Below are 67,500 nucleotides of genomic sequence, written 5' to 3'. Positions count from 1 at the left end.
TGAGGTAATATGTACATGGGGTACCGGTACCGAGTCAGTGTACTGAGGTAATATGTACATGGGGTACCGGTACCGAGTCAGTGTACTGAGGTAATATGTACATGGGGTACCGGTACCGAGTCAGTGTACTGAGGTAATATGTACACGGAGTACCGGTACCGAGTCAGTGTACTGGGGTAATATGTACAAGGAGTACCGGTACCGAGTCAGTGTACTGAGGTAATATGTACATGGAGTACCGGTACCGAGTCAGTGTACTGAGGTAATATGTACATGGAGTACCGGTACCGAGTCAGTGTACTGAGGTAATATGTACATGGGGTACCGGTACCGAGTCAGTGTACTGAGGTAATATGTACATGGGGTACCGGTACCGAGTCAGTGTACTGAGGTAATATGTACATGGGGTACCGGTACCGAGTCAGTGTACTGAGATAATATGTACATGGAGTACCGGTACCGAGTTAGTGTACTGAGGTAATATGTACATGGAGTACCGGTACCGAGTCAGTGTACTGAGGTAATATGTACATGGAGTACCGGTACCGAGTCAGTGTACTGGAGTATGAGGTAGTTGGGGTTGGTGATTCATTGAGGTAATATGTACATGTATGTTTGGTTAGGTGATTGACTGAAGGTCAGGGGTGAAAAGCAGAAAGTCTGGGTAGCAGTTTAACTGTTCAGGAGTCTTATAGCTTTGGGATAGTTGTTCAGGAGCCTTTTGGTCCGATACTTGGAGCTCCGGTAACGCTTGCCGTGCACAGCAGAGAGAACAGACTGTGACGTGGGTGGCTGGAGTCTTTGACAATTTTTTGTGCCTTCCTCTGACACCGCCTAGTATATAGGTCCTGGATGGCAGGGAGTTCGGCTCCAGTGATGTACGGGGCCGTACGCACTACCCTCTGTAGTGCCTTGCTGAGCAGTTGCCATACCAAGCGGTGATGCAGCCAGTCAAGATGCTCTCAATGGTGCAGCTGCAGAACTTTTTGAGGATCTGAGGGCCTATGCCAAATCTTTTCAGCCTCCTGAGGGGGTGAGAGGCTTTGTCATGTCCTCTTCACAATTGTGTTGGTGTGTTTGGACCATGATATGTCCTTAGTGATGTGGACACAGAGGTACTTGAAGCTCTTGACGGTCTCCACTACAGCCCCATCGATGTGAACGGGGACGTGCTCGGCTGAACAATCTATGAGCTTCAAGGCCCAATGCAATGTGCTTGAAATGTCTCATTTCTACAATGTCTTACCAACTCTTTACAGCTTGGCATCTTATCAGACATATAAAACATTAAAATACAAATCAGTAAGTTACCTAACCTTGGCTTCAGAGAATTCCCAAACAAAGGGAGTTGTAGTATACATTAACTTTGTGGCCAAAATACAGGGTAAAACAATGCATTCAGTGTCGCGCTTCTAGCGGCAAATGTTACTAGTACATGATGCACCAAATGTTACTAGTACACGATGCACCAAATGTTACTAGTACATGATGCACCAAATGTTACTAGTACGATGCACCAAATGTTACTAGTACATGATGCACCAAATGTTACTAGTACATGATGCACCAAATGTTACTGGTACATAATGCACCAAATGTTACGAGTACATGATGCACCAAATGTTACTAGTACATGATGCACCAAATGTTACTAGTACACGATGCACCAAATGTTACTAGTACATGATGCACCAAATGTTACTAGTACGATGCACCAAATGTTACTAGTACATGATGCACCAAATGTTACTAGTACATGATGCACCAAATGTTACTGGTACATAATGCACCAAATGTTACTAGTACATGATGCACCAAATGTTACTAGTACATGATGCACCAAATGTTACTAGTACATGATGCACCAAATGTTACTAGTACATGATGCACCAAATGTTACTAGTACATGATGCACCAAATGTTACTAGTACATGATGCACCAAATGTTACTAGTACATGATGCACCAAATGTTACTAGTACATGATGCACCAAATGTTACTAGTACGATGCACCAAATGTTACTAGTACATGATGCACCAAATGTTACTAGTACGATGCACCAAATGTTACTAGTACATGATGCACCAAATGTTACTAGTACGATGCACCAAATGTTACTAGTACATGATGCACCAAATGTTACTAGTACATGATGAACCAAATGTTACTAGTACATGATGCACCAAATGTTACTAGTACATGATGCACCAAATGTTACTAGTACGATGCACCAAATGTTACTAGTACGATGCACCAAATGTTACTAGTACATGATGCCCCAAATGTTACTAGTACGATGCACCAAATGTTACTAGTACATGATGCACCAAATGTTACTAGTACGATGCACCAAATGTTACTAGTACGATGCACCAAATGTTACTAGTACATGATGCCCCAAATGTTACTAGTACGATGCACCAAATGTTACTAGTACATGATGCACCAAATGTTACTAGTACGATGCACCAAATGTTACTAGTACATGATGCACCAAATGTTACTAGTACATGATGCACCAAATGTTACTAGTACGATGCCCCAAATGTTACTAGTACATGATGCACCAAATGTTACTAGTACGATGCACCAAATGTTACTAGTACGATGCACCAAATGTTACTAGTACATGATGCACCAAATGTTACTAGTACGATGCACCAAATGTTACTAGTACATGATGCACCAAATGTTACTAGTACGATGCCCCAAATGTTACTAGTACGATGCACCAAATGTTACTAGTACGATGCACCAAATGTTACTAGTACATGATGCACCAAATGTTACTAGTACATGATGCACCAAATGTTACTAGTACATGATGCACCAAATGTTACTAGTACATGATGCACCAAATGTTACTGGTACATGATGCACCAAATGTTACTAGTACATGATGCAACAAATGTTACTAGTATATGATGCACCAAATGTTACTAGTACATGATGCACCAAATGTTACTAGTACATGATGCACCAAATGTTACATTTTTTTATGTAACCTTCATTTAACTAGGTAAGTCAGTTAAAAACAAATTCTTATTAACAAAGACGGCCTACCCCGGACGTCGCTGGGTCAATTGTGCACTGCCCTATGGGACACCCAATCACGGTCGAAATGAACCAGGTTTCTGTAGTGACGCCTCTAGCCCTGAGATGCAGTGCCTCTGACATGCAGACCGCTGCGCCACTTCGGGAGCCCAAAACTCGAAAGCCCAAAACCAAAATTACACTCACTCCACAGGTCAGTGACTGCTGCAACAGAATGGGGTTTGTTTACTTTCTCTGGCTGCCCAAAATAGGAAAACTAAAATAGGAAATCCCCCCCAGAACAGACTTGCTATTGTTTTCATCATCTCCATTTTCCAGCATGTGACACCATAGCAAGGCACTGTTTCTCTGGGACCAGCAGAATTGGGAGCAGAATGTCCAGTATACACATGTACAAATCAAGTTATATTCTATGGTTCCACAGCTCATATTCTATTAGGGCCAATCAGGGACAGTGAGATGGTAGATTGATTAGTCTTTAGCTGATTACTGAGGGCAGAGCTATAACAACATGGCCGTCCCCTCAGTCTTAGCTCACCAATGGAGATTCAGTATGTAAATAAACTCCAAGGCCTACAACAATGTGTTCAGTTGTATACAGAAAACTGGTGAGCATGTTTGTACTGTGGAGAGAGAGACAGACAGAGAGTGTGAGAGAAAGCAACGGAGGCATGACTGATCAGCATGAAAGGAGCGTTATCATAGTCAAACACATCAATGATTAGCATCAGAGCCAGATTAGCCACAATTAGCAATCATTGACAGCCTATCTCCGGTAATGTAAAAATGTACACAACATCACTGGCACAAAGCCTATTAGATACACCAGATATAAATAGAATATATTATGGGGTGGATTTTTTTTATTAAAACAGAAAGTCCTAGGAGAATGATGAGTCAATGAAGGAAGGAAGGGGGAAAGGAAGGGCTGGTGCAGATATCAGCATATTTGTGTTGCTCAAAGCTAAATAACTAATATATTCTGAACTGACACCACCAGGCACCCTTTTTGCATCTGTAAGATATAGCAGTTTTTAGTTTTTTTGGCGAAATATAATTTCTCATGCACACAATCTGAAGCGCTACACTTTTCTTGGTGCATGTAGTACTTTGGGAAGTGCATTCCAAAACCAAGGCTCTTTTACATCGTCTGAGTTTAAATGGTAAGCACTAAACTACATTTTCCCAAAAGTTCTGTCGTTGTCAAAAGACCAACCAACTGTAGATAATCAAATCAAATTAACACACTATATAGTTAGTATTTCATAGCATAATGGGCATATACTGTCGATGTTTACTACTGCAGAGGCAGTTCAATTACTTTTCTAATGGCCTAATTGGAAGATATGTTTCCAGTGCTATATGAAGCCACCTCTTCCTCTCATTTCCTGCTGTCCCTCTCGCTACCCAGGTTACATCACCAGGAGATAATTCACACAGTGCAGAGAGATACAGAGAGAAAGAGAGAGATACAGAGCAAGAGAAAGTAAGAGAGAGATACAGCGAGAGAGAATGTGAGAATGAGATCCTGAGAGAGAGATACAGAGAGAGAAAGAGAGATACAGATTGAGAGAAAGAGAGAGATACCGAAAGAGAGAAACAGAGAGAGATGGAGAAAGGAGGAGAGCAATAGTCTGCAAGAGTCATACCTACATTTTACAATACTAACCTCTCTCTTGAAACATACCTGTCTGCACATCAGTGTACATAATTACAAATACTGATAACTGTCCATTACACACTCAACACAGCTCTCCATGTCATCAGAGCCTTCTGGAATAGCACATATAGGTAACTGCCAAAATAAAGGAAACACCAACATAGTGTCTTAATAGGGAGTTGGGCACCCACGAGCCGTCAGAACAGCTTCAATTCGCCTCGGCATAGATTCTACAAGTGTCTGTCACTCTATAGGACGGATGCAGCACCATTCTTCCAAGAGAAATTCAATAATTTGGGGTTTTAATGATGGTGGTGGAAAATGTTGTATCAGGAGCCACTCCAGAATCTCCCATAAGTATTCAGTTGGGTAGAGATCTGGTGACTGAGACACACACACACATACACAAAACCCCTCATGCTAAATTCCCTCTTTCAAAAACTCAGATCTCTTCTTCTATGCATGGTAGCCAATATAATGGGCAACTGGGTATTTTTATACACGACCTTAAGCATGATGGGATGTTAATTGCTTAATTAACTCAGGATCCACACCTGTGTGAAAGCAAATACTTTCAATAAAAATGTAATCCATCATTTACTCACGTTTTCTTTATTTTGGCAGTTACCTGTGTCTAGCAGCATGCTCTGAATGCACATGTAGCTAGGGCTATCAAGACTGGGCTGTGCTTAACACACTTACCCTGACGGCTACAGTACATGTGCACTCAGAAATTAATATGTTCTTTGTAATCTAATCTCTGCATACAAAGTGAAGATAGAAGAAAAGGACTGGGATTGTAACTGCAACCGGACCACTAAAAGACAGTGAACATCTGCTGTTTGTCATGTGATTGGTGCAGCCTGCCATTATAAGGTGTGCTCCATTCAGTTACACTTTATTTGAACCCAATTTGTCTCATAAGACCTACTTAGTGACAGTGTAATAATGACATAATAGATATGTCTCAAAAGACCTACTTAGTAACAGTGTAATAATGACATAATAGATATGTCTCATAAGACCTACTTAGTAACAGTGTATTAATGACATAATAGATATGTCTCATAAGACCTTCTTAGTAACAGTGTAATAATGACATAATAGATATGTCTCATAAGACCTTCTTAGTAACAGTGTAATAATGACATAATAGATATGTCTCATAAGACCTACTTGGTGACAGTGTAATAATGACATAATAGATATGTCTCATAAGACCTTCTTAGTAACAGTGTATTAATGACATAACAGATATGTCTCATAAGACCTACTTATTAACAGTGTAATAATGACATAATAGATATGTCTCATAAGACCTTCTTAGTAACAGTGTAATAATGACATAATAGATATGTCTCATAAGACCTTCTTAGTAACAGTGTAATAATGACATAATAGATATGTCTCATAAGACCTTCTTAGTAACAGTGTATTAATGACATAACAGATATGTCTCATAAGACCTACTTAGTAACAGTGTAATAATGACATAATAGATATGTCTCATAAGACCTACTTGGTGACAGTGTAATAATGACATAATAGATATGTCTCATAAGACCTTCTTAGTAACAGTGTATTAATGACATAACAGATATGTCTCATAAGACCTACTTATTAACAGTGTAATAATGACATAATAGATATGTCTCATAAGACCTTCTTAGTAACAGTGTAATAATGACATAATAGATATGTCTCATAAGACCTTCTTAGTAACAGTGTAATAATGACATAATAGATATGTCTCATAAGACCTACTTAGTAACAGTGTAATAATGACATAATAGATATGTCTCATAAGACCTTCTTAGTAACAGTGTAATAATGACATAATAGATATGTCTCATAAGACCTTCTTAGTAACAGTGTAATAATGACATAATAGATATGTCTCATAAGACCTTCTTAGTGACAGTGTATTAATGACATAACAGATATGTCTCATAAGACCTTCTTAGTAACAGTGTATTAATGACATAATATATATGTCTCATAAGACCTTCTTAGTAACAGTGTATTAATGACATAATAGATATGTCTCATAAGACCTTCTTAGTGACAGTGTATTAATGACATAACAGATATGTCTCATAAGACCTTCTTAGTAACAGTGTATTAATGACATAATAGATATGTCTCATAAGACCTTCTTAGTAACAGTGTAATAATGACATAATAGATATGTCTCATAAGACCTTCTTAGTAACAGTGTATTAATGACATAACAGATATGTCTCATAAGACCTTCTTAGTAACAGTGTATTAATGACATAATAGATATGTCTCATAAGACCTTCTTAGTAACAGTGTATTAATGACATAATAGATATGTCTCATAAGACCTACTTAGTAACAGTGTAATAATGACATAATAGATATGTCTCATAAGACCTTCTTAGTGACAGTGTAATAATGACATAATAGATATGTCTCATAAGACCTTCTTAGTAACAGTGTAATAATGACATAATAGATATGTCTCATAAGACCTACTTAGTAACAGTGTAATAATGACATAATAGATATGTCTCATAAGACCTACTTAGTAACAGTGTAATAATGACATAATAGATATGTCTCATAAGACCTACTTAGTAACAGTGTAATAATGACATAATAGATATGTCTCATAAGACCTTCTTAGTAACAGTGTATTAATGACATAACAGATATGTATCATAAGACCTTCTTAGTAACAGTGTATTAATGACATAATAGATATGTCTCATAAGACCTTCTTAGTAACAGTGTAATAATGACATAATAGATATGTCTCATAAGACCTTCTTAGTAACAGTGTAATAATTACATAATAGATATGTCTCATAAGACCTTCTTAGTAACAGTGTAATAATGACATAATAGATATGTCTCATAAGACCTTCTTAGTAACAGTGTAATAATGACATAATAGATATGTCTCATAAGACCTACTTAGTAACAGTGTAATAATGACATAATAGATATGTCTCATAAGACCTTCTTAGTGACAGTGTAATAATGACATAATAGATATGTCTCATAAGACCTTCTTAGTAACAGTGTAATAATGACATAATAGATATGTCTCATAAGACCTTCTTAGTAACAGTGTAATAATGACATAATAGATATGTCTCATAAGACCTACTTAGTAACAGTGTAATAATGACATAATAGATATGTCTCATAAGACCTACTTAGTAACAGTGTAATAATGACATAATAGATATGTCTCATAAGACCTACTTAGTAACAGTGTAATAATGACATAATAGATATGTCTCATAAGACCTTCTTAGTAACAGTGTAATAATGACATAATAGATATGTCTCATAAGACCTTCTTAGTAACAGTGTAATAATGACATAATAGATATGTCTCATAAGACCTTCTTAGTAACAGTGTATTAATGACATAACAGATATGTCTCATAAGACCTTCTTAGTAACAGTGTATTAATGACATAATAGATATGTCTCATAAGACCTTCTTAGTAACAGTGTATTAATGACATAATAGATATGTCTCATAAGACCTACTTAGTAACAGTGTAATAATGACATAATAGATATGTCTCATAAGACCTTCTTAGTGACAGTGTAATAATGACATAATAGATATGTCTCATAAGACCTTCTTAGTAACAGTGTAATAATGACATAATAGATATGTCTCATAAGACCTACTTAGTAACAGTGTAATAATGACATAATAGATATGTCTCATAAGACCTTCTTAGTAACAGTGTAATAATGACATAATAGATATGTCTCATAAGACCTACTTAGTAACAGTGTAATAATGACATAATAGATATGTCTCATAAGACCTTCTTAGTGACAGTGTAATAATGACATAATAGATATGTCTCATAAGACCTTCTTAGTAACAGTGTAATAATGACATAATAGATATGTCTCATAAGACCTTCTTAGTAACAGTGTAATAATGACATAATAGATATGTCTCATAAGACCTACTTAGTAACAGTGTAATAATGACATAATAGATATGTCTCATAAGACCTACTTAGTAACAGTGTAATAATGACATAATAGATATGTCTCATAAGACCTACTTAGTAACAGTGTAATAATGACATAATAGATATGTCTCATAAGACCTACTTAGTAACAGTGTAATAATGACATAATAGATATGTCTCATAAGACCTACTTAGTAACAGTGTAATAATGACATAATAGATATGTCTCATAAGACCTACTTAGTAACAGTGTAATAATGACATAATAGATATGTCTCATAAGACCTTCTTAGTGATAGTGTAATAATGACATAATAGATATGTCTCATAAGACCTTCTTAGTGATAGTGTAATAATGACATAATAGATATGTCTCATAAGACCTACTTAGTAACAGTGTAATAATGACATAATAGATATGTCTCATAAGACCTTCTTAGTGATAGTGTAATAATGACATAATAGATATGTCTCATAAGACCTTCTTAGTGATAGTGTAATAATGACATAATAGATATGTCTCATAAGACCTTCTTAGTGATAGTGTAATAATGACATGATGTCCTAAAATGTCGTGACAGCTGACGACAGAGTATGATCACTGACAAAGTGTTACTTATTTATCCAAACATGTTATTCATCAACAATTGATGTTTGAATTCTGGGTCTATATAGACATTTCTAAGAAACAGAGTAGTGGGGCTGCAGATGAACAAAAACAATGATATTGACCAGGCAGCCGCCTGTGTTTTCCATGGAAACCAACAGCACAGCACAGTAATGAAGCATTCTCAACTGCTCAAATGCTGACTCATAGGCCCAATTAAATCTAAATATTCTGCTTTGTTTACCACTGCTGTGTAAACCACAGAATGAGTAAATACCTTCTGAATGTGTTTACAGCCAATATCCTACTAGATTAACAAGTAAATCACATCTTGCCAACTGAAAGGAATAATTTACACATTTCAAACATGATGAAGAGCTAAAGGTTGACGTGTCGTCAAAATACTGTAAATCACACTATGGTAAATCAAAGTTGGGAGCATACTGTAGATCACACTATGGTAAATCAATGTTGGGACCATACTGTAGATCACACTATGGTAAATCAAAGTTGGGAGCATACTGTAGATCACAGAATGGTAAATCAAAGTTGGGAGCATACTGCAGATCACACTATGGTAAATCAAAGTTGGGAGCATACTGTAGATCACAGTATGGTAAATCAAAGTTGGGAGCATACTGTAGATCACACTATGGTAAATCAAAGTTGGGAGCATACTGTAGATCACACTATGGTAAATCAAAGTTGGGAGCATACTGTAGATCACACTATGGTAAATCAAAGTTGGGAGCATACTGTAGATCACACTATGGTAAATCAATGTTGGGACCATACTGTAGATCACACTATGGTAAATCAAAGTTGGGAGCATACTGTAGATCACACTATGGTAAATCAAAGTTGGGAGCATACTGTAGATCACACTATGGTAAATCAAAGTTGGGAGCATACTGTAGATCACAGAATGGTAAATCAAAGTTGGGAGCATACTGCAGATCACACTATGGTAAATCAAAGTTGGGAGCATACTGTAGATCACAGTATGGTAAATCAAAGTTGGGAGCATACTGTAGATCACACTATGGTAAATCAAAGTTGGGAGCATACTGCAGATCACACTATGGTAAATCAAAGTTGGGAGCATACTGCAGATCACACTATGGTAAATCAAAGTTGGGAGCATACTGCAGATCACACTATGGTAAATCAAAGTTGGGAGCATACTGCAGATCACACTATGGTAAATCAAAGTTGGGAGCATACTGCAGATCACACTATGGTAAATCAAAGTTGGGAGCATACTGCAGATCACACTATGGTAAATCAAAGTTGGGAGCATACTGTAGATGGTAAATCAAAGTTGGGAGCATACTGTAGATCACACTATGGTAAATCAAAGTTGGGAGCATACTGTAGATCACAGTATTGTAAATCAAAGTTGGGAGCATACTGTAGATCACAGTATGGTAAATCAAAGTTGGGAGCATACTGCAGATCACATTATGGTAAATCAAGGTTGGGAGCATACTGTAGATCACAGTATGGTAAATCAAAGTTGGGAGCATACTGTAGATCACACTATAGAAATCAAAGTTGGGAGCAAACTGTAGATCACAGTATGGTGAATCAAAGTTGGGAGCATACCGTAGATCACACTATGGAAATCAAAGTTGGGAGCATACTGTAGATCACAGTATGGAAATCAAAGTTGGGAGCATACTGTAGATCACAGTATGATAAATCAAAGTTGGGAGCATACTGTAGATCACAGTATGGTAAATCAAAGTTGAGAGCATACTGTAGATCACACTATGGGAATCAAAGTTGGGAGCATACTGTAGATCACAGTATGATAAATCAAAGTTGGGAGCATACTGTAGATCACAGTATGGTAAATCAAAGTTGGGAGCATACTGTAGATCACACTATGGTAAATCAAAGTTGGGAGCATACTGCAGATCACACTATGGTAAATCAAAGTTGGGAGCATACTGCACATCACACTATGGTAAATCAAAGTTGGGAGCATACTGCAGATCACACTATGGTAAATCAAAGTTGGGAGCATACTGTAGATGGTAAATCAAAGTTGGGAGCATACTGTAGATCACACTATGGTAAATCAAAGTTGGGAGCATACTGTAGATCACAGTATGGTAAATCAAAGTTGGGAGCATACTGCAGATCACACTATGGTAAATCAAATTTGGGAGCATACTGTAGATCACAGTATGGTAAATCAAAGTTGGGAGCATACTGTAGATCACACTATGGAAATCAAAGTTGGGAGCATACTGTAGATCACACTATGGAAATCAAAGTTGGGAGCATACTGTAGATCACAGTATGATAAAGCAAAGTTGGGAGCATACTGTAGATCACACTATGGAAATCAAAGTTGGGAGCATACTGTAGATCACAGTATGATAAATCAAAGTTGGGAGCATACTGTAGATCACAGTATGGTAAATCAAAGTTGGGAGCATACTGTAGATCACACTATGGTAAATCAAAGTTGGGAGCATACTGCAGATCACACTATGGTAAATCAAAGTTGGGAGCATACTGCAGATCACACTATGGTAAATCAAAGTTGGGAGCATACTGCAGATCACACTATGGTAAATCAAAGTTGGGAGCATACTGCAGATCACACTATGGTAAATCAAAGTTGGGAGCATACTGCAGATCACACTATGGTAAATCAAAGTTGGGAGCATACTGCAGATCACACTATGGTAAATCAAAGTTGGGAGCATACTGCAGATCACACTATGGTAAATCAAAGTTGGGAGCATACTGCAGATCACACTATGGTAAATCAAAGTTGGGAGCATACTGTAGATGGTAAATCAAAGTTCGGAGCATACTGCAGATCACACTATGGTAAATCAAAGTTGGGAGCATACTGCAGATCACACTATGGTAAATCAAAGTTGGGACCATACTGTAGATCACACTATGGTAAATCAAAGTTGGGAGCATACTGTAGATCACACTATGGTAAATCAAAGTTGGGAGCATACTGTAGATCACACTATGGTCAATCAAAGTTGGGAGCATACTGCAGATCACACTATGGTAAATCAAAGTTGGGAGCATACTGCAGATCACACTATGGTAAATCAAAGTTGGGAGCATACTGTAGATCACACTATGGTAAATCAAAGTTGGGAGCATACTGCAGATCACACTATGGTAAATCAAAGTTGGGAGCATACTGCAGATCACACTATGGTAAATCAAAGTTGGGAGCATACTGCAGATCATAGTATGCAGAATATTCATTGTATTATTTCTGAGCGTTGGCTACTTTGGCTACTACTCATAAATGAAATGAAAGGATTGCATACATTTTTTTGCACACAAGGTCCAACTGAAACTTGCCTTCCGCTTTTATTAACCCAACCCCTCTGAATCGGAGTGATGTGGGGGGCTGCCACATTGGCAGTTGTTGTGGGGGGTTAACCAGCTTGCTAAAGGGCACAATGACAGGTTTTTCACCTTGTCGGCTCAGGGATTTGAACTATTCGATTACTGGCCCAATGCTAACCACTAGGCCACCTGCCGACATCCAGCCGGTCTTTATCATCTAACAACTGGATGTGCTTCTGTTTCTATCCTTCCCAAACGAATTCCCTGAATTACTACACATACGATGTATGCAAGATTTAATGCAAAACACCAAACAACACGTAGCCTAATACTGCTTCCCAAAGCCCAAACTGTAGCCTAAAGCCCAGACAGAGAGACGGACAGCTCAACCAGCGTCTCTCTGCGTCATCTACCCAGTGTGTTCATCCAATGTGTGGATGAGAGTTTTAATAGGAATCATAAAGCATCCTGTAGCACCTCACAAGACTTTCATTCAGCCAGCTCTCTCCTTCAACAGTGGAGACCCAGTAACCGTAACGGTTTATGAACTGGTGCGTTTCACAGAGGGAGCTGATGCAGAGGTTCAAGGTTGGCTGCTTCCTGGCCTGAGCGATAATACCCTCTAGTCTGGACAGCCGGTGTATCAATCTCTCTCTCCCGTCTGGCAGAAGTAAAGTCTGCCCGCTGACTCACCGACTTGCTGTAGTCAGGGAGTTCTTTCAAGGCCTCAGCAAGGAGAGGGGAGGAAAGAACTCAGGAGGGATTTGTCTAGTGGTCGAGCCAGAATCAGGAGGGATTTGCCTAGTGGTCAGACCAGAATCAGGAGGGATTTGTCTAGTGGTCAGACCAGAATCAGGAGGGATTTGTCTAGTGGTCGGACCAGAATCAGGAGGGATTTGTCTAGTGGTCGGACCAGAATCAGGAGGGATTTGTTTAGTGGTCGGACCAGAATCAGGAGGGATTTGTCTAGTGGTCGGACCAGAATCAGGAGGGATTTGTCTAGTGGTCGGACCAGAATCAGGAGGGATTTGTCTAGTGGTCGGACCAGAATCAGGAGGGATTTGCCTAGAGTTCGGACCAGAATCAGGAGGGATTTGACTAATGGTCGGACCAGAATCAGGAGGGATTTGTCTAGTGGTCGGACCAGAATCAGGAGGGATTTGTCTAGTGGTCGGACCAGAATCAGGAGGGATTTGTCTAGTGGTCGGACCAGAATCAGGAGGGATTTGCCTAGAGTTCGGACCAGAATCAGGAGGGATTTGACTAATGGTCGGACCAGAATCAGGAGGGATTTGACTAGTGGTCGGACCAGAATCAGGATAAGGTTTAAGAACAGAGAAAACATTGCCAAACTAAAACGTTATGAATAGACTATGAAACAGGTACCATAGACAGACCACACTACTGTGGGCTGTCTGCCAACTCACTTTTTTAGCTGATTCATTTGCTTACCATTAGGTAATAGGCCCCCAGATTTAAAATGATTAGGGTGTCATTCCAAACTGACGATTTCATATTCCCCTCGACAGACAAATGTTTCCTTTCCTCTCAACACGCTGAAATGCTTTGTCTTCCCTCATACTTCTCACCTGAGCATCATGTTGTTCTACCTCAGGACAGGCTCCCTCCCTCCATTACCGCGGGATAACCAAGACCTTCCTGAAACACTATGGCAATTACAAATGTTTATTAATTGACCTGAAAAATGCTTTGTATAATAAAAACTGTTTGAAGTAGGAAGAACACCATGCACGCCATCATTCCTGCTTTATTATAATTAGCCCATCTGTCATCAACCCATAAATAAACCTTATGAATACTCTGGGAAAAAACACTGGCGTGAGAGAGCGAAAAAGAGAAGGGGGGTATCAAAAGAGAGGGGTGGGGGAGAGAATGACAGGGAGAGAAAGAGAATTTTAATGAATAAATGAATGAATGGCATTTCTGCAGTGAAAAGCTAACTTCGAAAGGAATGAGAAATGACGCACATGCAGTATTTTCAACCTTATACTACATTAAGTGGAAAATAGAGGATTTTATAAGAGACCCATTTCAATGAGAAAGGGTTATAAGTGAATGAATACATAGTTTGCATATTCCTTGCTGTATTTCTCCATACACAGCAGAGAGAAGAGAGGTGTGGCAGTTGAGAGCATCAGGACTGACCAGCTGTCACAACAGTTTGACAGGATGAATGGTGAGGTAGGATGGTCTGGCAGCATCACACATGTAGGTCTCACTGCTTTGACTGGGGAGAGGCAGGTACAGCCTAGTGACTCTGACACTCACACAAGCATATACACACAAGGCACAAGAGTGACTGGGCCATTTCATTTCCATGGCAACCACTCATTGAAGCCTACAGTTGTGCTGTGTATGGACAAGAGAGAGAGAGAGAGAGAGAGAGAGAGAGAGAGAGAGAGAGAGAGAGAGAGAGAGAGAGAGAGAGAGAGAGAGAGAGAGAGAGAGAGAGAGAGACGGTGGGGGTGAGGGAGAGTGACGGTGGGGATGAGGGTGAGTGGGAAAGGCAGTAGTGGCGAGAATGAGATTGACAGTGTATATGACAAGAGAACTAGCATGGCTTTGTAGAGCTGCAGAAGTAATTCAACTAGAAGAAATTCTGTGAAATAAGAAGTGTATCTTAATGTCAAACAGCATTGCTCCATTACCATCCATGTCTGTCAGGTAAAACAGTGCACTTGGCCTGAGCATAGCTACCTGGTGTGCGACCTACAGCTCCAGCCCTGTCTCTCTGCAGCCTCTGTATCTGAACTAGACCCCACAGAGACACTCTGAGAACCAGCTGGTAATTTTTCAGCTGATGTGCTTTCCTGTGAAGCAGATTATTTAGGTGCAGATAAAGAGTTTAAATCGCTCCAAGGTCAACGTAATTCCTGCTTGAGATAAAGGAACATGGGCCTGCTGGCACTCACCTGGGCGTTCTGAAACCAACTGATAAAACTGCATGGGGTGGGGGAGGGGGGTATTCATATGGGGAGAGAGGGATATCCTACCTATGTGGGAGTCATTTAATAGTAGCAAAGAAAATCACATCTTGAATTGAGAATGTAACAAGTACAGTTTCTTCAGACAGCCATCTTCAGATATGAAACTAAATTACACAGGATTAAACTACTGTACAGATGTATTGCTTGTATATTCTGGCTAAATGGTAGCTGCACTTGGCCTGATTATACGTGTCAACTGTCAAATTGAATTTTGTTTTATGCACACAACACACTATAGGTGTCACGCCCTGGTCGAAGTATTTTGTGTTTTTCTTCATGTATTTGGTCAGGCCAGGGTGTGACATGGGTTTTTGTATGTGGTGTGTAGCTTAGTGGGATTGTAGCTTAGTGGGGTGTTCTAGGAGAGTCTATGGCTGTCTGAAGTGGTTCTCAATCAGAGGCAGGTGTTTATCGTTGTCTCTGATTGGGAACCATATTTAGGCAGCCTTATTCTTTGGTTGTATTGTGGGTGATTGTCCTGAGTGTCTTGATGTCCTTGTTCGATGTTAGTTGACACAAGATTAGGCTGTTTTCGGGTTTCGTTTCGTTTATTTGTTTTGTTTTGTTTTGTAGTGCATGTCTTGATTCGTGTTACGTTGTTTAAATAAACATGGATCGCAATCGACACGCTGCAGTTTGGTCCGACTCTCCTTCACCATATGAAAACCGTGACAATAGGACACCTGCTTGTCAAACATTTCATTGCAAAATCATGGGCATTAATATTGAGTTGGCCAAAAGAGCATTAGTGAGGTCTCGGGCACTGATGTTGGGCGATCAGGACTGGCTTGTAGTTGGCATTCCAATTCATCCCAAAGGTGTTCAATGGGGTTGAGGTCAGGGCTCTGTGCAGGCCAGTCAAGTTCTTCCACGCCAATCTCGAAAAACTATATTTCTGTGTGGACCTCGCTTTGTGCAAGGGGGCATTATGCTGAAACAGGAAATGGCCTTCCCCAAACTGTTGCCACAGTTGGAAGCACAGAATCGTCTAGAAAGTAATTGTATGCTGTAGCGTTAATAAACAGCGCCAGACTATTATTTCTCTTCCACCAAACTTTACTTTGACACTTTGCATTCGGGCAGGTAGTGTTGTCCTGGCATCCGCCAAACCCAGATGGTGAAGCGTGATTCATCATTCCAGAGTGAAATGCGTTTCCACTACTCCAGAGTCCATTGGTGGCAAGCTTTATACCACTCCAGCCAACACTTGGCATTGCACATGATGATCTTAGGCTTGAGTGCAGCTGCTCGGCCATGGAAACCAATATTATGGTCAAGGAAGCTCCCGTTGACGTTGCTTCCAGAGGCAGTTTGGAACTCGGTAGTGGGTGTTGCAACCGAGGACAGACCATTTTTACGCGATACGCACTTCAGCACTCGGTGGTAGTGTTCTGTGAACCTGTGTGGCCTACCACTTCGTGGCTGAGCCGTTGTTGCTCCTAAATGTTTTCACTTCACAAAAACAGCACTTACAGTTGACTGGGGCAGCCAATCCACTAATTTCAAAGGGTGTCCACATAATTTTGTATATATTGTCTACTTCAAGAAATTGGTGTATGAAACTGAATTGAATAAAAAATGAATCATGTAGGTTAGTTGCAACTGAACTGATGAGCTGGTAATGGCAGAGAAGTGTGGTGTTTTTCCCTGAACAATGTTGGCATTATGTCCAACACATAATGCAAACATTCGTGGCTGATCACTGATTGGACCAGTTTGGCCCAATAGAAGAGGACATGTAGCCTATCACATCAATACTAAGCATCATCAATAAAAACAAGACGTACACCTGAACAGCTAATAGAGTGAGTTGGGGGGATCGATTCATCCATCAATTAAAATGGCCTGTTTTGACCTTGTGAAAATAACCTATCATTTCAGAACGAAAGCAGGAGCATGTCCAAATGTAACTATGAGACAGCTCAGTGGCGGTAAACTAGTCCCCTCAGCATCTTCCAACAGAGCGTTCTGTTTGACAACTTGTATCAAGGGCTCGTGGATAACTTTGCTCAAGGAGCTGTGAAATATCTTCAGAGACCTCAAACCGCCCAAACAACCCGGTGTCTGTCCGGCCTTTCTGCTAGTGACGCACACACACACACACACACACACACACACACACACACACACACACACACACACACACACACACACACACACACACACACACACACACACACACACGCACACACCGCCCATCGTCCATCTTGAATAACAAGAAGACACCCACACCAGACAAGATACAACCCCCCCCATCCCTCCTCTCAGTCTGAACCCCCACACTGTCAATGATTGAGAGGCGTAAACTTAAGGATTTTAAACACTGACCCAACATTGTACCAATCCAATGTGTGTCAACTGCGCCACTCACCCCCAAAAACAGCAACAAGCACTGACAGCCGTCAGGAGAAAACTAACGTGGCACATTGCAGTAACCTTCCTCTAAAACAAATGTCACCATTGATAGCATCGCCCATCACAGTGAAAATGAGTCCTGTCCAACCTTTTAACAGAGATGTCAAAAAAGTAGGAGAAGGGGAATCTATCAGTTTAATTTCAGATGCCTAAAAAGTATTTTTTGAATCCCACCCCCCCCCCGTATCTCATTGAATCCCACCCCCCCGTATCTCATTGAATCCCACCCCCGTATCTCATTGAATCCCACCCCCGTATCTCATTGAATCCCACCCCCCGTATCTCATTGAATCCCACCCCCCCGTATCTCATTGAATCCCACCCCCCGTATCTCATTGAATCCCACCCCCCCGTATCTCATTGAATCCCACCCCCCGTATCTCATTGAATCCCACCCCCGTATCTCATTGAATCCCACCCCCCCGTATCTCATTGAATCCCACCCCCCCCCATATCTCATTCCTAGAATGTCAACACTGCCCACCCTGTCCCATGATCACACGCAGCCTACTCCCTCAAGCCAACCTGATGAAGACAGGGGGGAAGGCATTTTATAGGGGATGTTGAAGGTTGTATTTCATTGCTGGTGTCGCCTTGTCTCCTTCTCTCCATCTGCACTGCTCTGAAAGGACAGGAGAGGCGAAAGCAAATCCTTCTTGTTTCCACTTCATTGCCTTGCTGCCTTCTTAGGTCAAACCAGATTAATAACAGGAAAACACAGTGACAACTTCACCATAGAGACCAGTTTCCCAGACCAAGAGTGAGACTACTCTTGGACTAAAAAGCTTGCAAAATGGAGAATCTGAATTAAAAATTATTTCCAGAAATAGACTTCGCTTGGCTCTGGGAAACCGGCCCTTGGAGCAGAGGTGCACCTTATGAGGTAGCCTCGACTATCTCTCAGTAGTTACAGTAATCATGCTGTAGCATGGCCTTGACCAGGTGCTGAGCCTGCCGCGCCGTGACTCCTGAGAGAGAGGACCATGATTGTCCACCGGGGGTGATTAATGAGGGCATCCTGTGCAGCAGCACCTTGTGGGCTGATTACACGGCCTAGTCAAATGCATGCAGCAAACGGATATTAAATCAACATAGCTTATTGCCATGCCACCGAACGGCGAGGCCCAGGCGTGGGCAAAATAAGTTTGCAGCTCACGCCTAAACACTTGAGGGGGAGTGGGGATAACATTCCCGGGGTTTCTGGATGAGTTAGGCAATCTAGCTGTCAGTGGCAATGATTAATTTTGATGGTCTCGTAAATTCTGCAGAGAAATATATTGCCCCTATAATATCTGTTGATTTGCACTAAGTTCCTCCTCTGCCTTAAGGTCTGTTCTGGGAAACAACAGTCAACAAATGGCTCAGTCCCGCAGAGTAAAAATTAAAAAAAAGTACAACACCCACGCCTAGCCTGACGTATGACTGAAGGAGTATGGGTAAGAAAGACAAAGTAGATCACAGTGACGCGTGCTTGGCTTATCTGCGTGGTAAGAGCTATGGATTTAGGTGTTAGCTTATCGAAGATATCGCTAATAATGAATGATTATGCACATCGCCAACAGCCCACATAACAGAATCTCTCCAGCACTCAGCAGCCAAACCAACATTGAGGAGTGAGAGCATAGTTTTGATCAGTGAAGACCATGACAACGTCTGTTGTTACCTCACCATTTAAAAAAGACACAGTGCCAATTACAGTCACTCATACGAGTGGGGAGATGGATTGCGAGCAGGAGAGAGAGAGAAAGAAGAGAGAGAGAGAGAGATCGCAAGAGTGTGAGAGAAAGGGGATGGAGGAAGAGAGAAAGGGGGACAAAGAAGAGAGAGAGATAGAGCAGCTAAGTTGTATTGGTATTTTTGGGGTATTTTATTACGATCCCCATTAGTTGTTGCGAAATCAGCAGCTACTCTTCCTGGGGTCCAACACAAAACATGAAACATGACATAATACAGAACATTAATAGACACAAACAGCTTAAGGACAGAAGTTCATCCAAGTTGATAGATGCCTCATAAACAAGACAGAGTGAAGGAGACTTTCCTATTGGTCTCTTTCTTTAAGGTTATCAATGAGGATGAATTGTGTGCGTTAATCTTTCAAATATGTAATCAATAAATAATCAAATGTTCTCTCCAGTTACTCTGACGCTGGGAAAGAACCTGGCCCTTGTACATTATGGTTGGCAAGTTATGCCCCTAAGTTTCCTGGTGGTTTGTTTTTTCTCTACAAAGTCATTTTAGTCAGAAGGACTCCCAAATTGCCACAATGAATATTACTATGGACACTTGATTCATTATGCACCTTTCATGACCTGTGACCTTGACGTGACATCATACTCTATGATACCATTCTCAAATAATACCGAAGCCGTTTTCTCAGTTGATAAATAATTGACTTAGCAGTTTAAAAAAAAACATGGTTTATGTTATCGTATAACAATTTCTGTAGACTTATGGCCATAACACTGCACATGCAATGTTAATCAATAGTTTGATCAATGACCTCTATTGATCAATAACTCCTCATTATGACAATCTCTGGACTGGGGGCAACTACTAAATGAACAGGGCAGTGGTGCGGATGTTTTTTGTATTGTTATGGGCAGGTATGGTATGCCCTCATGTGGTTGAATATCAGAGTTGAACTAATAATACAGGACCCAGAGTAATATCCTGGGGGTGTACATTCACTAGGAACCAAGAAGAAGCAACGGGGATGACGTTTGATAATGTTTGGCTACGCAACGTGGCCCTGTAGTCCCACCTCATATAGTTGACAGCATGTTCCCTGCTGCCTCTCTTCATCCCGCTGGTAGACATGCAGCCACAGCATCAGAGGCAAAGCTCCTGCATGGTCCAGTGTGCAGGAAAGCTGCAATAAAAAGAGGAGAAATACAACACACGATTGCCAAATGTATGTTTGATGAGGGAGGAGGGACAAGAGACTATTAAAAATGCATTTAATCTTTTTGACATGAACATGCACATAAAGTGCATTCAGAAAGTATTCAGACCACTTGACTTTTTACACATTTTGTTACGTTACAGCCTTATTCTAAAACGGATTAAATTGTTTTTTTCCCTCATCAATCTACATACAATAACCCATACTGACAGAACAAAAACATAGAAAGAAAAAACTGAAACATCACATTTTGATACAACAGTAGATGAGATGGGAAGAAGTCTGTCCATACTAAAGTGCTACTCTGCCTTCTTAACAGCACTATCAACAAGGCAGGTCCTACAGGCCCTGGTTTTTACATTCTTAACAGCTCTATCAACAAGGCAGGTCCTACAGGCCCTGGTTTTTACATTCTTAACAGCTCTATCAACAAGGCAGGTCCTACAGGCCCTGGTTTTTACCTTCTTAACAGCACTATCAACAAGGCAGGTCCTACAGGCCCTGGTTTTTACCTTCTTAACAGCACTATCAATAAGGCAGGTCCTACAGGCCCTGGTTTTTACCTTCTTAACAGCACTATCAACAAGGCAGGTCCTACAGGCCCTGGTTTTTACCTTCTTAACAGCACTATCAACAAGGCAGGTCCTACAGGCCCTGGTTTTTACATTCTTAACAGCACTATCAACAAGGCAGGTCCTACAGGCCCTGGTTTTTACCTTCTTAACAGCACTATCAACAAGGCAGGTCTTACAGGCCCTGGTTTTTACATTATTAACAACACTATCAACAAGGCATGTCCTACAGGCCCTGGTTTTTACCTTCTTAACAGCACTATCAACAAGGCAGGTCCTACAGGCCCTGGTTTTTACCTTCTTAACAGCACTATCAACAAGGCAGGTCCTACAGGCCCTGGTTTTGTCGCACCTGTTCAGTCGTGTGGTCAGGTGCCACAAAGAGGGACCTCGGAAAATTGCTATTTGACAAGAGACTATTAAAAATGCACACACTACCATAAATCTCAAGAAACAAGCAAATGGAGAGCTTGGGGCTATAACGTTCTGTCTGCGTTTTTGATTTTTTGAGTTATTGACATAACCTTGATCTGTTCAATGTTCTCTACCTAAATAGTACTCTAAATACCCTCATTTATGTTATTAAGTTCAAAAGAATACAAGACAACAAAGAATTACCAACACCATTCAAACCAAGGATGGTTCAGAAACATTAAATGCCAATTATCTCAGAATACACTTTTTGCAAATAGAACCTTAGGGTCCCAAGCTCTCGAAAAGTCACCAGAGATTTTTTAGCAATCTTTTTTTGCTAAAAACACCAGTCTCAACGTCAACAGTCAAGAGGCGACTCCGGGGTGCTGGCCTTCTAGGCAGAGTTTCTCTGTCCAGTGTTCTTTTGCCAATCTTAATCTTTTTTTTTTATTGGCCAGTCTGAGATATGGCTTTTTCTTTGCAACTCTGCCTAGAAGGCCAGCATCCTGGAGTCGCGTTTTGTGGGTACTATCTAATGAAGCTGCCAGTTGAGGACATGTGAGGCGTCTGTTTCTCAAACTGGACACACTAATGTACTTGTCCTCTTGCTCAGTTGTGCACCGGAGCCTCCCACTCCTCTTTCTATTCTGGTTAGAACCAATTTGTGCTGTTCTGTGAAGGGAGTAGTACATAGTGTTGTTTCTGGCCATTTTGAGCCTGTAATCAAACCCACAAATGCTGATAGTCTAAAAAGGCCAGTTTTATTGCTTCTTTAATCAGCACCACAGTTTTCAGTTGTGCTAACATAATTGCAAAAGGGTTTTCTAATGATCATTTAGCCTTTTAAAATTATAAACTTGGATTTGCTAACACAACGTGCCATTCTAACACAGGAGTGATGGTTACTGATAATGGGCCTCTGTACGCCTATGTAGATATTCCATTAAAAAAACAGCTGTTTCCAGCTACAATAGTCATTTACAACATTAACAATGTCTACACTGTATTTCTGATCAATTTTATATTTTTTTAACGGACAAATGTACTTTTCTTTTTTTTTTAAAAGGACATTTCTAAGTGACCCCAAAATTTGGAACGATAGTGTAAATATTCCTAATTCCATTCCTTTACTTTGGATTTGTGTGTATTGTTGTGAAATTTTTAGATATTACTTGTAAAATATTTCTGCACTGTTGGAGCTAGAAAAACATGCATTTAGCTACACCCTCAACAACTTACCCTGTCCTGCGACACAACTTCCTGTGCCTCAACTTCCTGCGACTCAACTTACCCTGTCCTGCGACTCAACTTACCCTGTCCTGCAACTCAACTTACCCTGTCCTGCGACACAACTTACCATGTCCTGCGACACAACTTACCATGTCCTGCGACACAACTTACCCTGTCCTGCGACTCAACTTACCCTGTCCTGCGACACAACTTACCCTGTCCTGCGACTCAACTTACCCTGTCCTGCGACACAACTTACCATGTCCTGCGACACAACTTACCATGTCCTGCGACACAACTTACCCTGTCCTGCGACTCAACTTACCATGTCCTGCGACACAACTTACCCTGTCCTGCGACTCAACTTACCCTGTCCTGCGACACAACTTACCATGTCCTGCGACACAACTTACCCTGTCCTGCGACTCAACTTACCCTGTCCTGCGACACAACTTACCATGTCCTGCGACACAACTTACCCTGTCCTGCGACACAACTTACCCTGTCCAGCGACACAACTTCCTGCGCCTCAACCTCCTGCGCCTCAACTTACCCTGCCCTGCGACTCAACCTACCCTGTCCTGCACCTCAACTTACCCTGTCCTGTGCCTCAACTTCCTGCGACTCAACTTACCCTGTCCTGCGACTCAACCTACCCTGTCCTGCGACTCAACTTACCCTGTTCTGCGACGCAACTTACCCTGTCCTGCGACTCAACCTACCCTGTCCTGCAACACAACTTACCCTGTCCTGCGACAAAACTTACCCTGTCCTGCGACTCAACTTACCCTGTCCTGCGACACAACTTACCCTGTCCTGCGACACAACTTACCCTGTCCTGCGACACAACTTACCCTGTCCTGCGCCTCAACTTCCTGCCCCTCAACTTACCCTGCCCTGCGACTCAACCTACCCTGTCCTGCGACACAACCTACCCTGTCCTGCGACACAACTTACCCTGTCCTGCGACACAACTTACCCTGTCCTGCGCCTCAACTTCCTGCGCCTCAACTTCCTGCGCCTCAACCCACCCTGCCCTGCGGCCTCAAACTACCCTGTCCTGTGCCTCAACTTACCCTGTCCTGCGACACAACTTACCCTGTCCTGCGACACAACTTACCCTGTCCTGCGCCTCAACTTCCTGCCCCTCAACTTACCCTGCCCTGCGACTCAACCTACCCTGTCCTGTGCCTCAACTTACCCTGTCCTGCGACACAACTTACCCTGTCCTGCGCCTCAACTTCCTGCGCCTCAACTTCCTGCGCCTCAACCCACCCTGCCCTGCGGCCTCAAACTACCCTGTCCTGTGCCTCAACTTACCCTGTCCTGCGACACAACTTACCCTGTCCTGCGACACAACTTACCCTGTCCTGCGCCTCAACTTCCTGCCCCTCAACTTACCCTGCCCTGCGACTCAACCTACCCTGTCCTGCGACACAACTTACCCTGTCCTGCGACTCAACTTCCTGCGCCTCAACTTCCTGCCCCTCAACTTACCCTGCCCTGCGACTCAACCTACCCTGTCCTGCACCTCAACTTCCTTTACCTCAACTTACCCTGTCCTGCAACTCAACTTACCCTGTCCTGCGACACAACTTACCCTGTCCTGCGACACAACCTACCCTGTCCTGTGACTCAACCTACCCTGTCCTGCGACACAACTTACCATGTCCTTCGACACAACTTACCCTGTCCTGCGACACAACTTACCCTGTCCTGCGACACAACTTACCCTGTCCTGCGCCTCAACTTCCTGTGCCTCAACTTCCTTCGACTCAACCTACCCTGTCCTGGGACTCAACTTACCCTGTCCTGCGATTCAACTTACCCTGTCCTGCGACACAACTTACCCTGTCCTGCGACACAACTTACCATGTCCTGCGACACAACTTACCCTGTCCTGCGACTCAACTCACCCTGTCCTGCGACTCAACTTACCCTGTCCTGCGACACAACTTACCCTGTCCTGCGCCTCAACTTCCTGTGCCTCAACTTCCTTCGACTCAACCTACCCTGTCCTGGGACTCAACTTACCCTGTCCTGCGATTCAACTTACCCTGTCCTGCGACACAACTTACCCTGTCCTGCGACACAACTTACCATGTCCTGCGACACAACTTACCCTGTCCTGCGACTCAACTCACCCTGTCCTGCGACACAACTTACCCTGTCCTGCGACTCAACTCACCCTGTCCTGCGACTCAACTTACCCTGTCCTGCGACTCAACGTAACCTGTCCTGCGGCTCAACTTAACCTTTCCTGCGACTCAACCTAACATGTCCTGCGACTCAACTTACCCTGTCCTGCGACTCAACGTAACCTGTCCTGCGACTCAACTTAACCTGTCCTGCGACTCAACCTAACATGTCCTGCGACTCAACTTACCCTGTCCTGCGACTCAACTTACTGCGCCTCAACTTACCCTGCCCTGCGACTCAACCTACCCTGTCCTGCACCTCAACTTCCTGTGCCTCAACTTACCCTGTCCTGCGACACAACTTCCTGCGCCTCAACTTCCTGCGCCTCAACCTACCCTGCCCTGCGACTCAACCTACCCTGTCCTGCCTGCACCTCATCTTCCTGTGCCTCAACTTACCCTGTCCTGCAACTCAACGTACCCTGTCCTGCGACTCAACCTACTCTGTCCTGCGACTCAACTTACCCTGTCATGCGACTCAACTTACCATGTCCTGCGACTCAAATACCCTGCCTGCCCTGCGACTCAACTTACCCTGTCATGCGACTCAACTTACCATGTCCTGCGACTCAACTTACCCTGTCCTGCGACTCAACCTACCCTGTCCTTCGACTCAACTTACCCTGTCCTGCGACTCAACTTACCCTGTCATGCAACTCAACTTACCATGCCCTGCGACTCAACTTACCCTGTCCTGCGAATCAACTTACCCTGTCCTGCGACTCAACTTACCCTGTCATGCAACTCAACTTACCATGCCCTGCGACTCAACTTACCCTGTCCTGCGACTCAACTTACCCTGTCCTGCGACTCAACTTACCCTGTCCTGTGACTCAACTTACCCTGTCCTGCGACTCAACTTACCCTGTCCTGCGACTCAACCTACCCTGTCCTGCACCTCAACTTACCCTGTCCTGTGCCTCAACTTCCTGCGACTCAACTTACCCTGTCCTGCGACTCAACCTACCCTGTCCTGCACCTCAACTTACCCTGTCCTGTGCCTCAACTTCCTGCAACTCAACTTACCCTGTCCTGTGACTCAACCTACCCTGTCCTGTGACACAACTTACCCTGTCCTGCGACTCAACTTACCCTGTCCTGCGACTCAACTTACCCTGTCCTGCGACACAACTTACCCTGTCCTGTGACACAACTTACCCTGTCCTGTGACTCAACTTACCCTGTCCTGTGACTCAACTTACCCTGTCCTGCGACTTTTTCAAGAGACCACATGTTTTCAAAACTGTTGTGTTTACATGAATTTGGATTAATTCCAGGGATACACATCATCCTGCAATATATCTAGATATCTTTGTTAGGAAGAATGCTATATTTCTCTTGAAGGAGTGAATGTAAAATATAAAAATTGGCTCAATTTACCCCACTCTCCAGTGTCCAAAACACCAGTCAGATATTAATGGTCATCGGAGCATGTGTCGATACTAATATGCTGGAAAGCAAGGGAGTGCTGCTCTCGGATCAGCTTTCTCCATTAAAATCATTAGAATCATTTCACAATTGCCTACTGACGATTTATCAACTCCTATTACCACATACGGCTGCAAATATTGACCAATCTTAGTCTAATGCTTACCCCCAAAAATGCACTAAATCACCGATTTGGCACATCATTGCGCACATGTTAGTCTACACATCATGAAATATATTGAGACAAATTACAGACAGTAGACTACAAGTAGCAAAATAGAACTCAATTGATTTACATTAAATGTATTTCAATATGATTGAATTAGGCCTATAGCCTACTGTTTATATTTGAATGCAGTCATCTAGGTTTTAATTTAAAGCAGAGTTTTATACATCACTTGTTTGTATAAACTGCAAAGACATTGGCAACTTTGTAGGCTATTTGGAGACAACTTTGTTCTGAAATTATCGGCGGCCAAAGAGAGACGGATAAACAATTTGATTCTATGTTTAGCTGAAACCTGTATATAAAGTGAAGCGGATGGTCAAAATAGCATTTAACGAAGCAATTATTTATTCTATGAGTGGTCTGAGGCAAGCATTAGACTACGAGCGTTTTCAAGTGCAACGTTAATAACGATGGTTTTGGGAAACAGCTCGGAGATTTAATTAAACGACAATGAATTTAGCCTAAAATGCTTTTGGGAAACCGCGCCCTGAGCGAGGAAGAGACGAATCGAGAGGCATGACTCCGCCCCTAAATCTGTCAGCGAACATGATTGAACATGGTAAATAGGCGTTTATAAATGCACTGCATAGACTACTGTGCTTTGATAAATTACGATGAATAACGTTCTAAAAAAAAGGACGTTTGAACTTCCTTCTGTCACAATGCATTGCTGCATTATGACGTCATACATGTTCTCGAATCACCCGTTCAGGAGATGAGGTAGTGGAAACTCAGCGAAGTGAAAAGAGACGTCAAGTGGTGTTTACTGGACGATAACAGAATCCCAAACGTCTGAAATTGAAACAAAATCCCCGTAGGTTTCTTTGATGATATAATCTTGCATTCTTCTATTACACTGACAATCAATGCCTGCCTATAGTCCTATACTGTAAAGTTCTCATTGATCTTCATTTGTAATTGCAGATGAACTTGGTGTAAATGGGGAAAGGAATGGGAAAAGGCATCATTGCTGATGCTGCAGTGGAAAAATACTTTGCTGACCTGAAAGCAAGCACATCTTACATCCTTGGACTTTTAGTTGGACAGGTGAGACATTTAGGCCTACTGTATGTAAGGGGACATGGTCCGTCTTTCTAATGTTAGGCTATCCAATGCAATATCATTTTATTTGATCAACATTTGTTTTGCTACAGGGGGAGTTTGTGGTGCATGCAGCGATGACCCCACTAAAGGAGGACAATCCTGGTGGCCTGATGAATGAGGATGACAAAGACTACATCCTAGATCACGCAGAACATGTGAGATTTATTGGAGAACATGCCTGAGAAATATGGAGGATTGTTTTTTCTGAAACGATCTTCTGTTGTACTGTGGTGTTATAGTGTTATGATATTCAAGTGTCTATGGTTTGGTTAATGACTCCTGCATTTTTCCTTTTGTTAAAGCTGAACCGCATGGTTCCTGGAGGACTGTCTGTGATGGGCATGTTTGTGGTCTCCCCGTCCCACCAGACCAAAGAGAGCCATATGAAAATGAGGCGGGTGAGGCAGGAATTTCTTCTTTGTCAAATTTCAAGCTTTTGTTTTTCTTAATTTTCTTTCTTTAGATGTTTTTGGTTTGATTGTCTATCTGATGATTTATCCATTTATCTGTATTCTGTCTCCATTTTCTCTGTTAGACTATGGCTGCTGTGGAGAATCGTGTATCCGAGGACAGGCTTTGGGGTTTCTCAGAGGAGGACACCAATGACAGAGTGATGCTTCATATCTGCTCCAACACCAACAAGTATCCTCTTACTCAGTCTCCACTGCTGATGACACACACACTCATCCACACACTCATCCACACACGCAGACACACACACTCATCCACACACTCATCCACACACGCAGACACACACACTCATCCACACACGCAGACACACACACACACATTCACACACGCAGACACACACACACATGTAGACACACGCAGACACACACACATCCACAGACGCAGACACACACACACACACACATGCAGACACACACACACGCCGACACATGCAGACACACACACTCTCACACACATGCAGACACACACGCAGACACACACACACATCCACACATGCAGTCACACACACGCAGACACACACAGAGACACACACACATATCCACAGACACACACGCAGACACACACATGCAGACACACACACACGCCGACACATGCAGACACACACACTCTCACACACATGCAGACACACACGCAGACACACACACACATCCACACATGCAGTCACACACACGCAGACACACACAGAGACACACACACATATCCACAGACACACACGCAGACACACACACGCAGACACACATGCAGACACACATCCACAGACAGACACGCGCAGACACACACACACATCCACATATGCAGACACACACATGCAGACACACACACGCAGACACACACACACACTGACACACATTCACATAACACAAAGACTAAAGAGAACACACTCTTTCTTAGCAATTTCATCACAGAGTGACTTGCTGGATTATGAACATTAAAGAACCTAGTGTGAGTACAAAGTTGAGATTTTCAACATTTTAATCATTCATTCATTTGCCTGTGTATTATCTTCTAACATCGCAATTCACTGCAAATCAAATCAAATTGTATTTGTCACATGTGCCGAATACAACAGGTATTACAGGGAAATGCTTACTTACAAGCCCTTAACCAACAACGCAGTTAGTGTTGATAAACGTTAACTTACTGCGTGATGTCTTCCAGAAATCTTCTAAATCTGCGACATGGAGTTACCTGCCGTGGATGACAGCGTTCTGGCCTGTTGCAGTCTGCCCCATGGACATCGACCTGATGTTCCCTATCAAGGACAAGACCCGCCACGGTCTGATGCAGGCCATGAAGGTAACCTAGGGGCCCAGTCAAAAGTAGTGCACTATATAGGGAATGTGGTGCCATTTTGGACAGAGGCCTAGTTTAATCATTATTATTGTTATATGTTTATTACACATTCAGTCTTTCACCACTACTTCTACTGACAAAGTGACAATACATCTTATCCGTGTTAGGATGGGATGATGAGGTGGGCAAAGAAGACTGAGGCCAGTGTTTGTCTCCTCAACAACAAAAATCTACCAGCTAAGACAAATTTGAACCCCCCAACTAAGGCAAGTTTGGTGTGGTGTGGTGTGGTGTGGTGTGGTGTGCAACTGAATATTGCAATGTCGTTGCTGACGATCCTTGTGAATGACAACTGTTTATGTCCTGTATGGTCTTTAGAGGAACAATTCACAAAGGATAAAGATTCAAGGTCAGATCTTCATCCCAACAGTAAGTGGGAATATGAATATTGAGAAGAAAAAAAAATTACTGCAAAAATCGGATTGTTTTCTTACATTGTAATGGATCAGTGTAACGGGCTCAAATCTGCTCCATATAGAGGTTCAGGTGAACCCACGTTGCAATCTCCTCTCTCTCTCTCTCTCTCTCTCTCTCTCTCTCTCTCTCTCGCTCTCTCTCTCTCTCTCTCTCTCTCTGGGTTATCTTGTAGACAGGGGGCAAGCTGGGGGAGAGGCCTTCCACTGCGTCAGTGCAGGTATGCAGCTGTATCCTGAGACTGAAGGGGAGTCTGGGGTGCAGAGCATACATGAACCCTGCAAGGACCACTGCCAAGACCACCACCATGGTAGGCAACTGTGGGCACCAATAAGTCCGGCAACCAGTATTTCAAACACTTGAGCTGCATCTCTGTGATGACTTTTTGATGACCTTGAGTCCATGTCACTCACAGTACATCAAGAGGGACATCATCAGGAGTGTCTACAACAGTGCCAAAAACTTCTTTGAACATCTGATAAATGATGAAAACTCAGGTAGGATACATTAATAGTTAGTTACCAGTGCAGTAGGTGTTAAATGGCCTTGAAATTCAATAATTAGTCCGCAGCTATGCCACTAGATGGCGATGGTTAGGCACTGTAGTTTTTCTTGTACTGTACACTCAACCAGCATCATTCATGACGATATGACAGAGGCTCTTGAGTAATTGTAAAATATGTAAAAACAATCTTTGACCTTCGTATATAAAACAGGTACGCATATATCTGTGTGCATGTGTGACCCTGCAGATATCCATGTATATGTCTGTGTGTGTGTGTCTATTTGCATGGTTGCATGTGTGTGTGTGTGTGTATGTGTGTGTGTTTGCATGTGTCTATGTGTGTGTGTCTCTATAGCGAAGGCATTCATGGGCTCCCAACCCTTGGCTAAGCGGGTGTTCTTCCTGGTTCCCGACACTGGCATCTCTCTGTGTGACTACATACTCTCCTCTGAGACAGAGGCAGCTGTCCAGGAGAGGGTAAGGGAGTGGGCAGGCTTCACCATCCCTGATGGGCAGCTCCATATCACCCAGCAGCTGGTACAGGGCAGGTTGGAGTGGCACCAAGGTAGGCTAGGTACTGGTTCAGCTCCGTCTATGCTGTCTGAAATAGAACCCAAATTCTCATAAAGTTGCCAAAAGATAATCTGCTGGTCAGATAGATGTCTTGATGTTCCTTGAAGGCGATAAGATATACTTGGCTGCATTTTGCAAAGTGAGTGTCAAATGTGACTTGATCACTATTCTAAGTAGGCCTACAGACAGGTCGGATAATGTCACAGCAGTAAATGTTGTTACCTCCTCGTTACATGCCTGTCGATCTGTCATCAACTTTATTCCTCTTGATGTCATGTTTTAAAATGCACGTAGGGCAGGCTATCAACAAATCGTCATATTCATAGATAATAGTTATATTCTTGTTCTATTCTATTATTTTTACTTTTGCCACTACCCGTGTCTACCTGCTGTTATAAGGTTCCTCCCGAGTTTCAGTTTCTGTCCCACCCATAGCATACTTCTCAATAAGATACCTGTGCCCTTTGTGACATGGTTACAGTGTGTGTTCAGATCTTGTTGTGACCTGTTTCATCTGTGTGGTTTACAGATGATTGAGCATCAGTATGGATTTTTTATATTTTTTTATATATATATATAAAAGACAAGCAGAAGAAAATAAATAGCTGAAGTCATTGATCTCCCCCAGGCATCAGATATGTGTTACAATAGAGAAGGTGGTTCCTCGCAGCCTTTCTGCCTGTAGTTTAGGACACATTTAGGAAGCAGGTAGGGCACAGGTAGGAAGCAGGTAGGCTGCAGGTAGGGCACAGGTAGGAAGCAGGTAGGCTGCAGGTAGGGCACAGGTAGGAAGCAGTTAGGAAGCCAGTAAGAAGCTGGTAGGAAGCCGATAGGAAGAAGTTAGGAAACAGAGTAAGTTGGGTGTCTAACGTCTTTTTATTCTGGTTGGAGATTCAGAGGAAGGCATGGACAGCACCTGGGTCCCGGTGTACAAGATCCAGCAGAGGCGCAAAATCACCATGGGTACGTTGTGATGCAGCATACCCTCTCTCTCTCGCCTTCCGTTTACTTGTCCCCTCTCCTCCATATTAGTCAGTACTCCTCTCCTCTGTGTTGTAGGTGTGGCAGTGGCTTCAGGAGTCTCCCTGGTGGCCTGTCTCATCTATAGTCTCTTCCTAGAAGAGTGAAGAGTGTCCCACGGAGTCAAGCGGTTCAATCCCAGGATCTGGCATGCAAAGGGCATCAGAACATCCCTGGGATTCCCATTTATTAAAGGGGCCTGTGCAATGACATGGAAGTTAAGATGTGTTTTTTCCATTTCTATTAACACATTCCAGTAACAGATGACAGTGTGTCTAGGAACACACTTCCTGGGTTCATTGTTAGAGGGGCCCATTCATATTTGCGGCGTGAGACAGCAAAGTCACGTGGAAGGAGCCATTTATTTTCACGTGAGATCAGAGCCACCAGCTGCTATAGTTTTACACTCTAACGGGAGCGTCATGCCCCATACCTCATGATGTGACGTCATCTTAGTGGGGTTTTGTGTGGGTCAACTAGAATGTTGCAGCTGGTGCCATGAATCAAAGCTCACAGCGCCAACTGAGAAACAACCTACCCAATAAACAGAGAGAGAGGGATGGGGGCGCTTATTATAACTACTGTAGGTAAATATTTGTGTTAACTAATCTCATTCTCGGAAGTCTCGGGTAATCAACAGTGCCTCTTCAAACTCAGGAGGCTGAAGAAATTTGGCTTGTTAACTAAAACTCTCACAAACCTTTACAGATGCACAATTGAGAGCATCCTGTTGGGCTGTATCACTGCCTGGTACGACAATTGCACCGCCCACAAACGCAGGGCTCTTCTGAGGGTGGTGCGGTTTGCACAACGCATCACCGGGGGCAAACTACCTGCCCTCCAGGACACCTACAGCACCCAATGTCACAGGAAGGCCAAACAGATCATCAAGGAGAACAACCACGCTATCATCCAGAAGGCGAGGTCAGTACAGGTACGTCAAAGCTGGGACGGAGAGACTGAAAAACAGCTTCTATCTCAAGGCCATCAGACTGTTAAACAGCCATCACCATCACAGACAGGCTGCTGCCTCCAGTACATACAGACTTGAAATCATTGGTCACTTTCGTAAATGGAACACTAGTCACTTTAATAATGTTTACATATCTTGCATTACTCATCTCCTGTATATATACTGTATAGCCTATGCGCTCTGACGTTACTCATCCATATATTTATATATTCTTATTCCATTCCTTTACTTAGATTTGCGTTTATTAGGTATATGCTGTGGAATTGTTAGATATTACTTGTTAGATATTGCTGCACTGTCAGAACTAGAAGCACAAGCATTTCATTATACTCACAATAACATCTGCTAACCATGTGTATGTGACCAATACATTTGATTTGATTTGATCTATAATGGGAATTCATGCATTGCCCACTGTCTAAACAAAAATGTAGCAATTGGCATAGCGCTACTGTGTTGACTTTATGGACGTTATAGATCTTATTTTGTTTGTGGCTAATATCTGTCTTAGCCCTTCCATGAGGCACTTGATGTTTTCTCTCAACACTGCTACAGGCCACAGGCTTACATTGCACTCCTGAACCCTGACATCAACAACAACCACCTCAGATACACAACACTTACTGTAGGCTATTTATTATACAGTATATATGACTTGCAGCTACAGTAAAATTCTGTCTGTGGCCACATCACATACCGAAACTCTGTGGTTACTGTGAGCATGGGGCAAGTGGTGACAGGCCTGTCCAGACTCCAGACAGACACAGAGAGGATATTTTTGCTACTAGGCCCAGCCGCCACCCATGCGATGCAACGGTCGCCGCAGTGAGCAGAAGATGTTGTCAGTCTGGTGGGACTGTGTTGTTACATGCTTAAGGAACCACGGGCAGGAGAAGCACCAGGTTGCATGAAAGGAAAGCTCCAGGGGGAGGTTTCAGTGAGGCGTGATAGGGGTTAGACACACCACTGGTTGTGGAGACGTGAAAGACAGTCTCCCTTAAAGGTTACCCTGGTTACCCTGGGCCATGTGTAGTCTGTAACAGGATCACTTGTATTTTAAACCTAAGAGGAAATATGACAGTGTGTCACAGTTCACAGTATTCTGCTGTTGGCCTGACGAACACTCACTCGCTGGCCGGTGCCTGACGAACACTCACTCGCTGGCCGGTGCCTGACGAACACTCACTCGCTGGCCGGTGCCTGACGAACACTCACTCGCTGGCCGGTGCCTGACGAACGCTCACTCGCTGGCCGGTGCCTGGCGAACGCTCACTCGCTGGCCGGTGCCTGACGAACGCTCACTCGCTGGCCGGTGCCTGACGAACGCTCACTCGCTGGCCGGTGCCTGATGAACGCTCACTCGCTGGCCGGTGCCTGACGAACACTCACTCACTGGCCGGTGCCTGACGAACACTCACTCACTGGCCGGAGCCTGATGAACGCTCACTCGCTGGCCGGTGCCTGACGACCACTCACTCGCTGGCCGGTGCCTGATGAACACTCACTCGCTGGCCGGTGCCTGACGAACACTCACTCACTGGCCGGTGCCTGGGATGTATGTAATAAGACTAAAGATTTCCTGGGGTAACAATGTAAGAAATAATACATGAAAAAACAAAATACTGCATAGTTTCCTAAGAACGCGAAGCGAGGCGACCGCCTCTGTCGGTGCCATTTTCAGAGTTTCAGAGTTATTGTTCCCAGCACAAGGTGCACCTGTGTAATGATCATGCTATTTAATCAGCTTCTTGATATGTCACACCTGTCAGGTGGATGGATTGTCTTGGCAAAGGACAAGTGCTCACTAACAGGGATATAAACAAATGTGTTCACAGAATATGAGAGAAATAAGCTTTTTTTTTTGCATATGGAACATAAAATGTTGGTCCCATGTTTCAGCTCATGAAACATGGGACCAACATTTTACATGTTGTGTTTATATTTGTGTTCGGTGTATTTGCAATTTCATGTTTGTAAGGAAATACTCTTGATTTGGACCCGTTCTCTCTAAATGTATTTTTTTTTATTGGAGGCTAGCTAGACGCAACCAATCATCATTGTCTCGAGTACCTGTAGCTCACCTTTAGCAGCAGCGCCCAGAGAGAGAGAGAGGAGAAGCCAGGCCAAACAGCCACAGAGGCTTGTGACTTCATCCTATAAGACGATTAGAACACCTGATCAGCTAGAAGAGATCACTGTGATCACACGGACCCTCTCATCATAACATAACATTGTGGATTATATTCTGGAATGTGGAATGTCTGGCATTGTTCTGACTGTATGTTTCGTCACCATGCTGTGACACACAGGAGGCTGGTGGCACCTTAATTAGGGAGGACAGGCTTGTGCTAATGACTTGAGCGGTATCAGTGGAACGGTATAAAATACATCAAACACATGGTTTCCATGGTTTCCAGGTGTTTGATACCATTATTATGAGCCGTCCTCCCCTCAGCAGCCTTGTGTGAGTTACATCAAAAGATCAAGGTCAGGTTTTTGATTGTTGATTTTACATGACAGATGTGACAGATTTTCTGCATTCTTAGGATATGTTTTCCTAACACAGTGGGGTCAGACTGTTAAAACTTAGGCCTACATGAATAAGAATAAATGCTACAGTATTGGCTCCTCAACAGAAAAGGGTGCACCATGCAAACCTGTTGAACATCTGGGTCCCTGGTTGGAATGTGGAGACTGCTGCCAACCTCAATTAAAGGGCCAATGAGCTTTTGTTTTCTTTCTTAGTTATGAACTTGTTCTACACTCACAGCACACCAGAATCCAGTACCTTCTATCTTCATCATAGTAAACCCCTCTTTTGTTCCCGTAATTCTGGGTTCAGCCACAGTTCAGACCACAGTTCAACCAGAAGCACGCTTCCAGCAGTTCCATGTGCACGCATGTGCTTCTGTCAGTTTCCACTGAGTAGGAAGCACCGTAATTGAATTTATGACATATCAAATTGTGGGTAAATAATGAACGTCGGTGCTTGAATAACTTTTATGTTTTTCTTTTTTTTTCATATCTATGCGTGAACTTTTCAACCTGTGCTGGGGTCAGAGCAGAGTCATTTCTGTGCAGTGAACTTTTCAACCTGTGCTCGGGTCACAGCAGAGTCATTTCTATGCTGTAGTTATGTATGTGGCAAGGTTGTTCAACGTGTGAGAGCCTGCCACTCAAACTAAACCCAGGACGAGAGAGAGACTCAACGAGAGGGAGGAGGCCTCCTCATCTGTCTGTCTGTCTGTCTGATTCTCTGGGTTCATTATTCTTCTTCTCTGCATTAAGAGCCTGGAGTACTGGAGTTATATCACATTAGAACTTACTTGATAAAATGTTATGCTGTGATCTGCAAAATCTGCATGTCTGGCATAGAATCAATTGGACTTAAAACTCTCCCAATGGCTTGAACTATTATTTAGTCATTATTGAAGACAAGCCAGCATTTATGTTCTCTATACCAGCTTATATAGATGCCTTTCAATACACAATTTACATTACAGTTACCCAGTCTTTCTCAATGCAAACAAGTGTCAATATCTAGCACTACGTTGCCAGTGGAATCAACTAAATCCCACAACAACCGCTCAAAAAACAGCAATGTTTCCTAGACAACTGAGTGGGATGTTTCCATGATGACTTTATGTCACTTCTTCCAAAGGACACACAGGAAACAGAATCCCGAGGTGATGTTTAAATGGTTCATGTAACAGGCCGCTTGTCAATGGCTTTTCCAGATAAGTGTGTGGAACTACTGCACTGGCTATGTAGCATTTTCTAAAATCAGTTGGCAAGTTAGTCTTAGTTGACACATGGATCATTTTCAAAATGTTCGAACAATGTTACAAAATTCATTAATGAGCAATTGAATGACACGTTTGGTTTGTTATGTTTTTTCATGTTATTCATGTTTTGTTTTATTAAATATTATAGAAGCTTACAGCGTTTGTAAATACCTAAAATAAATATGTAATTTAACCTTGAAAAAAAGATCATTCTAAAGACTTGAAAATATAACATATATATAATATATTAAATATTACCCAGAAACACCATAGGCTGGTGTCCTGGACCCAGAGTAATCCTAATCAGAATCGGCCCAATATGTGATATCATGTTTTCCCCCTTTCATACATGGAGCCTAATAATAGATCAACTTTGGCTCCCAACAATAAGTTAACTGGAACGGTCCTTTTCTAGTAGGAATGCAAACCCTAATCCACATCAGGTACACAGGCCACCCATACTCAGGCTGCTGAGGTTTCTTTCCTAGATGAACATTGAAATGATCCCTTATTTAGGGAATGGACTCCTTCTACAGTACGCTCAGGCCCCTCTAGTGCAGTCAACCCAGTCTGTGTGCGTCTGCTACTTTGTTACACAAAACAAGCATCAATCCATCACAAAACCATATCCTCCTCCACACACTTCCCTCCTTCAACCCCACCAACCCTTTATCACTCCACCACACCATAAACCCCTGTCCTCCATCTCCTCCTCCACACACCTCTCTTCCACAACCCCTTCACTCCACTGCCTCCACATCCACGGCTGCCTCCTCCTCCTCTCCCCCAACGACTAAATCTTTCTCCGGCAGCAGGCCGTAGCCGTTGAGGAAAGCCTCCACGTCGGTGGCGAAGAACTCCTCGTTGAAGTGCTGGTTGGTGGCCAGGAAGTTACCCAACAGCTCGCCAGCCTTATACACCAGCATGGTGGGCAGGACGTCATCAGTGAAGCGCTCCCCCGCACCAGTCACTCCAGCGTCGATCCTGCAAAACTTGACGCTAGTGTACTCAGTGGCCAGGCAGTCCAGGCAGGAGTTGAGCGCATCGCAACCTTTGATCCCCTCCTTGTAGATGTGCACCACCACCACGGTGAGCCGGTGCTCCTTCTCAATGACCTCCAGAAATGCCTCGCCGCTTTCCAGCTCGTACACGCCCTCGAACTTGGGACCGAAGCTGAGGCGCTCGTGCATCTCCTGCATGCACTGCTTGCGGTACTTCTTCATGCACTTCTCGTCATCCTCCTTAATCAGCTCATACTCCTGTACACTCATCTGAAACCATGACAACAAACAAAGAATGATTTGCAGTTTATTGATCGTCACACTGTTTTGTTTGCTGTGTACAATAACATTACAAAGACAGTCATGTCTTGTCCTGTTTTTAGCTCAGTGAAGTCAGTTAGTTTACACAGCACACCTGTTTAGACTCACACCTGAGTATCTTAGCCATCTGTATAGAGAGACCTAGCCTGGGTGTTCAATTGACCGATCCAAGATACTGGAAAGGGACACTTAAGTGAACTCATTTAAGGAGTACTTTTGTCAGCATGTGTGGTTCTGTTTCTGTTTTTTTGGACCATAGAAATACACATTAAACTGTGCTGTAACCTAATCTAATCCCACCTTGCGGTTCAGGCTTCCCCTGCCGTCGTCTTTGGGCCTGTGTGGGGAGGACATCTGCCTGAGCAGCTCTCTCTTCTGGGGGGGCAGGGACTCCTGGTCCATGCTCTCAAGCTTAAACCTCCTCCAGTCATTGATCACTCCCTTTGGGCCTGAAAAAAGAACAGGACAATGGTCATTCATTTGTGGTCATATGGAACTATTGTAAGCTTCAGACTCCTGTCTTGTCATCCTCAATGGTTTGTAATGTTTGTAGTCCTACTGCCTTGACATGGTGTGCCAAATTGACACAGAATTTCAGGACAGTATATTCTTGATGTCATGTGCCATGACCACCAAAATAGGATTTATACATGGCGTCAGCCATTTTTGTTTGGGGCTGTGACTCAGATGAACACAGCAGACTGTGTGTGTGTGTGTGTGTGTGTGTGTGTGTGTGTGTGTGTGTGTGTGTGTGTGTGTGTGTGTGTGTGTGTGTGTGTGTGTGTGTGTGTGTGTGTGTGTGTGTGTGTGTGTGTGTGTGTGCGTGCGTGAGTCTCTGTGTGTGTGTGTGTGTGTGTGTGTGTGTGTGTGTGTGTGTGTGTGTGTGTGTGTGTGTGTGTGTGTGTGTGTGTGTGTGTGTGTGTGTGTGTGTGTGTGTGTGTGTGTGTGTGTGTGTGTGTGTGTGTGTGTGTGTGTGATTGGCAGATGTACAATGTGCAGTGCTGGATGGGTTGGCCCGCCCTCCGATGGATTATGGCCTAAACTAGACGCTTAAGGCTGTCTTCTAATTGCACCTTGGTTGCGTAGGAGCAGGTAGGAAAGTAGCTTAGAGCGTGTGTCAAAGTGCCAGAACACCACAGAGCTCTGTGTTTCTCTTCAACCTGCTACTAATATTGCTTATCCCTTTCTAGTTTGGCTGGCTGCTCCTCGGCTGTATGCTGTATTTGACCTGGCCCCTATTTAAAGGAATAATGCTATATATCCTATCAGGCTTGCTGTGGAAAGGCAGACAGACTGTTGCCGCTGTCTTATATTGGTCTGATCTCAGATAGACCTAAATGTTCTAAGGATGAACTGTAACTGTACAAGACACCACCTCCACACTTTAATCACACACTCACACACACACACACACACACACACACACACACACACACACACACACACACACACACACACACACACACACACACACACACACACACACACACACACACACACACATTAGCCTCATCCTCACCTGTGTGGGTGACGTTGGCCTCCTCTTCATCGACGTTTCCAGACATTATGTTTGAGAGTTAGCTGTTGGGAACAGAACACAGGAGGGGAGGGGATGTTTTAAAACTCTCTCAGAACCTAAACCATCATTTGTTGAACAAAAGGAACATTGTGACAATAAAGCTCAAGATCATTCAGGATTATCATATTTTGCAGTTCGGCCATTTGGAGGGGTGTTTAGTGTGCTCGTGGCCAAAAGTGACAGCTGAGCTAGTACATGTTGACACCATATAATCCTTTTTGGGACTGAGGGCCATTGGTATCAGACAGTATGACTGCTCTACCTATTTCAATGCTGTGATCCCCAAATAATCGTAGCTCCCAAAACCAAATCTCAGTCTGTCAAGAGAGACTAGTCCCCCAATAACATTATGTAATCAAGCGTGTTTGAAAAGGTTCTGGCCCTGTATGCCCATAGAGCTTTCCTGGAAAGGCTAATCAAGTTAATGTGGTTTGAATGGATTACTCTGGTATCCGATCCCTCTTGTTAGTGGTTGGCACATGAGGGTTAGATTCTCTCTGGATTGTTAGTCATGGAAAGGAGGAGGGGATAATGGAAAGGAGGAGGGGCTAATGGAAAGGAGGAAGGGTCTAAGGTGCCATTTCTGGGAAAAAACTGGAAAACCAACAGCCACAAGACCGATTTTTAGACTTAAATGTATCCTTTTAAGTGCTTTAACAAAATCATCACGTTTTAAAACGTTTTTCTCTTTTGTCTCTCTCTCTCCTGTAAACCTCTCTATAGAGATGTTAACCAGATTTTAACCAGGACACCATATAGTCTAACCTGTGACTGACAGAGTTACACTGACTTTCCAACTGACAGATCACCCACCCCAGAGTTACACTGATTTTCCAACTGACAGATCACCCACCCCAGAGTTACACTGATTTTCCAACTGACAGATCACCCAACCCAGAGTTACACTGATTTTCCAACTGACAGATCACCCACCCCAGAGTTACACTGATTTTCCAACTGACAGATCACCCAACCCAGAGTTACACTGATTTTCCAACTGACAGATCACCCACCCAAGAGTTACACTGCCTTTCCAAGGCATTCCTTCTTCCCTTGTGTGCGAGGACACTGAGGTAAAGCTTGCGGTTGGGCTCGTACAGTGTTGCTTACACTAAACCAATACGTCAATGGATTCAACTGACTCCAGTGTTTTGATCTTAGCACACCACACACAATATCCCTCCTTCCTGTAGGCCTATCCAACAGCCTACCACAAGGACGGATGTCTCCATGGCAACCCCCCCAACCCCCAGCTCTAAGGGTCCAGGCTATGCAGGTATTAGCCCTGATGCACTCCTCTTTAATGATTCATCTCCCTGATTGGAGTAGTGAAGTCCTTCGAACTTTAGTGAGTCCACAGCCCCATGTAGCATGATGAGCCATTTATAAAGAACATCTGTAAAGAACCAACTGATTGCAGCATTACCGCAGAAATGGAGGAGGCAAGTGGAAATGGGAGGTGGTAAGGAACTTGTCTGTCTGCCCTACATTAAGGACCAACATTCGCTAAAGTCAAATCTGATAAATAAAAAAGTATACCAGTTTAAGTTGAGGAAGAAAAAATTGGCAGCTGCACCATACAAGTTGCAAAATATTTGGGAGGAGATTATTGATGTACCGATTCCATGGCACATGGTTTATGAACTGATACATAAAACGACGCCGGATTCAAAATGTAGAGTTTTTCAATATAAATGACTATACAAAATGCTTGCAACCATTCCAGCTCTGCAGGTTTTGCTGCGAAGAGACAGATCACTTATTTTGGTAATGCCGATATGTAGCTAGTTTTTGATCGCAGGTTCAGGAATGGCTGAAAAGATGCTTGGCGCTAACTCTGCAAATAGCACTGCTGAGTTAGCGCCACTGCTGGGGGATTTGATACGTCACAATCAATCGATCAATAATATAATTGTACTCTTTGCAAAGGTGTTTATCTTTCATTTAAAATCTGTAGAAACATTGAAAACAGAAATGTTCAGAACTTTTGTGAAACATCACATTTAAAAAATCTATGGCAAATAGAAATAAAAACCGGATGTTCTTCAGAGATAGATAGGAGTGGTTGAGGGGAGCTAAAGGCTGGGACTTGACCGTGAAATGTATGTAGTATGTATAAGCTGGAAGTGGAAGCCTATTGTTGTCCATTAGTTTACTCCAATTAGGGGAGGGGTGGTAGGGTTAGGGGAAAACAATAAAGAAGGAAAATAAACTCAGCAAAAATAGAAACGTCCTCTCACTGTCAACTGTGTTTATTTTCAGCAAACTTAACATGTGTAAATATTTGTATGTATATAATAAGGTTCAACAACTGAGACATAAACTGAACAAGTTCCACAGACATGTGACAAACAGAAATGGAATAATGTGTCCTTGAACAAAGGGGGGTCAAAATCAAAAGTAACAGTCAGTATCTGTTGTGGCCACCAGCTGCATTAAGTACTGCAGTGCATCTCCTCCTCATGGATTTGCCAGTTGTTGCTGTGAGATGTTATGCCACTCTTCCCCCAAGGCACCTGCAAGTTCCCGGACATTTCTGGGGGGGAATGGCCCTAGCCCTCACCATCCGACCCAACAGGTCCCAGACGTGTTCAATGGGATTGAGATCCGGGCTGAGATTGAGATTGCCTGTAATGACAACAAGCTCAGTCCGATGATGCTGTGACACACCGCCCCAGACCATGACGGACCCTCCACTTCCAACTCGATCCCGCTCCAGAATACAGGCCTCAGTCATTCCTTCAACGCTAAACGCGAATCCGACCATCACCCCTGGTGAGACAAAACTATGACTTGTCATTGAAGAGCACTTTTTGTCAGTCCTGTCTGGTCCAGCAACAGTGGGTTTGTGCCCATAGGCAACATTGTTGCCAGTAATGTCTGCCTTACAACAGGTCTCCAAGCCCTCAGTCCAACCTCGCTCAGCCTATTGCAGACAGTCTGAGCACTGATGGAGGGATTGTGCATTCCTTGTGTAACTCGGGCAGTTGTCGTTGCCATCCTGTACCTCCGTTGTGATGTTCGGATGTACCAATCCTGTGCAGGTGTTGTTACACGTGGTCTGCCACTGCAAGGACAATCAGCTGTCCATCCTGTCTCACTGTCTTAGGTGTCTCACAGTACAGACATTGCAATTTATTGCCCTGGCCACATTTGCAGTCCTCATGCCTCCTTGCAGCATGCCTAGGGTACATTCACATAGTTGAGCAGGTACTTTTGGTGTTTTTCAGAGTCAGTAGAAAGGCCTCTTTAGTGTCCTAAGTTATCATAACTGTGACCTTAATTGCAAGTCTTAAACAAGGTGCACATTCATGAATTGTTTGTTTTGTTACCTTTATTTAACTAGGCAAGTCAGTTAAGAACAAATTCTTATTTTCAATAATGGCCTAGGAACAGTGGGTAAACTGCCTTATTCAGAAAGACAGATTTTTACCTTGACAACTGGGGGATTTGATCTTGCAACCTTGCGGTTACTAGTCCAACACTCTAACCACTAGGCTACCTGGTTCATTTAACAAGTATGGGGAACAGTGTTTAAACTCTTTGCAATGAAGATATATGAAGTTATTTAGATTTTTACAAATTATCTTTAAAAAGACAGGGTCCTGATAAAGGGAAGTTTATTTTTTTGCTGAGTTTATATAAAACAAATATACTGTATATATCTAAAATTATAGATACGGTATATTTACAGAAAAAAATATATGGAGGATTGGAAATGATGCAGACAATGACATAGATTGTGTTTTTTATCAATCTGCTAAAGCTGAAAAGAAAACGTCTGTGTGTGTACCAATGCATTTATGGTAGATTGGATAAGAGCGTCTGCCAAATGACTCACATGTTTATGTAATGGTACCTATACCAATAGGTTACTGTACACCGATAAACAGTTTATTTAACCATAGATGTTCAGCACCACAAACACATACCGTCCTATATTACAAACAGCAAAATATCAGATCTGGGCCCGTATTTAAACAGTGTCTCAGAGGACGAGTGCTGATCTAGGATCAGATACCCCGCCGTCCATCTAATCGTTTCCATTATTATCTAAACGGCAAATCTGACTCTTGGGGGAAATCCGACCCGAGTTAAGCTCACGTAAATGGAACTACCTTTTGATGCACTTTTCTCTATGTATATTCTGACCTTGAACTGAAGCGTGAGGTTAGCATGCTTTTCACCTTCTATTCATTTGGGGTTGGAGATCAAAAGAAGGAAGGTGTGGTCGGAGATGTGTCTACAGATACGCCGTATTCTAACCTCGACGTAATTCTACTATCTTTACACACTATGAAACGATGAATATGGTCAGGCGACCTGTTGATTGAAATAACACCATTTTACATGCACTGTAATTTGTAAATTACAAGTTGTTAAGTTGTTTAATTTTACCTTAATTTAACTAGGCAAGACAGTTAAAAAAATGAATTCTTTTTTACAATGACAATCTACTGCAGCAAAATCCAGACACCCTATGGGACTCCCAATCACGGCTGGATGTGATACAGCCTGGATTTGAACCAGGTACTGTAGTGACGCCTCTTACACTGAGATGCAGTGCCTTAGACCACTAGGGAGCCCTATGTAAATGAGTAATCTATTTGGATAATGGGATTGTAAATATATATTACAATTGTTTTAGATCTAGTTTACCTTATAATCGCTGGAGACAAATGTGAAACCAGTCATATTGCAAGGAACTGAAGCATATACACACAGCACCTTTTCCACAGTAAGTTTATGAAATGCTGGCCTTGTAACTTGGGATGAAATGTGGAGACCCAAGCTATATGCTTCTGTAGCCATGCACCAATGACAGTATAGCTCCAAACTTACCCAGTTGATTTATGATTTCTACAATGTTTTGATTAAATGCCCAGACTTTTTACTGTATTTTTTACAATTTGTATCTTGTTAGATATTAACTGCTATCAGTAGTCACAGTCATGTATACCTACTTACATTTATAACTGTCACTTTAGTGTTAGTTTCCTTACATTTATAACTGTCACTTTAGTGTTAGTTTCCTTACATTTATAACTGTCACTTTAGTGTTAGTTTCCTTACATTTATAACTGTCACTTTAGTGTTAGTTTCCTTACATTTTGCATCATTCCATTCCATCGTTAGCTTACCTTTCTTTCCTCTGTCACGTTCATGTGGTTGTTCCTGTGGATCAATAGCAGTAGTGGATCATATCAGGCTAACATATTTCAAGTAATAATTTGGGACATGTAGCCTATTTGAATCATTATGGAAGCAGGACATACGTATCAGTTTAAACCTGGACCCTGGTACACGGTTCACAACTACTGGACAGTTGTCATCACACTTCCCTGATTAGTGAGGATTATTAGGGTAGATTTATAAGAATACTGTTCCACCGCTATTGTACACTTTTCTAAACTTACAATATTTAATGGATTGAACAATTGAATATGGTAATTATCAGAATGAATCAAACCACTGTATTTTTGATTCACCAATATATTTGTGCACAAAGGCTCTCCGAACAAGTTGTTTTAGTTATTATTCATAAACAATTTCCTAACCCTAAATAATATACAAGGTCAGAGAATTTTTATATCTTCCAATTGGTGCTGAAAAGTAGACGAATATGCATATATTTAGATGGCTTTCTTTCACGCTAATATTCTGAATCTGTTCTCTCCATATTTTCTAGTGAGTCTGTCGAGAAAATTCTAATTAAAGGTGCACCAAATTTAAAGGGATGGATTAAAAATCAACAAACTAAAAACCCTATGGAATGAAAACGCAAATGGGAGGATTTCTAGCAGTTAAATGACATTTATTCAGTGTGCAAGGGAACCACACCTGCATAAGGTAGGTTTGAATAACAACTACTGAGAAGTGCGTAGGAAAGGCTTGCATAGGACAGACATACGTTTGTCTGAATCGGGCTCTTTGTGAATATTGGCCACGAAAATATAAATAATTGTATTAATTATTAAACCATACATGTCGTTCTTTAACTCACCTCATCTCCTGGGTCGAAAACCCCCCAAAATATACAAAATAAAAACAAACTCAAAAAATCCAAGTGCCGCCCAAATAAAAATCATATATAAGCACATGAGTTTCCTTCATTTGAGCTCCAACACTGTCTGTCTGTTTTCCTCCACCTCATCTCCCGAGGGAAAAAACTCCAACACAATACAAAATAGTAGAAAGTAAAAATAATCTAATGACCAACCACATAAAAATGAGTTCCCTTTATATGGGATCCAACACCACAAATGATATAGTGTTTTTCTCTGTTTTACTCTACCAGCGAAACTATATGTAATGTTGTGTCCAGCTGGAGCAGCCTGCTACATTTTATATTTAATGAATTAATTCAATCAATCAATTGATTACTATCTCACCAGGGTCTCTTTACCCAGAAAATACATGAGTAGAATGAAGTTAGTCCAACATCACAACACGTTTGTCCACCCATCTATCTATACCAAGCTGCAGAGTCAAAGACTGGCCTCATAAGTCCCTGGAATCAGGTATTTATCCACGGCTCTGTCCTTACCTGTGAGCCTACGGTCACAATGAAGCACTTCCTCTGTTGTCGTCAGCTTCTTTCACACTGGACTGTGGTCAGTCACACAACCGGGATGTCTAATGCTGTGAATAGAGTGGGGTCCGACGCTGTGTGTGTGTGTGTGTGTGTGTGTGTGTGTGTGTGTGTGTGTGTGTGTGTGTGTGTGTGTGTGTGTGTGTGTGTGTGTGTGTGTGTGTGTGTGTGTGTGTGTGTGTGTGTGTGTGTGTGTGTCAGCCAATCACTAGGCCTGAGGGAGATTTGAGAGAAGGTGCTCTGGGCATTACGATGGGACCAAACAGAAATAGCTCCGGGGATCTGAGGTTCTGAGGATAAGAGGATCTACAGGAATTAGAGACCTGTACCGAGTGAGATCTAACTAACCAGATAAAAGGAGAGAAAGAGAGTGATGGAGAAAATATATATGTATATGGAGAGAGTTTGAGATAGAGAGAAAGAAAGAAAGAAAGAAAGAAAGAAAGAAAGAAAGAAAGAAAGAAAGAGTGAAGAGACAGATGAAGACAGATGATATGGATGAAGATAAATGATCAAGGGAGATTGAAAGAAAGAGAGTAGAAATGGAGGATATGACAAAGAGAGAAATGTATATGTTGTTTTGGCCTATGGCTAATCATGAGAAAAGGTTTGGAAAACAGCTATGAAAAACCAACGGGGAGGACACGTGATCTAGAGTCTAAATGGCTGTTTACACAGCCACCCTAAGAACCCAACTCTGATTTTCTACCTATATCCAATCATTTTACATGTGACCCATATCAGATTTGTGCATTTGTACACTAATGTAGCCTCTGAAGTAGCACACAGATGCAATGCTAATTTTCTGCCACATGTTGCTTTAAATGTTAGGGTGGTTGTCATGGTAACAGTCGGTCATGTGCCCCCCACCCAAAACGTTTCCAGACAGAAGTCGCATATGGAGGATCGGGTTTTTATACCAGGATGCAGATCCACATATGGAGGTGGTATATATCCAAAAGATCAGATTCCATGTTTTTATTTGATCTTTACACATTAGGGAAAAGATCAGATAGAGGTACTGAATTGTGCTACCTGTGCAAGTGCAGCCTATTTGGTCAATGCCTGAGGCATATTGGCTGTGTTTAAACAGCCAGACCAATTCTGATTGTTTTTACACTAATTGGTCTTTTGACCAATCACATCAGATATTTTCTTATCAGATCTTTTTCAGAGAGGACAAATTAGTGCGAAGAAGAAAACATAATTTGACTGCCTGCTTAATTAAACGCAGCCATATAGGCATCAAGATATGGACATCGTCTGTCTTATTGACAGACTCCTTGACATAAGTTGCAAGCAGGAGTTAACTGTGATCTGAGGTAAAAAATAAAAATAAAAATAGCCTAGCATTTATTTAGCTAATTACAAATGAAGTCAACTTTTTTTTAGGCCTAAATCTATAATTCTAGCCAGTTTACACAATATGAACAGACATGTATTTATCCAAATTTAACTCACGGATGTTTTTCAAATATTCCTTTGGAGCATGAGTTCTTACAGCTTGTTGAACAACTTATCGATTAAAACACCCACTATTGTTTTGTCACCGGGTGCAAATTGTTAATTGTCCACACCTGTCAGACTGCCACAAACAGCTCGAAAATGTTTCTGTATGCCTATTCTTAATATAAAATGAAATATCTAGAGGGCAATCCACAAGTAGGTCTGTCTTAATAAAACACAATGTTCACCATCATCCTAGGGTGGCTGATGCTACTTCCTGATGTTGAGGACCACATCAGAGAGGAAGACGTGAAGCAAGAGGGTTTACACCCGTAAAAATCTGTCCACGATAAGCAGACCGCCTGCCTTCGGGACAACTCCCATTGTTAGGACTCCCATTGTTAGGGCGGAGACCATCTCGTGTACCTCTGACCTCTGACCACGTTCAGCCAGGGTTAAATAACAGAGTCACGCGGAAGTTGTCAGAAAATCTGAAAATGGTGGTGGAAAATTGGTTTTGGTAAGATAGTACGCATATTTTCCATGTTTGTTTTTTCCACAGACGGGCCGTTAAATCGAGTTAAAGAGGAAACCTATGCCTTTTTATGTGCAAACTGATCTCTGGGAGACACCACCTGGCCACATATCCAGAAGATGGTTGAGAATATTGTCCACTATTGGCTGTCCAGGCTATAAAATAGACAGCTATTTAGTCTACAACTGGAGATGAAAATTATGTTGAATAAAACCTATTGTAAATAGGCATATAGCATATATATTTGTATTCTATTCAATTTTTATTTTGTATATTCTATAATATCATTATTTTTAATTTTTAGAAAAAGTTTTTTTTATTTTGTGTATGAAATATTATAGCTTAATAAAAATGGAATAATTGTTGAAATAAAACTATTATATTTGGTTACTTGAACAGAATTAGTTAAAAGTCATGCGAGGAAAAACACCAGTATCCCGAGATGAACTTCATTTAAGTGAAAAGCATTCTGCTCTGGAATTCCCAATTATTGCAGGCAAACGACTTCACACGAACTGCATAGAAGCGGGAAACATTCAAAGCACCAAGCACCGCCAGCTAAAACCACGGAAATGTTCAAAGCACCAAGCACCGCCAGCCACAACCACGGAATGTGCGGTAGGGCTTAACGCCTTTTCATTCCTCTTGATTGCGTTGGACATGAAACTTGCCCTTGATCTGAACGCTACTGTCTCTCGAAAGCATCCAAATAACAGTAACCACTGGAGATGAGACATTGGTGTAGGGGATAGTGAGAGATAGTAGCGCCCTATGGAAGGTCACACGATGCTGTGGATGCTGAGCCACCTGTTAATGACGCCACACTGATTCATCCTGCTACAGAGTTGCTAATGATAACATGTAAGTAAAATAGTGTGTGGAGATGAAAGTGGCACCTACAAACTACAGGGTGTGTGTGTGTGTGTGTGTGTGTGTGTGTGTGTGTGTGTGTGTGTGTGTGTGTGTGTGTGTGTGTGTGTGTGTGTGTGTGTGTGTGTGTGTGTGCGTGTGCGTGCGTGCGTGTGCGTGCGTGCGTGCGTGCGTGCGTGTGCGTGTGTGTGTGTGTGTGTGTGTGTGTGTGTGTGTGTGTGTGTGTGTGTGTGTGTGTGTGTGTGTGTGTTTTTTTGGTCTGACCACTATTATATACTACAGGAACATCAAAACACATGATGAAAGCTTTACACCACACTGTTATGTCATGCCATGAGTTAGTCATTTTAATTCAAGCACTGCTGAATCACTTCAGAACAACATGTAACCCTACCTGTGCACACCGTGGCCACCTGAGGAACACCTCATCTAGCCTGCTGGCCTATATAGCGGCAGTATTCATGGCTGTTACTGTGTATTTATTGGCTTAAAAGCTTATTGGAGTCTATTTTCATGTGGGTGCACTAGGAACACGTCAGATTGACAGAAAGGGTTTGGGTTTTGTAAAATATACGATGAGAATAGATTACCTCAGTGTAAAGCACATTTCATGTAGGTCCTTATCAATATAACGTCACAATAAACTATTTGGTTGTAATATCATCACCTCTTGAACAGCACTACACATTTTCGATTATTCCATACAAAATAATTGCACACATTTTGCTATATCATCATTTATACAGCAAGTAACTGCCTGCTTTTCATGATCAGTAAACATCAACTGATCATGTCATGTCAGATAAGTGAGGGTAGCCTCAAGATGTCTCTCAATATTGGCCACCATAACTTTGATATTTGAATGATATAAAATAAAAATGAACTTTAATTGGCAGTCATGAGAGGTTTAGGTTCATTTCCCATCCTTATGGGCTCTGCCTGACGAGCAGCAGAAGGGCACAATTGCAGGTGTACTACTGTTAGCTGTTAATGTTTTTGTTTGCAAGCTACCGGTAGAAACTTTGCACAGTTTTACTAAACATAGAGGTAAATTGACCAAATGTAGACAACGTTTTTCTCCAACCAACATAGGCCTACACAGCACATTCAGCTCAAACTCCGCCAATATTGTGCAACTGCAGCTCGCAATTCGGGGGGCATTCCTTCATGTAGGAATTCCTGCAACTCCCGGAGTCCTCCTTGCTAGCGGGTTGCTAGCGGGAGCGACACAGGTAGACAGCATCCTTCGGGACAGGTAGACAGCATCCTTCGGGACAGGTAGACAGCCTGCCTAAAACCTGCCCTCACCATTGTAAACAAAACTGCAGGAAAATTGTGCCCGATAGGCGGGAAAGAAGCACACTGTCTACCTGTCCCGCCTCCTGCTATCACAGCAGGCGGGAGAGACACCATGTGCTAGCTAACTAGCTAGTTTGTTAGCCATATCGCTGACCTACTGCTAGAACAGCCTGTGGGAGCATTGGGGGACACTGTGTGCTAGCTAGCTAGCTAACATGCTATTTGGATACTGTAGCTAGCACAGTGTCCTTCGCTCCCACCTACCGAACACTTGCCCTTGCTGTAGCTAACAGAACTGTGGGAAAACTGTGCCCTGCAGGCGGGGATGAAGGACACTGGCTAACGGTGTACGGCTAGCTAGTTACCATTCTCGCCCCCGCCCTTCTTCTGTGGAGTTTATTCGGCGACTGGAATCCAACATTATTCTGCATTAACTCCATTACTATACTGGAGCACCCATGCCTGTCCTAGCTTAAAAATGGACCAATAGATGTATTAATAGTGGTTCCTGCAGATGCAGGAATGACCACATGCTCCAGAACACCCCAAAATGCAGGCAGCAATTGCACCCTTCTCAACTCCACCCTCTTGCTGCACAAGCAAAGGGCCTGAGACGTAAAACAAACTACCCCAGTTGACTCATTGTTTTAAAACTGTCCTGTGACTCTTGCCTGTGTTTACAGACATCCCCCAAACAAACAAAAATGCCTGGTAAATAGTCACTTATAGATATGTCAGGGAATATCGTGGTCAGTCAGGCTAGCTTCCGTCAGAGACTTACATCAATGACAGTACGGCATGAAGATAGGCTAAAACTGCTTCTCCAATAGAAATCCCAGATCACACTTGTAGACGATGTCATGGCGACATTGGCTAGCTAAGTTCATGATGGGTCTCTATAACGGTGGTCTCGCTCCGAAATGTGCATGTGTAGGCCATCAAATCAAAGGCACTCAGAGGCACTTGGATATAAAGTTGTTTTTGAGGAAAATGTAAACATGTTACTTTGTTACTTTCAGAAGGTTGGAGTAATAACATGTTCAACTACTTAAGACATTGGTTTGAATCTAGGTTGTGCCTTCAAATTTTGAGAAAATGACCAACTTAGGAAGAATGTATCACTTCTCTCATTGTCTTCTTAAAACCGATGTGTTTCAATATGAACATCTCAACATGGCCGAACTTCCTTATAGGCTGACATCAAAATGCAAACAATACAGTTCTAAAAAAAAATTGCCGTTGATGCTACGTGTAAATTTCTCATATTTCCCCCGTTTCAGGGGTATAACATACAATTGTATAGTTAATAGGCTATGTGTTCGGGGTCATTTTAGCTTGTTTTTGCTGTTCTCGATACAATATATATTGTAGAAAGCTCATCACACATCAGTAGCCTAATCACAGCGGAGAGATGAGGAGTGATTTGTGGAAATTTGAGATCAGGGAACGTGCATTCCCCTCTGTACCCACTAGAGGGCAGCCTTGTTCCTCCGTCAGTCATAAAATATTATGGCCCGTCCCATAAAATGTCTACACCAGCCAAGCATTAGAAAGGGCTTGTCAAATCTGATCACGACCACATTACAGTCAAACCACAGGTTTTGCATCCACATCTGGTACTGAAATGCCTCCATGCCATGATAACATGTCTCATGGTGATTTACAGCAGATGCCTTTCCATGAATCCTCTTCTTTCTTCAGCCTCACTCCATTCTCCAGTCCCAACTTTATTCACTTGTTGTCACTAATCACCCGAGGCCTTTGTCTGTATCTAGCCCATTGGGAGTAAGGAGAGGGAGAGGGGAAGAAAGAAAGAGAGACGGGAAATGAGAGGAAACAAGGTATTAAACAACACGCCAGGTAAACAGGAGATGATGACAAAAAAGTGGACACAAGACAGACAGAAAGAAATAACTTTAATTGAATTGAGATTGACCCTCTTGGGTATGAGAGTTCTGTTGTTTTTCCAAGAACTGAAAATCGGAATTTGGAATTTGAAAAAGCATGAGCAGGATACCACAAAACAGTGTGAAAGTTTGGCATTCCGCTGTAGCATTTACAAACACATTTACAACTTTCTGTAATGAACATGATTCTGTTTGTGCAAGGTAGATAGTCACTAGACTTATTATTGTGTTATTAAATGTTATTGACATTTCTCCCATCTGCTGATTGGTGCCAGTCTAAAGGTGCCAGTTCTATGTGCTGATAGTGTTGGTGCCAGTCTAAATGTGCCAGTTGTACCAGTTCTATGTCCTGATGGTGTTGGTGCCAGTCTAAAGGTGCCAGTTCTATGTCCTGATAGTGTTGGTGCCAGTCTAAAGGTGCCAGTTCTACCAGTTCTATGTCCTGATAGTGTTGGTGCCAGTCTAAAGGAGCCAGTTCTACCAGTTCTATGTCCTGATAGTGTTGGTGCCATTCTAAAGGTGCCAGTTCTATGTGCTGATAGTGTTGGTGCCAGTCTAAAGGTGCCAGTTCTATGTCCTGATAGTATTGGTGCCAGTCTAAAGGTGCCAGTTCTATGTGCTGTGTGCTGATAGTGTTGGTGCCAGTTCTATGTCCTGATAGTATTGGTGCCAGTCTAAAGGTGCCAGTTCTATGTGCTGGTAGTGTTAATAGGAAAAATAGCTGATACATTGGTTTTGTAATCAAATCAAATAGTATTAGTCACGTGCGCCGAATACAACAGGTGTAGACTTTTTAGTGAAATGCTTACTTACAAGCCCTTAACCAACAATGCAGTTCTTTTGAAAATACCCCCCCAAAAAGTAAGATATAAGAATAACAAATAATTAAATAGCAGCAGTTAATAACAATAGCGGGGAGGATACAGGAGGCACCGGTTCAGAGTCAAGGTAATTTGAGGTAATATGTACATGTAGGTAGAGTTCTAAGTCTGGGCAGCCATTTGATTAGCTGTTCAGGAGTCTTATGGCTTGGGGATCGAAGCTGTTTAGAAGCCTCTTGGACCTAGACTTGACGCTCCAGTACCGCTTGCCGTGCAGTAGCAGAGATAACGGTCTATGACTAAGTTGGCTTTAGTCTTCGACAATTTTTAGGGCCTTCCTTTGACACTGCCTGGTATAGAGGTCCTGGATGTCAGGAAGCTTGGCCCCTATGATGTACTGGGCCATATGCACTACCCTCTGTAGTGCCTTGTGGTCGGAGGCTGAGCATTTGCCATACCAGGGAATGATGCAACCCATCAGGATGCTCTCGATGGTGCAGCTGTAAAACCTTTTGAGGATCTCAGGACCCATGCCAAATCTTTTCAGTTTCCTGAGGGGGAATAGGTTTTGTCGTGCCCTCTTCATGATTGTCTTGGTGTGCTTGAACCATGATAGTTTGTTGGTGATGTGGACACCAAGGAACTTGATGCTCTCAACCTGCTCCACTACAGCCCCGTCAATGAGAATAGGCGCGTGCTCAGTCCTCCTTTTCCTGTAGTCCACAATCATCTCCTTTGTCTTGATCACGTTGAGGGAGAGGTTGTTGGAGTGGGTCTAGGGTTTCTGGGATAATGGTGTTGATGTGAGCCATGACCAGCCTTTCATGGCAACAGACGTGAGTGCTATGGGTCGGTAGTCATTTAGGCAGGTTACCTTAGTGTTCCTGTGCACAGGGAATATGGTGGTCTGCTTGAAACATGTTGGTATTGCAGACTCAGACAGGGCGAGATTGAAAATGTCAGTGAAGACACTTGCCAATTGGTTATCCTCCTGGTAATCTGTCTGGCCCAGCAGCCTTGTGAATGTTGACCTGTTTGAAGGTCTTACTCATATCGGCTGCGGAAAGCATGATCACACAGTCGTCCGGAACAGTTGATGCTCTCATACATGTTTCAGTGTTACTTGCCTCGAAGCGAGCATAGAAGTTATTTAGCTCATCTGGTAGGCTTGTGTCACTGGGCAGCTCGCAGCAGTGCTTCCATTTGTGGTCTGTAATAGTTTGCAAGCGGAGCCGGTGTAGAACAATTCCATCTTCGTCCTGTATTGGCACTTTGCCTGTTTGATGATTCGTCGGAGGGCATAGCGGGATTTCTTATAAGCGTCCGGGTTAGAGTCCCGCTCCTTGAAAGCGGCAGCTCTACCCTTTAGCTCAGTGCGAATGTTGCCTGTAATCCATGGCTTCTGGTTGGGGTATGTACGTACAGTCACTGTGGGGACGACGTCCTCGATGCACTTATTGATAAAGCCAGTAACTGATGTGGTGTACTCCTCAATGCCATCGGAAGAATCCCGGAACATATTCCAGTCTGTGATAGCAAAACAGTCCTGTAGTTTAGCATCTGCTTCATCTGACCACTTTTTTATAGACCGAGTCACTGGTGCTTCCTGCTTTCATTTTTTCTTGTAAGCAGGAATCAGGAGGATAAAGTTGTGGTCGGATTTACCAGATGGAGGGCGAGGGAGAGCTTTGTACGCGTCTCTGTGTGTGGAGTACAGGTGGTCGAGAATTTGTTTTCCTCTGGTTGCACATTTAACATGCTGATAGAAATTAGGTAAAAACGTATTTTAGTTTCCCTGCATTAAAGTCCCCGGCCACTAGGAGCGCCGCCTCTGGATTAGCATTTTCCTGTTTGCTTATGGCGGTATACAGCTCATTGAGTACGTTTTTAGTGCAAGCCTCGGTCTTTGATGTTATGAAGACAGCTACGAACAATTCAGATGAAAGCTCTCTAGGTAGATAGTGTGGTCTACAGCGTATCATAAGAAACTCTACCCAATCACATAAATGTTATTTTTTAAATTAAATAAACTTCATACTTTTAGGGAGATATTAGGTATGTGTGAGAAATGTTAAAACACAGGGACAGTGAGAGTGAAAACAGGGTGAGGGGCAGTGGGATTCACAGCGTTGAGTGAGTGTCAATTGTGCTCTCTTAGTGGTGAAGAAAATGGCATGCCATACAGGCAGTCAGGTATCAGGGAAAAAAGGTTGCAGACATATTTTGAGTGCCGTGTAATGTAAGTGGTGGGTGTAAGTACATGAATGCAACATGATATAGTATTTCTCCCACTCTGTGTAAAATGTGTTGCTCTTTCATCAAGGGTTTGTTTCTCATGTTAGTCACTACTGTTCTCAACCTTGCATTCCACAGGTATGTAGGGCTTCAATGGGCAGCAGGCAGCTTTTAGTCCCACACTGCTCACTGATTTGTCATAAAAGGGTGGGGCAGAGGCTGCAGGTACAGACATTCCTTTTCTTGTGGTTGCCATGGCATTACCAATCGAAACTTTTGGCTTGAATGGAAGTGAAACTATCTATATCATGTTGTAGTTATTTGTGGTGGCTGTTTTGTTCTCATCACCTTTTTCGCAAATAAATAATGAACCGTTTTTCTTCAGTTCAAACTAATTAGTGACGATTACACACTGGTGTACAGAAATTCACTTGGACGTATTACTCACACGTTGTTTGATAAGCACCACCTTGAATACCAAAACCCAGACACTCCCATAAACTTTCACCTACTTTCTCTGTATCGTTCTGTAAAGACACATGGTCATTACTCTGTGATGTTCTGTAAAGACACATGGTCATTTCTCTGTAGCGTTGTGTAAAGACACATGGTCATTTCTCTGTAGCGTTGTGTAAAGACACATGGTCATTACTCTGTGATGTTCTGTAAAGACACATGGTCATTTCTCTGTATCGTTCTGTAAAGACACATGGTCATTTCTCTGTATAAAGACACATGGTCATTTCTCTGTACGTTCTGTAAAGATGTTCTGTAAAGACACATGGTCATTTCTCTGTATCGTTCTGTAAAGACACATGGTCATTTCTCTGTATCGTTCTGTAAATGGTCATTTCTCTGTATGGTCATTGGTCATTTCTGTGATGTTCTGTAAAGACACATGGTCATTTCTCTGTGATGTTCTGTAAAGACACATGGTCATTTCTCTGTATCGTTCTGTAAAGACACATGGTCATTTCTCTGTATCGTTCTGTAAAGACACATGGTCATTTCTCTGTATCTCTGTAAAGACACATGGTCATTACTCTGTGATGTTTTCTGTAAAGACACATGGTCATTTCTCTGTAGCGTTGGTGTAAAAGACACATGGTCATTTCTCTGTAGCGTTGGTCATTTCTCTGTAAAAGACACATGGTCATTTCTCTGTAGCGTTCTGTAAAGACACATGGTCATTTCTCTATAGCGTTCTGTAAAGACACATGGTCATTTCTCTGTGATGTTCTGTAAAGACACATGGTCATTTCTCTGTAGCGTTCTGTAAAGACACATGGTCATTACTCTGTGATGTTCTGTAAAGACACATGGTCATTTCTCTGTAGCGTTGTGTAAAGACACATGGTAATTTCTCTGTAGCGTTCTGTAAAGACACATGGTCATTTCTCTGTAGCGTTCTGTAAAGACACATGGTCATTTCTCTGTATCGTTCTGTAAAGACACATGGTCATTTCTCTGTAGCGTTCTGTAAAGACACATGGTCATTTCTCTGTAGCGTTCTGTAAAGACACATGGTCATTTCTCTGTAGCGTTCTGTAAAGACACATGGTCATTTCTCTGTAGCGTTCTGTAAAGACACATGGTCATTTCTCTGTATCGTTCTGTAAAGACACATGGTCATTTCTCTGTGATGTTCTGTAAAGACACATGGTCATTTCTCTGTAGCGTTGTGTAAAGACACATGGTCATTTCTCTGTAGCGTTCTGTAAAGACACATGGTCATTACTCTGTAGCGTTCTGTAAAGACACATGGTCATTACTCTGTGATGTTCTGTAAAGACACATGGTCATTTCTGTAGCGTTCTGTAAATGTTCTGTAAAGACACATGGTCATTTCTCTGTCATTTCTCTGTAGCGTTCTGTAAAGACACATGGTCATTTCTCTGTAGCGTTCTGTAAAGACACATGGTCATTTCTGTAGCTTCTGTAAAGACGTCATTACTGTGATGTTCTGTAAAGACACATGGTCATTTCTCTGTAGCGTTCTGACACATGGTCATTACTCTGTAGAAAGACACATGGTCATTTCTCTGTAGCGTCTGTAAAGACACATGGTCATTTCTCTGTAGCGTTGTGTAAAGACACATGGTCATTACTCTGTGATGTTCTGTAAAGACACATGGTCATTTCTCTGTAGCGTTCTGTAAAGACACATGGTCATTTCTCTGTAGCGTTCTGTAAAGACACATGGTCATTACTCTGTGATGTTCTGTAAAGACACATGGTCATTTCTCTGTAGCGTTCTGTAAAGACACATGGTCATTTCTCTGTAGCGTTCTGTAAAGACACATGGTCATTTCTCTGTAGCGTTCTGTAAAGACACATGGTCATTTCTCTGTAGCGTTCTGTAAAGACACATTTTGTGATGCTGTATTTTTGTCCTGTTTAGAATATCTGGCCTGTTTAGAAGAAAGACCCGGCTACGTTGTTATTACTATCACATCATTACTAGCCGTCTGAAAGTCCAAGATGCTGTATGGTGACTGGGAAAACCTATTCCGGTTGCTATGACTCAAAGCCCTATCACTTCCCCTCTAAGTAGAAAACATACCAAACGTGTGTCTTGCCACTGATGTTTTCCACTGGCAAACATGGCAATGTGACACTTCCGAATGACGTTCATTCAATCAATAAAAGACTCATGAATCCAGAGTCCTCAATCACATGAGAAAGGAAAGGTCTAAGCAGAAGGTAAAGCAGTTGTAGATAAAGATAAGGGAGAACTTCATGTAGAGAGGATGCAATTATGACACTGTTAGTTGTTTTCTTCACTTTCAGGAGGCTTGATCCTCTGATTAGAGCTTACTTCTTATATACTGCCAATTCCTCTTCGCTTGGCACACTTCCTCTTCGCTCTGGCACTCTCTCTCTCTCTCTCTCTCTCTCTCTCTCTCTCTCTCTCTCTCACCACAGACATAGAGGTGAGCTGGGGGCCGTGTTTCTGGGGTAGCGGCTGCTTCAGTCAGCCTGATAAATAAATAAATCAAGCAACACTGCTGAACTTTTGAAATGTGGCTTCGTAGCTAAACCAAGCAGCCGCGTGGTATTGAGTTATTGCTAACAAACTAAACAAACAAAGGGACGAATAAAGAGGGCTTGATAAGGTGTAACATGAATGAATGACTGATGGTGTTGCAGGGAAAGCTTTTACAGAAGTCTCTGCATCTATCTACAGTATACGAGTCTCTGCAGCTATCTACAGTATACGAGTCTCTGCATCTATCTACAGTATACGAGTCTCTGCATCTATCTACAGTATACGAGTCTCTGCATCTATCTACAGTATACGAGTCTCTGCAGCTATCTACAGTATACGAGTCTCTGCATCTATCTACAGTATACGAGTCTCTGCATCTATCTACAGTATACGAGTCTCTGCATCTATCTACAGTATACGAGTCTCTGCATCTATCTACAGTATACAAGTCTCTGCATCTATCTACAGTATACGAGTCTCTGCATCTATCTACAGTATACGAGTCTCTGCATCTATCTACAGTATACGAGTCTCTGCATCTATCTACAGTATACGAGTCTCTGCATCTATCTACAGTATACGAGTCTCTGCATCTATCTACAGTATACGAGTCTCTGCATCTATCTACAGTATACGAGTCTCTGCATCTATCTACAGTATACGAGTCTCTGCATCTATCTACAGTATACGAGTCTCTGCATCTATCTACAGTATACGAGTCTCTGCATCTATCTACAGTATACGAGTCTCTGCATCTATCTACAGTATACGAGTCTCTGCATCTATCTACAGTATACGCACATCTATCTACAGTATACTCTCTGCATCTATCTACAGTATACGTATACGAGTCTCTGCATCTATCTACAGTATACGAGTCTCTGCATCTATCTACAGTATACGAGTCTCTGCATCTATCTACAGTATACGAGTCTCTGCATCTATCTACAGTATACGAGTCTCTGCATCTATCTACAGTATACGAGTCTCTGCATCTATCTACAGTATACGAGTCTCTGCATCTATCTACAGTATACGAGTCTCTGCATCTATCTACAGTATACGAGTCTCTGCATCTATCTACAGTATACGAGTCTCTGCATCTATCTACAGTGCAGCTATACAAGTCTCTGCATCTATCTACAGTATACGTGTCTCTGCATCTATCTACAGTATACTACAGTATACGAGTCTCTCTGCATCTATCTACAGTATACTATCTACAGTAGTCTCTGCATCTATCTACATTATACTCTGCAGTCTCTGCATCTATCTACAGTATACGAGTCTCCTACAGTATACGAGTCATCTATCTATCAGTATACGAGTCTCTGCATCTATCTACAGTATATCTACAGAGTCTCTCTCTGCATCTATCTACAGTATACATACGTCTCTGCATCTATCTACATTATACGTGTCTCTGCATCTATCTCTCTGCAGGTATCTATCTACAGTGTACGAGTATTTTTATTTTATTTTATTTTTTTATTTCACCTTTATTTAACCAGGTAGGCTAGTTGAGAACAAGTTCTCATTTGCAACTGCGACCTGGCCAAGATAAAGCATATCAGTGTGAACAGACAACACAGAGTTACACATGGAGTAAACAATTAACAAGTCAATAACACAGTAGAAAAAAAGGAGAGTCTATATACAATGTGTGCAAAAGGCATGAGGAGGTAGGCAAATAATTACAATATTGCAGATTAACACTGGAGTGATAAATGATCAGATGATCATGTACGGGTAGAGATATTGGTGTGCAAAAGAGCAGAAAAGTAAATAAATAAAAACTTTGGGGATGAGGTAGGTGAAAATGGGTGGGCTATTTACCAATAGATTATGTACAGCTGCAGCGATCGGTTAGCTGTTCAGATAGCTGAGCGATTTTTGCAATTCGTTCCAGTCACAGGCAGCAGAGTACTGGAACGAAAGGTGGCCGAATGAGGTGTTGGCTTCAGGGATGATCAGTGAGATACACCTGTTGGAGCGCGTGCTACGGATGGGTGTTGCCATCGTGACCAGTGAACTGAGATAAGGCGGAGCTTTACCTAGCATGGCCTTGTAGATGACCTGGAGCCAGTGGGTCTGGCGACGAATATGTAGCGAGGGCCAGCCGACTAGAGCATACAAGTCGCAGTGGTGAGTAGTATAAGGTGCTTTAGTGACAAAACGGATGGCACTGTGATAAACTGCATCCAGTTTGCTGAGTAGATTATTGGAAGCAATTTTGTAGATGACATCGCCGAAGTCGAGGATCGGTAGGATAGTCAGTTTTACTAGGGTAAGCTTGGTAGCGTGAGTGAAGGAGGCTTTGTTGCGGAATAGAAAGCCGACTCTTGATTTGATTTTCGATTGGAGATGTTTGATATGGGTCTGGAAGGAGAGTTTGCAGTCTAACCAGACACCTAGGTACTTATAGGTGTCCACATATTCAAGGTCGGAACCATCCAGTGTGGTGATGCTAGTCGGGCATGCGGGTGCAGGCAGCGATCGGTTGAAAAGCATGCATTTGGTTTTACTAGCGTTTAAGAGCAGTTGGAGGCCACGGACGGAGTGTTGTATGGCATTGAAGCTCGTTTGGAGGTTCGATAGCACAGTGTCCAATGACGGGCCAAAAGTATATAGAATGGTGTCGTCTGCGTAGAGGTGGATCAGGGAATCGCCCGCAGCAAGAGCAACATCATTGATATATACAGAGAAAAGAGTCGGCCCGAGAATTGAACCCTGTGGCACCCCCATAGAGACTGCCAGAGGACCGGACAGCATGCCCTCCGATTTGACACACTGAACTCTGTCTGCAAAGTAATTGGTGAACCAGGCAAGGCAGTCATCCGAAAAACCGAGGCTACTGAGTATAAGACTGTATCATCTGTATATAACTGGATGAGAGAGCTTCCTACTGCCTACTGCCTAAGCTATGTTGTTGATGTAAATTGAGAAGAGCATAGAGCCGAGGATCGAGCCTTGGGGTACTCCCTTGGTGACAGGCAGTGGCCGAGACAGCAGATTTTCTGATTTTATACACTGCACTCTTTGAGAGAGGTAGTTAGCAAACCAGGCCAAAGACCCCTCAGAGACAACAATACTCCTTAGCCAGACCACAAGAATGTAATGGTCTACCGTATCAAAAGCTTTGGCCAAGTCAATAAAAATAGCAGCACGATATTGCTTAGAATCAAAGGCAATGGTGACATCATTTATGACCTTAAAGGTTGCAGTGACACATCCATAACCTGAGCAGAAACTAGATTGATTACCCAAGAGAATACTATAGAAATCAAGAATGCCAGTCAGTTGATTATTGACAAGTCTTTCCAACACTTTTGATAAAAGGGTCAAATAGAAATAGGCCTATAACAGTTAGGATCCGCTTGATCTCCCCGTTTAAATAAAGGATGAACCGTGGATGCCTTCCAAGCAATGGGAACCTCCCCAGAAAGGAGAGACAGGATAAAAAAGGTCGGAGAGAAGCTTGGCGATGATAGGGGCAGCAACCTTAAAGAAGAAAGGGTCTAAACCATCTGACCCAGATGTTTTTTGGGGGTCAAGTTTAAGGACCTCCTTTAGCACCTCGGACTCAGTGACTGCCAGCAGGGAGAATCTTTGTAACGTGGCAGGGGAAAAAGAGGGAGGAGCATCAGGGATAGTCGCATTAGAAGGGCTGGGAGATTAGGACATGTTGGACACCATGGTCATATGATGAAAAACATTATCCTACTTTGTTTGACCTCTTTTTGACCTATGGTGTCTATATACACACACACACACACACACACACACACACACACACACACACACACACACACACACACACACACACACACACACACACACACACAAAGAGAAAACCTCAATCTTGTCACAGCCTGCACATTTTCATTATGAAATTAAGATGATTTTCAATCAATCAACTGAAAGAGTTTATCATGCCAAAGTCAAACTCACGGGTGTACTCTATGAGAACCCATCTGCATCATAGAATGAGATTACTAACTGTACGCACGTGGCAAATCTCAGTTCCAAGTTGACAAAACTTTGTGGTCATGTTGAAAGAGCTCAGCTAGCTGAGTTAGCTTCATCATCATTCAATTTATTTATCTATGACAAGGAAGAGGCCTCCAAACTTTTCCACTCTCGCTGACGATGAGACAGACGAGCCAGTCTAAACTCTCATGGGGTCTGATGTTACCTCCGTAGATACCATCCTGTCAGTCCAACACACATATGGTCATGACATTATAGAAGAGTCTCTGAGCAACATTATATTTCCCCTTTTTCCTTTTCACTCCTGTGTGGTTGTGTAAGAAGAGAAAGTCTGAGGAGACAGGATATTTCACAGTAGGAGAAACACCCATTTGGGGTTTTGGGGTTAGCTTTAATCTCTCCAAAGATGGTTCATCACTGATTCACTAGTGTGTGTGTGTGTGTGTGTGTGTGTGTGTGTGTGTGTGTGTGTGTGTGTGTGTGTGTGTGTGTGTGTGTGTGTGTGTGTGTGTGTGTGTGTGTGTGTGTGTGTGTGTGTGTGTGTGTATTATCACACTCTGGTTACACAACAATCACCACGGTCAGTTTCAGTGGACCTGCGTGGTAGAGTGAGGAGAGAGTGACAAGCCCCTGTTGTTGCCGTGGCCAGATTCCTTATGATTCAGAAGAATTAAACAATGACAAACTCTCTGTCAGCTTCTGCCACTGACTCACCACTAGGAGGAGCTGCAGGAACACAAAGCAGAGGCTTCCTTCCAGCGCTGGAGCAGATTGTCGGCTTTGGCTTCACTCATTTACAGGCAAGCCACCCTGGTCAAATCAAATCAAATCAAATGGTATTTGTCACACGCGACAAAAACAACAGATGTAGGTAGACCTTATCGTAAAATGCTTACTTACAAGCCCTTAACCAACAATGCAGTTTTAAGAAAATATACTCGATCGATGTATGTATCTATCATAGAAGAGTGTAATTTTCTTTAGGACAGCTGTTTTTAGTCAAGACTTTCATGTTTTTAACGTAATATGTAATTGTTGTACTGTATGTGTGTTTATAGTTTTGTTTAATGTTGTGTTAGTGTATGTAAGTTGTTGTGTCTGAAACGTTGTTCCCCCTGCTGCTATTGGACCAGGTCTCCCTTGGAAAAGAGATGTTCTCAATGACAAAAACCTGTATATATAAAGGTAAAATAAAAATTAAAAAAATAAAATAGAGTTAAGAAAATATTTACTAAATAAACTAAAGTTTAAAAAAGTTACACAATAAAATAACAACAACTAAGATATATACAGGGGGTACAATCAATGTGCTGGGGTACAGGTTAGTCGAGGTAATTGAGGTAATTTGTAAATGTAGGTAGGGGTAAAGTGGGTGGGTGGGGGGGTTGGGGGGGAGTTAATGCAACTAGTCCGGATGGCCATTTGATGAATTACTCAGCAGTCTTATGGCTTGGGAGTAGAAGCTGTTAAGGAACCTTTTGGACCTAGACTTGGCGCTCTGGTACTGCTTACCGTGCGGGGTCATTGACAAAAAAATTTGCCCTCCTCTGACACCGCCTAGTATAGATGTCCTGGATGGCAGGAAGCTTGGCCCCAGTGATGCATTGGGCAGGGCGCACTACCCTCAGCAGCGCCTTACGGTCCGATGCCAAGCAGTTGCCATACCAGGCAGTGATACAACCGGTCAGGATGCTCTCGATGGCCCTCTTCACGACTGCCTTGGTGTGTTTGGACCATGATAGTTTGTTGGTGATGTGGACACCAACAAACTTGAAGCTCTCGACCTGCTCCACTACAGCCCTGTACATGTGAATGGGGGCGTGCTCGGCCCTCCTTTTCCTGTAGTCCATAGTCAGAGGGAGAGGTTGTTGTCCTGTCACCACACTGCCAGGTCTTTGACCTCCTCTATATAGGCTATGTCATCGTTGTCGGTGTACAGGCCTACCACCATTGTGTCGTCAACAAACTTAATGATTGTGTTGGAGTCATGCTTGGCCACACAGTTGTGGGTGAACAGGGAGTACAGGAGGACACTAAGCACGCACCTCTGAGGGGTCCTCGTATTGAGGATCAGCGTGGCAGATGTGCTGTTGCCTACCCTTACCACCTAGGGGTGGCACGTCAGGAAGTCCAGGATCCAGTTGCAGAGGGAGGTGTTTAGTCCCAGGGTCCTTAGCTTTGTGATGAGCTTTGTGGGCACTATGGTGTTGAACGCTGAGCTGTAGTCAATGAACAGCTATTCTCACATAGGTGTTCCTTTTGTCCAGGTGGGAAAGGGAAGTGTGGAGTAAAATTGAGATAGCAACATCTGTGGATCTGTTGGGGCGGTGTGCGAATTGGAGTGGGTCTAGGGTTTCCGGGATGATGGCATTGATGTAAGCCATTACCGGCCTTTCAACGCACTTCATGGTTACCGACGTGAGTGCCATGGGGCGGTAGTCATTTAGGCAGGTTACCTTTGCGTTCTTGAGCACAGGGACTATGGTGGTCTACTTGAAACATGAAGGTATTTCAGGAGAGTAGAGGTTGAAAATGTCAGCGAAGACACTTGCCAGTTGGTCTGCATATTTTCTGAGTACACGCCCTGGTAATCCGTAGACTTGTGTAGACCTGTTTAAAGGTCTTGCTCACATCGGCCATGGAGAGTGTGATGACACTGTTGTCCGGAACAGCTGGTGCTCTCATGCATGCTTCAGTGTTGCTTGCCTTGAGGCGAGCATAAAAGGCATTTAGCCCGTCTGATAGGCTGGGCAGCTCGCGGCTGGGTTTCACTTTGTGTCTGTAATAGTTTGCAAGTCCTGCCACATCCGACGAGCATCAGAGGTTTTGTAGTAGGATTCAATCTTGGTCTTGTATTGACACTTTGCCTGTTTGATGGTTCTTCTGAGGTTATAGCAGGATTTCTTATAAGCATCCGGATTAGTGTCCCGCTCCTTGAAAGCGGCAGCTGTAGCCTTTAGCTCAGTGAGGATGTCGCCTGTCATCCATGGCTTCAGGTTGGGATATGTATGTACGGTCACTGTGGGGACAACATCGTCAATGCACTTATTCATGAAGCCGGTGACTGAGGTGGTATACTCCTCAATGCCGTTGGATGAATTCAATAACATATTCCAGTCTGTGCTAGCAAAACAATCCTGTAGCGTATTGAGCAAGTCACTGGTACTTCCTGCTTTAGTTTTTGCTTGTAAGTAGAAATCAGGAGGATATAATTATAGTCAGATTTGCCAAATGGAAGGCGAGGAACGCATCTCTGTGTGTGGAGTAAAGGTTGTCTAAAGTTTTGTTTCCTCTGGTTGCACATGTGACATGCTGATAGAAATTAGGTAAAATAGATTTAAATGTGCCTGCATTAAAATCCCCACCACTAGGAGCGATGTTTCTGGGTGAGCATTTTCTTGTTAGTTTATGGACTTACACAGCTCATTGAGAGCGGTCTTAGTGCTAGAATCAGTATGTGGTGGTAAATAGACGGCTACGAAAAAAAGATAAGAACACTCTTGGTAGATAGTGGGGTCTGCAGCTTATCATGAGGTACTCTACCTCAGGCGAGCAATACCTTGCGACTTCCTAAATATTAGACATCGCGCACCATCTGTTATTGACAAATAGACATAAACCCTTACCCCTCGTCAGAAAGCTTGTTCTGTCTTGCCGATGTACAGAAAACCCAGCCAACTGTATATTATCTGTGTCGTCGTTCAACCACGACTCGGTGAAACACAAGATAATTAAGTTTATAATGTCCTGTTGGTAGGATAGTCTTGAAGGGAGCTCATCCAGTTTATTCTTCCGTGATTGCACGTTAGCAAATCAAAGGGGTGGTAGATGCGATTTACCCACTCGAATTCTCACAAGGCACCCAAATCTGCACACCCTGTATCTAAGTCTTTTCTTCATGTGAATGACAGGGATTTGGGCCCGGTCCAGGAGCAAGAATATATTCTTTGTGTCAGACTCATTAAGGAAAAATCTTTGTCCAGTTCGAGGTGAGTGATCGCTGTTCTGATATCCAGAAGCTCTTTTTGGTCATAATAGACGATAGCAGAAACATTATGTACAAAATAAATGACAAACAATGCAAAAAAAAACATAAAATAGGACAATTGGTTAGGAGCCCGTGAAACGGCAGCCATCCCCCGCGCTACACTACACTGTATGTCCATCCATCCGTTTGTCTGTCTGTCTATATGCGTTAGTAATGGTCAAGCAGGGAATGACTTAATACAATATTGTGTATAATATCCAGGCATACAGTAAATAAATAATATGAGAAATTGATTTATCTCAATACCTTTTTTTCTGAAAGTTTGAAAGTTTGACTTTGAAGTGAAAAGTCAAACACCTTACTTCCACTTGCCTCAGGTGGTGTGTACACCTGGATTGGAATTTTTGTATGTCTGGGGCCATTCTATAGTATCAGTGGGAGTGTTCTGACATCTTCCTTTTCACATTAAAGACTGAAAGAATACCTGTATGGGAAAGTTTAACATAAACACCAGCCTCCACAGCAGCAGTTGATGCATAGCCGACCTCTCTGACTCACTGTTCTGTTGACAATGAACTCTGACATTTTACAACCAACATGAACTCAACTCATGAACTCAACAAACAATTGACTTTTGACCAACTTGCCAACCAGCCACTGCTCACTGGGACATCAGGGCAGGATGACTGTTCTAGTGA

General features: G+C 42.7%; 2 protein-coding genes across 3 annotated transcripts; one reads left to right on the top strand and one right to left on the bottom strand.

Moving 5' to 3' along the window:
* The first annotated feature begins 27,953 nt into the window (after positions 1-27,953).
* Positions 27,954-35,194, top strand: LOC118376839 (protein odr-4 homolog). The gene is made up of 13 exons (XM_052523981.1): positions 27,954-28,078; positions 28,186-28,290; positions 28,438-28,533; positions 28,671-28,777; positions 29,512-29,548; positions 29,765-29,902; positions 30,067-30,165; positions 30,278-30,328; positions 30,549-30,683; positions 30,789-30,870; positions 31,234-31,443; positions 32,343-32,414; positions 32,511-35,194. The coding sequence occupies exons 1-13, from the start codon at positions 27,971-27,973 to the stop codon at positions 32,576-32,578; spliced, it is 1,308 nt and encodes a 435-aa protein (XP_052379941.1). The 5' UTR covers positions 27,954-27,970; the 3' UTR covers positions 32,579-35,194.
* Positions 35,195-37,312: 2,118 nt separating this feature from the next.
* On the bottom strand, positions 37,313-46,781 carry pdcb (phosducin b). 2 transcript variants are annotated; one of them, XM_035763631.2, is made up of 4 exons: positions 46,678-46,781; positions 40,071-40,132; positions 38,852-39,000; positions 37,313-38,500 (listed from the first exon to the last, which is right to left on the bottom strand). In XM_035763631.2, exons 2-4 carry the CDS (start codon positions 40,114-40,116, stop codon positions 37,970-37,972), a joined length of 726 nt encoding a protein of 241 aa, XP_035619524.1. In that variant the 5' UTR covers positions 40,117-40,132; positions 46,678-46,781; the 3' UTR covers positions 37,313-37,969. The 2 variants fall into 2 exon arrangements, with proteins under 2 accessions (XP_035619524.1, XP_035619525.1); XM_035763632.2 differs by lacking the exon at positions 46,678-46,781 and adding an exon at positions 46,135-46,321.
* Positions 46,782-67,500: the final 20,719 nt, after the last annotated feature.

The sequence above is a fragment of the Oncorhynchus keta genome, chromosome 1, assembly GCF_023373465.1.
Source record: "Oncorhynchus keta strain PuntledgeMale-10-30-2019 chromosome 1, Oket_V2, whole genome shotgun sequence".
In the NCBI taxonomy this organism is placed as follows: Eukaryota; Metazoa; Chordata; class Actinopteri; order Salmoniformes; family Salmonidae; genus Oncorhynchus; species Oncorhynchus keta.
This window is presented reverse-complemented; position numbering and strand designations above follow the sequence as displayed.

Excerpts from the sequence above, each read along its gene's own strand:
- pdcb (XM_035763631.2), bottom strand. The coding sequence starts at position 40,116 with ATGTCTGGAAACGTCGATGAAGAGGAGGCCAACGTCACCCACACAG. Across the intron at positions 39,001-40,070 it reads GGCCAACGTCACCCACACAG|GCCCAAAGGGAGTGATCAAT; the intron begins GTGAGGATGAGG and ends TTCTTTTTTCAG. Across the intron at positions 38,501-38,851 it reads GGGGAAGCCTGAACCGCAAG|ATGAGTGTACAGGAGTATGA; the intron begins GTGGGATTAGAT and ends TCATGGTTTCAG.
- LOC118376839 (XM_052523981.1), top strand. The coding sequence starts at position 27,971 with ATGGGGAAAGGAATGGGAAAAGGCATCATTGCTGATGCTGCAGTGGAA. Across the intron at positions 28,079-28,185 it reads TTGGACTTTTAGTTGGACAG|GGGGAGTTTGTGGTGCATGC; the intron begins GTGAGACATTTA and ends GTTTTGCTACAG. Across the intron at positions 28,778-29,511 it reads ATCTGCTCCAACACCAACAA|AGTGACTTGCTGGATTATGA; the intron begins GTATCCTCTTAC and ends ATTTCATCACAG.